We start from the raw sequence: 72,089 nt of genomic DNA on the forward strand, positions 1-72,089 counted from the left end.
AATAGCTAAGGAACAAGGACTTCCTGGAACACAAGGAACAATATCCAATATTTTGTTGTAATCTATATTGGAAAATAATCTGAAATATATGTATGTAAATAAATACATAAAACTCAATCACTTTCTTGTACATGTGAAACTAACACAATACAGTTAATCAAGTATATTTTATTTAAAAGGAAACTAGTCAGTAAAATTAATTATATAACTATAATTATGTAATTTTAATGGTATGATAAGATTATGTATAAGATAATGAAGACTTACATTGTGGCTCACAAAATGGTTTAAGAGTATTGTAAGCTGTTGTCTGTTGTACTGGTTCACTTCTTTGAACCTTGTGTATAGTATTTAGAAGTATCATCCTCAAGCATATGTATAAAATAGAGAAAGAGACAGCCTACATGGAATGTGAATCAGAATGGTCTATTTTGTACAAGATTTGGTAAAAGAAAAAAGGAAGACTGCTAATTCAAGTAGGAGTGAAAATGATATTAAAAATCAAAGAGAAAGAGAGACTCTGAACACATGAGACCTAGCAGCAGGGTTTAGGGGTGTTATGAATGAGTTGTCCTTGAGCATGACATTCTCTGCTCATTTCATCCATGCACTATGGGCAACACAATAGTCCTGGACGTTTTTAAATCCCCTTAACAAACGGAAGTGATTTGGAAATCCTGCAAAAGATTGTGGATATAAAAGGAATACCTCACACCTGTCTATAGTGTCAATGAACATTAATTAACTAATACTGGAGCCTTAGTTTTCTCAACTATAAAATAAATAATATAAAAATACTATCTGTAAAGCAATATTTTACCTATTGAATACTAAAGTTCCTTTTATTTATAAATTCTATGGTTGTATAGAATCTATAAATTCTATGGCTGTATAAATGCTCTCAAACACTCCTTACTGTACTCTGAAGAAAATCCATGAACCTTTGAGAGGTAAAAGTTGAACTGAATTATGGATTCTCAACATAGAATAAGTCTTTAACAAGTCTTCACAAAAGCTAAAATTTGGAAAATATTATTGTAAAACTAATCTGGAGGATGTATGGCTTATTCACATAAATACGCACATTAGTAATTATAGATGTTATTTGAATTGACTATCAAAAATCAAAAATATGTTACAAATATGCACCAGTATTGTAGGAGAACATATCCTCAGTGTAGAAAATGCTAGATTAGGTATACCCAATTTTTAGAATTGATAAAATTTTACTTCCTCATTATTTTTCTAAGAAATTTATCTGCCACTTAAAGTACTCATGCGGAGGGAGGAGCTAAGATGGCAGAGGAATAGGACGGGGAGACCACTTTCTCCCCTACAAATTCATTGAAAGAACATTTGAACTCTGAGCAAACTGCACAAAACAACTTCTGGTCGCTAGCAGAGGACATCAGGCGCCCAGAAAAGCAACCCACTGTCTTTGAAAGGAGGTAGGACAAAATATAAAAGATAAAAAGAGAGACAAAAGAGCTAGGGACGGAGACCCATCCCAGGAAGGGTAATAGAGGAAGTTTCCAAACACCAGGAAACCCTCTCACTGGCAGGCCTGGGGGAAGTTTTTGAATCTCGGAGGGCAACCTAACTGGGAGGAAAAATAAATAAAACCCACAGATTACATGCCTAAAAGCAACTCCCAGCAGAAAAATACCCTAGACACTCTCATCCACCACCAGCAAGTGGGGGCTGAATGTAGAGGAGGCGGCATTGCTAAGGATAAGGACTAGCCTGAATGCCCTGAGGGCCATCAGAGGGAGCTAACGTAAAATAGCAACTTAAACTGTGGGATAGCAAGAGAGAGAGAGAGAAAATTAACCGGCAAAAAGCGTGCTAATGCTAACCGACCACACTGCTGGCCGTCGCAGAACAAAGGGACTGAGCGATCCCAGAGAAGAGCTAGCTGGCTGCAGACCAGCCCATCCCCCGCCGGAGGCAGGGGGGAGGGGAAAGGGGCAAACTTGGCCCCAGAGATGGCATCCCCTACCAAACTGCAAACAGGCTCCCAGTTTCTAACCAAAGACTTCCTGAGATTCTGGATGGTTGACATCCACTAGAGACCAGCTCCCCAGCAGAGACACAAGGCCCACCCGACCGGCGCGTGTGGAAACTGAGACTGGGACTGCGGAGGGGATAAGGTGCACCGCACCCGGGGAGAGTGCGCTCATCAAGCTCCTGGTGGCCTGAGCTGCTCGGGCGGGGAAGGCACAAAACGCAGGCCCAATAGAGTCTGCACTTCTGTGGAGAACCCAAAAACCGGAACCGCACGCCATGCAGGGCCCACTCCCTGGAGAGCAGCCTAGAGCCTGAGCAGTGTGGACGGGGAAAGCACGCACGCCTGAGCGGGGGCAAACCCAGTGTGGCCGGAACACCGCGAGTGCCCCCCACACGGGCCAGTGACATTTGTCTGCAGGGCCCCTCCCTCCCCACAGCGCAACTGAACAGGCGAACCTAAACGAGAGACCACCTCCGCCCGCCTGTGTCAGGGCGGAAAGCAGGCACTGAAGAGACCTGCAAACAGAAGCCAAATAAACAAAGGGAACCGCTTCAGAAGTGACCGGTTGAACAGATTAAAATCCCTGTAGTTAACACCAACTACACTGGAAGGGGCCTATAGATGTCGAGAGGTGTAAGATGGAACAAGGAGCTATCTGAAACTGAACCGAACCCACACTGCCCACAATAGCTCCAGAGAAATTCCTAGATATATTTTTACTATTTTTTTTAATTAAAAAAATTTTTTTTCTTTTTTTTCTTTATTTTAATTTTTTTCTTTTATTTTCTTTTAAAATTCCCTATTACTCCTTAATTTTCATTTTCATATATTTTTGCTATATTTTAATTAAAAACTTTTTTCGAAAGAAATCAAAGAGGACACAAACAGATGGAGAAACATACCATGTTCATGGATTGGAAGAATCAATATTGTCAAAATGGCTATTCTACCCAAAGCAATCTATAGATTCAATGCAATCCCTATCAAGCTACCAACGGTATTTTTCACAGAACTAGACCAAAGAATTTCACAATTTGTATGGAAATACAAAAAACCTCGAATAGCCAAAGTAATCTTGAAAAAGAAGAATGGAACTGGAGGAATCAACCTGCCTGACTTCAGACTCTACTACAAAGCCACAGTCATCAAGACAGTGTGGTACTGGCACAAAGACAGAAATATAGATCAATGGAACAGAATAGAAAGCCCAGAGATAAATCCACGAACCTATGGACACCTTATCTTTGACAAAGGAGGCAAGGATATACAATGGAAAAAAGACAACCTCTTTAACAAGTGGTGCTGGGAAAACTGGTCAACCACTTGCAAAAGAATGAAACTAGAACACTTTCTAACACCATACACAAAAATAAACTCAAAATGGATTAAAGATCTAAATGTAAGACCAGAAACTATAAAACTCCTAGAGGAGAACATAGGCAAAACACTCTCCGACATGAATCACAGCAGGATCCTCTATGACCCACCTCCCAGAATATTGGAAATAAAAGCAAAACTAAACAAATGGGACCTAATGAAACTTAAAAGCTTTTGCACTACAAAAGAAACTATAAGTAAGGTGAAAAGACAGCCGTCAGATTGGGAGAAAATAATAGCAAATGAAGAAACAGACAAAGGATTAATCTCAAAAATATACAAGCAACTCCTGCAGCTCAATTCCAGAAAAATAAATGACCCAATCAAAAAATGGGCCAGAGAACTAAACAGACATTTCTCCAAAGAAGACATACAGATGGCTAACAAACACATGAAAAGGTGCTCAACATCACTCATTATTAGAGAAATGCAAATCAAAACCACAATGAGGTACCATTACACACCAGTCAGGATGGCTGCTATCCAAAAGTCTACAAGCAATAAATGCTGGAGAGGCTGTGGAGAAAAGGGAACCCTCTTACACTGTTGGTGGGAATGCAAACTAGTACAGCTACTATGGAAAACAGTGTGGAGATTTCTTAAAAAACTGGAAATAGAACTGCCATATGACCCAGCAATCCCACTTCTGGGCATACACACTGAGGAAACCAGATCTGAAAGAGACACATGCACCCCAATGTTCATCGCAGCACTGTTTATAATAGCCAGGACATGGAAGCAACCTAGATGCCCATCAGCAGATGAATGGATAAGGAAGCTGTGGTACATATACACCATGGAATTTTACTCAGCCGTCAAAAAGAATTCATTTGAACCAGTCCTAATGAGATGGATGAAACTGGAGCCCCTTATACAGAGTGAAGTAAGCCAGAAAGATAAAGAACATTACAGCATACTAACACATATATATGGAATTTAGAAAGATGGTAACGATAACCCTATATGCAAAACAGAAAAAGAGACACAGAAATACAGAACAGACTTTTGAACTCTGTGGGAGAAGGTGAGGGTGGGATGTTTCAAAAGAACAGCATGTATACTATCTATGGTGAAACAGATCACCAGCCCAGGTGGGATGCATGAGACAAGTGCTCCGGCCTGGTGCACTGGGAAGACCCAGAGGAATCGGGTGGAGAGGGAGATGGGAGGGGGGATCGGGATGGGGAATAAGTGTAAATCTATGGCTGATTCATATCAATGTATGACAAAACCCACTGAAATGTTGTGAAGCAATTAGCCTCCAACTAATAAAAAAATTAAAAAAAAAATTTTTTTTCTTTTTTTTTCTTTAGTTTAATTTTTTTCTTTTATTTTCTTTTAAAATTCCCTATTACTCCTTAATTTTCATTTTCATATATTTTTGCTATATTTTAATTAAAAACTTTTTTCTGTTTTTTCTCTTTTATACTCTTTTAAAGTGCTCTATTACTCCTCTATTACTCCATAATTTTCATTTTCATTCTCATATATGTTTTACTATTTTTTAAATTAAAAAATTTTTTTCTTTTTTTTCTTTTAAAGTCCTCTATTCCTCCTCTATTACTCCTTAATTTTCATTTTCATTTCACTATAACCTTGCAAAAAAGAAAATAAAGACCCTATTTTTAAAGTGAACCTCATATATATTTCTTAAATTTTTTGTGTTTTTGTTTTTGATATTGTATTTTTAAGAGTCTAACCTCTTCTCTAGATTTTTAATCTTTGTTTTTCAGTATTTGATATCAATTTTGGACATTTAAGAATCCAACATTTAGTACCCATTTTTACTCAGGAGCGTGATGATTACTCTTTTCCCCTTTTGACTTGCCTTTTTCTTCCCCAGATCACGTCTACTTCCTCCCCCTCTTTCTCTTCTCAATCCAATTCTGTGAATCTCTGTGGGTTTTCTGGGCTATGGAGAACACTTAGGGAACAGAGTACTGCGTAGATCTGTCTCTCTCCTCTTGAGTCTCCCTTTTTCTCCTGCTGCTCATCTCTATCTCCTTCCTCCCTCTCCTCTTCTTCATGTAACTCTGTGAGCCTCTCTGGGTGTCCCTCACTGTGGAGAATCTTTTCACCATTAACCTAGAAGTTTTATTATCAGTGCTGTATAGTTGGAGAAGCCTTGAGGCTACTGGGAGAATAAGACTGAAAGCCAGGGGCAGGAGACTTAAACCTAAAACCTGAGAACACCAGAGAACTCCTGACTACAGGGAACATCAAGTAATAAGAGATCATCCAAAAGTCTCCATACCTACACTGAAACCAACCACCACCCAAGAGCCAATAAGTTCCAGAGCAAGACATACCACACAAATTCTCCAGCAACACAGGAACATAGCCTGGAGCATCAACATACAGGCTGCCCAAACTCATACCAAACATATAGACCCATCTCAAAACTCACTACTGGACACTCCATTGCACTCCAGAGAGAAGAAATCCAGTTCCATGCACCAGAACACCGACACAAGCTTCCCTAACCAAGAAACCTTGATGAGTCAATTGTCCAACCCCACCCACAGGGAGAAACCTCCACAATATAAAGGAACCACAGACCACCAGAATACAGAAAGGCCACTCCAAACACAGCAACCTAAACAAGATGAAAAGGCAGAGAAACACCCAACCGGTAAAGGAACATGAAAAATGCCCACCAAGTCAAACAAAGAGGAGGAGATAGGGAATCTACCTGAAAAAAGAATTTAGAATAATGATAATAAAAATGATCCAAAATCTTGAAAACAAAATGGAGTTACAGATAAATAGCCTGGAGACAAGGATTGAGAAGATGCAAGAAATGTTTAACAAGGACCTAGAAGAAATAAAAAAGAGTCAATTAAAAATGAATAATGCAATAAATGAGATCAAAAACATTCTGGAGGGAACCAACAGTAGAATAACAGAGGCAGAAGACAGGATAAGTGAGGTAGAAGATAAAATGGTGGAAATAAATGAAGCAGAGAGGAAGAAAGAAAAAAGAATGAAAAGAAATGAGGACAAACTCAGGGACCTCTGGGACAATGTGAAACACCCCAACATTCGAATCATAGGAGTTCCAGAAGAAGAAGACAAAAAGAAAGGCCATGAGAAAATACTAGAGGAGATAATAGCTAAAAACTTCCCTAAAATGGGGAAGGAAATAGTTACACAGGTCCAAGAAACCCAGAGAGTCCCAAACAGGATAAACCCAAGGTGAAACACCCCAAGACACATATTAATCAACTTAAAAAAGATCAAACACAAAGAACAAATATCAAAAGCAGCAAGGGAGAAACAACAAATAACACACAAAGGGATTCCCATAAGGACAATAGCTGATCTTTTAATAGAAACTCTTCAGGCCAGAAGGGAAAGGCAGAACATACTTAAAGTAATGAAAGAGAATAACCTACAACCCAGATTACTGTACCCACCAAGGATCTCATTCAGATATGAAGGAGAATTCAAAAGCTTTACAGACAAGCAAAAGCTGAGAGAATTCAGCACCACCAAACGAGCTCTTCAACAAATACTAAAGGATCTTCTCTAGACAGGAAATGCAGAAAGGTTGTATAAATGTGAACCCCAAACAACAAAGTAAATGGCAACAGGACCATACCTATCAATAATTACCTTAAATGTAAATGGGTTGAATGCCCCAACCAAAAGACAAAGATTGGTTGAATGGATACAAAAACAAGACCCCTATATATGCTGTCTACAAGAGACCCACCTCAAAACAAGGGACACATACAGACTGAAAGTGAAGGGCTGGAAAAAAATATTTCATGCAAATGGAGACCAAAAGAAAGCAGGAGTCGCAATACTCATATCAGATGAAATAGACTTTAAAATAAAAGCTGTAAAAAGAGACAAAGAAGGACACTACATAATGATCAAAGGATCAATCCAAGAAGAAGATAAAACAATTATAAATATATATGCACCCACCATAGGAACACCACAATATGTAAGGCAAATGCTAACGAGTATGAAAGGGGAAATTAACAAAAACACAATAATAGTGGGAGACTTTAATACCCCACTCACAACTATGGATAGATCAACTAAACAGAAAATTAACAAGGAAATACAAACTTTAAATGACACAATGGACCAGCTAGACCTAATTGACATCTATAGGACATTTCACCACAAAACAATCAATTTCACCTTTTTCTCAAGTGCACATGGAACCTTCTCCAGAATAGATCACATCCTGGGCCATAAATCTAGCCTTGGTAAATTAAAAAAAATGGAAATCATTCCAGTCATCTTTTCTGACCACAATGCAGTAAGACTAGATCTCAATTGCAGGAAAAAAAAAAAAAAAAAACTATTAAAAATTCAAACATATAGAGACTAAATAACACGCTTCTGAATAACCAACAAATCATAGAAGAAATCAAAAAAGAAAGCAAAATATGCATTTGAACAAATGAAAATGAAAACACAACACCCCAAAACCTATGGGACACTGTAAAAGCAGTGATAAGGGGAAGGTTCATAGCATTACAGTCTTACCTCAAGAAACAAGAAAAAAGTCAAATAAATAACCTAGCTCTACACCTAAAGCAACTAGAAAAGGAAGAAATGAAGAAATCCAGGGTTAGCAGAAGGAAAGATATCTTAAAAATTAGGGCAGAAATAAATGCAAAAGAAACAAGAGACCATAGCAAAAATCAACAAAGCTAAACTGGTTTTTTGAAAAGATAAACAAAATTGACAAACCGTTAGCCAGACTCATTAAGACACAAAGGGAGAAGAGCCAAATCAGCAAAATTAGAAATGAAATTGGAGAGATCACGACAGACAACATTGAAATACAAAGGATCATAAAAGACTACTACCAGCAGCTCTATGCCAATAAAATGGACAACTTGGAAGAAATGGACACATTCCTAGAAAAGTATAACTTTCCAAAACTGAACCAGGAAGAAATAGATCTTAACAGACCAATCATAAGCACGGGAATCAAAACTGTAATCAGAAATCTTCCAGCAAACAAAAGCCCAGGATCAGATGGCTTCACAGCTGAATTCTACCAAAAATTTAGAGAAGAGCTAATAGCTATCTTGCTCAAACTCTTCTGGAAAATTACAGAAGAAAGTAAACTCCCAAATTCATTCTATGAGGCCACCAACACCCTAGTTACAAAACCAGACAAAGAAGCCACAAAAAAAGAAAACTACAGGCCAGTATCACTGATGTACATAGATGCCAAAATCCTTAACAAAATTCTAGCAGACAGAATCCAACAACATATTAAAAAGATCATACACAATGACCAAGTGGGCTTTATCCCAGGAATGCAAGGACTCTTTAATATCTGCAAATCAATCAATGAAATACACCACAGTAACAAATGGAAAGATTAAAAACCATATGATTATCTCAATAGATGCAGAGAAAGCCTTTGACAAAATTCAACATGCATTTATGATTAAAAACTCTCCAGAAAGCAGGAATAGAAGGAACATACCTCAACATAATAAAAGCTATATATGACAAACCCACAGCAAGCATTACCCTCAATGGTGAAAAATTGAAAGCATTTCCCCTAAAATCAGGAACAAGACAAGGGTGCCCACTCTCACCACTACTATTCAACATAGTTTTGGAAGATTTTGCCACAGCAATCAGAGCAGAAAAAGAAATAAAAGGAATCCAGATAAGAAAAGAAGAAGTGAAACTCTCGCTGTTTGCAGATGACATGATCCTCTACATAGAAAACCCTAAAGACTCTACCAGAAAATTACTAGAGCTCATCAATGAATATAATAAAGTTACAGACTATAAAATTAACACACAGAAATCCCTTGCATTCCTATACACTAACAATGAGAAAACAGAAAGAGAAATTAAGGAAACAATACCATTCACCATTGCAACAAAAAGAATAAAATACTTAGGAGTATATCCACCTAAAGAAACAAAAGACTTATACATAGAAAACTATAAAACACTGATGAAAGAAATCAAAGAGGACACAAGTAGATGGAGAAATATACCGTGTTCATGGATTAGAAGAATCCATTTTGTGAAAATGACTATACTACCCAAAGCAGTCTATAGATTCAATGCAATCCCTATCAAGCTACCAACGGTAGTCTTCACAGAACTAGAACAAAAAATTTCACAATTTGTATGGAAATATAAAAAACCTCAAATAGCCAAAGCAATCTTGAGAAGGAAGAATGGAGCTGGAGGAATCAACCTGCCTGACTTCAGGCTCTACTACAAAGCCACAGTCATCAAGACAGTATGGTACTGGCACAAAGGCAGAAATATAGATCAATGGAACAGAATAGAAAGCCCAGAGATAAATCCACGAACCTATGGACACCTTATCTTTGACAAAGGAGGCAAGGATATACAATGGAAAAAAGACAACCTCTTTAACAAGTGGTACTGGGAAAACTGGTCAACCACTTGTAAAAGAATGAAATTAGAACACTTTCTAACACCATACACAAAAATAAACTCAAAATGGATTAAAGATCTAAATGTAAGAACAGAAACTATAAAGCTCCTAGAGGAGAACATAGGCAAAACACTCTCCGACATAAATCACAGCAAGATCCTCTATGACCCACCTCCCAGAATATTGGAAATAAAAGCAAAAATAAACAAATGGGGCCTAATGAAACTTAAAAGCTTTTGCACAACAAAGGAAACTATAAGCAAGGTGAAAAGACAGCCTTCAGAATGGGAGAAAATAATAGCAACAGACAAAGGATTAATCTCAAAAATAGACAAGCAACTCCTGCAGCTCAATTCCAGAAAAATAAATGACCCAATCAAAAAATGTGGCCAAAGAACTAAACAGACATTTCTCCAAAGAAGACATACAGATGGCTAACAAACACATGAAAAGGTGCTCAACATCACTCATTATCAGAGAAATGCAAATCAAAACCACAACGAGGTACCATTACACGCCAGTCAGGATGGCTGCTATCCAAAAGTCTACAAGCAATAAATGCTGGAGAGGGTGTGGAGAAAAGGGAACCCTCTTACACTGTTGGGGGGAATGCAAACTAGTACAGCCACTATGGAGAGCAGTGTGGAGATTTCTTAAAAAACTGGAAATAGAACTGTCATATGACCCAGCAATCCCACTCCTGGGCATACACACCAAGGAAACCAGATCTGAAAGAGACACGTGCACCCCAATGTTCATCGCAGCACTGTTTATAATAGCCAGGACATGGAAGCAACCTAGATGCCCATCAGCAGATGAATGGATAAGGAAGCTGTGGTACATATACACAATGCACTATTCCTCAGCCATTAAAAAGAATTCGTTTGAATCAGTTCTAATGAGATGGATGAAACTGGAGCCCATTATACAGAGTGAAGTAAGCCAGAAAAATAAAGACCAATATAGTGTACTAACGCATATATACCGAATTTTAAAAGATGGTAACAATAACCCTATATGCAAAACAGAAAAAGAGACACAGATGTACCGAACAGACTTTTAGACCCTGTGGGAGAAGGCGAGGGTGGGATGTTCTGAGAGAACAGCTTTGAAACAAGTATACTATCAAGGGTGAAACAGATCACCAGTCCAGGTTGGATGCATAAGACAAGTGCTCAGGGCTGGTGCACTGGGAAGACCCAGAGGGATGGGATGGAGAGGGAGGTGGGAGGGGGGATCGAGATGGGGAACACATGTAAATCTATGGCTGATTCATGTCAATGTATGCCAAAAATGACTACAAAATTGTAAAGTAATTAGCCTCCAACTAATTAAAACAAATGGGAAAAAATAAATAAAGTACTTATGCATCATCTGAAAGTCATAAAAATGTTTTGAGTTGAGAATCAAGGGTGTAGTAATAATATAAATAAAGTAATAACAGTAAAATATGTTTATAGCAATCCTAAAAAGAGGGAATTATTACCCTTACTAATCAAAGCTTACAGAAACTTCATTAAAGATTTTGTCTATAAAGGATAGAGCTAGGAAATCAAACCCTGGTCATATTTGGATTTCTGAAGCAAAAATGACATACTGTTACATATTTTTTTATATCTGATAATTTGAGTGAATTTCATTATCTAGCATTTACTCATAATTTCCTATGGATGGATGATACTGAAAAGCTATTAGAAGAGCAGTTTGAGTAATAATCCCCAAAACATCAACTCCTATGTAACTCTGAGACATGGATATGAACTTCTGATTATCTCAATGGTAAAAACTAGATCAGTTCCAGACGTGAAGGCCTGTGACCTGTACAATAAAATAGGAAGTGTCAAAAACCAACAAAGAAGCAAAAAAAAAAAAAAAAAAAAAAAAAAACCCCATTTGTTAAACTGGCCATTTCCTATTCCTGGGGATCTTCCTGACCCAGGGCTTGAACCTGTGTCTCCTGCATTGCAGGCAGATTCTTTACCCACTGAGCCATTAGGGAGACTCTACTCTAAACCTACTGAATGAGGAACTGAACCCATCTACTGAACCCATTTCGGGCCCAGAAATCTACTTTAACAAACCCTCCAGTGATTTTGATGTTACAATTAAGTTTAAGAATCTCTAAGAAATCCTTAGCTTAAGGTTAGTTGCAGGCGATACATTTGTTCTATTTCTGTTGATCAAAATCAAACTAGAAACAATATTTAAAGTATTTTTTAAAAGATATAACAATTAAATACTTTTTTAAAAAAATGAACTATGGCAGGTGTCATTGAAATCTCAGATTTCAAGTTAACAACAGAGCTTCCCTTTAAAAAGGAAAAGTTAGTAACAAAATAATAGCTACCACCTTTGTAGTGTTTACTGTGGCTGTGAAGTAGGCATTGTCCTAAGCACTTTATATATAAGAACCCATTTAATCCTCAAATTGGGCTTCCCAGTTGGCTCAGTGGGTGAAGAATCTACCTGCATGCAGGAGACACAGGAGACTTGGGTTTGATCCCTGGGTTGGAAAGATCCTCTGGAGGAGGGCATGGCAACCCACCCCAGTATTCTTGCCTTGAGAATCCCATGAACAGAGGAGCTTGGTGGACTATAGTCCGACAAAGTGTCGGACACAACTGAAGCTGCTAAGCATGCAATCCTCAAATCAACTCATGTAGGTAAGTAGTATAATTTTCCCCAGTTTACAAATGGGAAAACTAGGGCATAGAGAGGTTAATATTATTTGCCTGAAGCATGGATCTAAGAGGAAATTGAGGCACAGAGGAACAAATGGTAGAAATGGGACTCTAACTGGATATTTATTTCCATAGTCCTTATTTTAATCATAAGGAAATACTTCTGCTTATGATAAATTGTTTTAAGTACCTAATTTTTATTAACAACCCATTTATTATTTAAAAGTAGTGCATAGGTATGCAAATACTATTTGACGATGGGTGCCAATGGAGTCTTTTTATCTTAATCAGGCCAGTCCACATGTTAGGATCATGTCAGCACTGTTTGCTTATTTGTATTTTAATTTGAGGGACATTAAAGTGGCCTGCATCATCAGTTCCCCCACATTCCTTCACTCTCTGATGTCTTACACTTACAGCAGAAAAGTTCTAGACTAAGAGAACAAAAGTCAAAACTCAATCATAAAAACAGAAGGTCACACACACTGGGTCAATTCCCAGACTCGAGTCAGTTTATAGATTGAAAAGTCCCTGAATAAAGAGGATGTCAGGTTCCCTGGAGGAAGGACTCAGAGATATTACTAAAAATTTACACTACTAATATTTACCCAAGCCATCCCTATGGGACCTGTGGCCTTTTACTAAGGTAACTGTGCACTGAGGATAAGAAATAATGAGCCCCTGAGCCCATCCTGTTGCTATTTCCACAGTTTAGAGTGCATAACTGGAAGAAATACTCAGTAGTTGACAGAATGCCCTCACTGGCTCCTCGACATGTGGAGTGAAGTTGATTATGGTGGAAAAGACCAAGGAGAAGTCAACTAGGGCCACTTTTACCCAGCAAAATAGTAAACCAAAATCAATACTGTAATACCCAGAGATAGAGTAGAGATTAGCGCCATCATCAAGGACTTGAAAGATGCAAACGTGGTGATTCCCACCACATCCTCATGCAACTTGTCTATCCGGCCTATGCAGAAGACAGAAGTATCTTGGAGAATGACAGTGGATTATTGCATCTACAATACGATCAGGTGGCGATTCCAACTGCAGTTGCTGTAGCAGACATGGTTTCATTGCTTTGAGCAAATTAACACGTCCCTTTGTACCTGGTATTGATATGGCAAATGTCTTTTTCTCCATCCCTGTCTCCAAGGTCCACCAGAAGTTGTTTGCTTTCAGCTGGCAACACCAATAATAAACCTTCACTGTCCTACCTCACAGGGATGTAAACTCTGTAGTCTTATGTCATAGTTTATTTCACAGAGATCTTGATCACCTTTCTCTTCCACAAGATATCACGCTGGTCTGTTGTGTTGGTGACATTATGCTGACTGGACCTAGTGAGCAAGAAGTAGCAATCACTCTAGGCTTATTGGTAAGATATTTGCATATCAGAGAGTAGAAAACAAATCCAGCAAATATTCAGGGGCCTTCCACCTCAGTGAAATTTCTAGCAGTTTGGTGGTGTAGGGCATGTTGAGATATCTCTTCTAACATGAAGGATAATTTGGTGCATCTGGCCCCTTCTACAACTGAAAAAAATAAAACAAAACAAAACGAAACATGGGCACAGTGCCTCCTTGTAGCCTTTGGAGTTTGGAGGCAACATTTTCTCATTTGAGTGTTACTGTAGCTCATTTACCAAGTGTCCTGAATGGTTGATTGTTTTGAGCCAGAATCAGAGAAACCTCTGCAACAGATCTGGAACTCTGTGCAAGCTGCTTGGTCATGTTACCCAGAAGATCCAATAGTGTTTGAAGGGTCTATGACATACAGAGATGCAGCCTGGAGTCTTTAGCAGATCCTTAGGGTTTTGGACTGAGGCTGAAGCTGAAACCTGGCCACCTGATGCAAACAGCCGACTCATTGGCAAAGACCCTGATGCTGGGAAAAATTGAAGGTAGGAGGAGAAGTGAATGACAGAGGATGAAACGGTTGGATGGCATCACTGATTCAATGGACATGAACTTGGGCAAACTCCAGGAGATAGTGAGGGACAAGGAGGCCTGTCGAGCTGCAGTCCATGGGGTTGCAGAGTCGGACATGACTTGGTGACTGAATGATAACAACAAATGGGTTTTGGAGCAAAATCCTGACATCCCCTGCAGAGAACTACTTTCCTTTTGAGAAATCAGTCTTGGCCAGCTATGGGCCTTAGCAGAGAAAAACTTCTTAAGCCTTGGCTACCAAGTACCATGGGACCTAAGCTACTGGTCGTGAACTGCCTGTTACCTGATCCATCAAGCCGTAAGACTGGGTGTGCACTGAAGCATTCTATCACCAAATGGAAGTGGTATATACGTGACTGGGCCTGAGTAGGCCCAGAAGGCACAGCTTACATGAAGAAGCAGCCCCAGTGTCCGTGGCCCCCACTCCTGCCACACTGGCTTCTCTGTCACTCTCAGGATACAGCTGACATCAATTCACAGAGGAGAAAAACACTCAGGCTTGACTTACAGATGGTTCTGCGGGATACACAGGCACCAGCTGTGGACAGCTACAACACTACAGCCCCTCTCTGGGACAGCCCTGAAGGACAGTGGTCAAGAAAATCCTCCCAGTTAGCAGACCCTTGGGCAAGACACCTGGTTGTTCACTTTGATTGGAAGGATAAAAGGCCAGATGTGTGATAATGATGCATGGGGTATATGATTCATCAATATTCATCTATGATTCATCAATGGCTACATGACCATTTGGTCAGATGATCAGAGCTTTGGAATGAGCATGGTTGGAAAACCAATGACAAGGAAATTTGAGGGAGAGGTATATGGGCAGACTGCTTTGACTGGGCAAAAACATGAAGTTATCTGTGTCCTGTGTGAATGCTCCTCAAAGGGTGACCTCACAGAGGTAATCGAGCAAATAGGATGAACCATTCTGTTCTACCAGCCAATCCCTTTCCCCTACCACACATCATTGTCCCCCGGATTCATGGTGGCAGGGAGAGAGGTCAACACAGGTTCAGCACCATGAACTTCTCACCAAGAATGGTGAGACCCTGCAATATAAGAGACTCAGGTTCAATCCTTGGGTTGGGAAAGATCCCCTAGAGAAGGAAATGGCAACCCACTCCAGCATTTCTTGCATGGAGAATTCCATGGACTGAGGAGCCTGGTTGGCTAGGGTCCATGGGGCCAAAGAGTTGGACACAACTGACCGACTAACACAAACACATGGCCGAGGCTGAGTGCCTACTCTGCCAGCAGAAGAGCCCAACCCTGAGTCCTCAGTATGGTATCACTCTATGAAGTAATCAGCCAGCTACCAGGTGGCAGGTTGACTGCTTTGGGCTCTTAGCTCATGGAGGGGCAGCATTTTGTTCTTACTGGAATAGATGCTAACTGATACGGATTTGCTTGCCTTGCATGTAAGATTTCTGCCAAAACTACCACCTGTGTTCTTTTTTTTTCACCACATCATGGTATTTCACAGAACGTTGCTTCTGATTAAGGAATACACATTACAGCAAAAGAAGTGTGGTGATGGGTTTATATTCATGGAATTCACTGGTATTACCATGTTCCTCACCATCCGGAAGCAGCTGGGTTGAAATAATGGTGAAACAGCTTTTTGAAGTTTTGGCTACAACACTAAGTGGCAATACCTTGCAAAGCTGGGGTGAGGTTCTCCCCAGGAGGCTGTATTTGCTCTGACTCAGAATCAAAAATACAGTGTTGTTCTTCCGTAGCCAATATTCATGAACACAGGAATCAAGGGGCGGAAATGGGAGCAGAGCCACTATTACCCATAGTGAATCCATTAGCACAGTTCATGTTTCCTCTTCCCGTGACCTCATGCTCTGCTGGCCTAGAAGCCTTGGTACCAGAATGAGGAAGGCTTACACTAGGAGGAAAAGCAATGAACTGCATTAAACTGAAAGTTAAGAACCACCACCCTGGCACTTTGAACTCTTCAAGCCTTTGAATCAACAGGTAAAGAAGGGTGTGACTATACTGAATGAAGTGACTGATCTTGATTACCAAGGGGAAACTGGATTGTACTCAACAATGAAGGTAAGGAAGAGTATTCTGGAATACAGGAAGTATCTTAGGGTATATCTTGGTATTACCATGCCCTGCATCTATGTCAATGGAAAACTCCAACAACCCAATCCAGACAGGACTACTAGTGTGCTATGCTCTTTAGGAATAAAGGTTTGGGTAAGTCCACCAAGTAAAAACTCAAACCATTCGAAGTGTTGCCTGCAGGCAAAGGTAATCGGTAGAGGAAGAAGGCAATTATAAATGCCAGCTATGACCATGTGATCTGTTATAGAATTGGGAATTAGAGTGTTCCTTATTTTGTATATATTGTGTGTATACCAGATGCCTTTGAGTTCCTCTCCCATTCCTTTATCATGTCACATAAGATGTAATGACTTATTATCATGGTACTTATATATTAATTTTATATCACAATATTTAAGTTACCAGGTATAAGAAGGGTATATGTCACTCAAGGACTTTATCTTCTGGGGAAAGAGTGATTGTGTTTTCAGTTGTAGAAGTATAGTCCTATCAGGTTAGGTGGAATTATTAACTTTTACTGTCTATGTTCAAAGATGAAGTATGGCTTATGGAGGTATGTGTGGGTGTCAAGTTGACACGGAGTAGACGCGTGATAGTCAGTTTTATGTGTCAATGTTACTGGGCCATGGGGTGCCCAAATACGTAGTTAGGCATCCTGGCTGTGCCTATGAAGGTGTTTCTGGATGGCATTAATATTTGAATCAGTAGAATGAACAAAGCAGATTGCCCTGAAAAACAGTGAAGCTGATTCTCATATGATCAGCTGGATGCCCAGAAAAAGTGGCATTAGGGAGAATTTACTCTCTCTCTGTCTGAGCTGGGATATCAGTTTTCTCCTACCTTGGACTTGGACTAGAATACCGTTAGCTCACCTGTGTCTCCAGCTTGCCAATGGCAGATTGTGAGACTTCTTAGTCTCCAAAACCAAATGAGCCAATTTCATATATCAATATATATTCTCTTGGTTCTCTGGAGAAACTTGACTAATGCAGATAGCTTCTGAGATTTTCCATCAGCCATGCTGTGTTGTACATTGCAGTTTCTCCCTTTTATTACTGTGTGGTATTCCATTGTGAGAATACTTGGATGGATATTTTGGGATATTTGCATTTGGTGCTATGAAAATAGCTGTTAGAAACATTATTGTGCATGACCTTTGCTAAACATTTGCACTTACTTGAGTATATATCTTTAAAAATTAAAATCATAAAGTATATGTCTAGTTTTATTAGATACATCCAAATGACTTTCTAAAATGGTAAATCAATTTATGAGAGTTCCAGTTGTTCTCCACTCTCACTTTGGTTTTGTCAGTCTTTTTAATTTTAAACATCCAGGGAAGGCAAACTTTGAACCGAGTAAATGTATATCTTTGATACCTCTGCCTGTGTCCAATTGAGAAACTTCCCTCTGTTTTTCATTTTCCTTATTCCTAGGGCCTTTCACTCAACTGCCTAATTTATCCTAGCTTCTACTAAGATGTTAGTTGATAAAAATGAAATACAAAACTAGAAGCTAGCAAGCATCATCAACCTACAGATGTGTTTTAAAAATGTAGTCAGTTGCCCACATTTATATATGACGTGATTTCATATAACATTTTGAATTGCAGGCTTTTTTGAAGAAAAGGGGAAAAAAAACCAAACCAGAACATCTGTGAGGTAGCATTAGTGTTACTTACAAACTATTTTCTTTCCTTCCAGGTATATAATAAGATTGTATTTTTTTACTCACTTAAAGTTGGTTGTATCTATGTTGGGTTGACCAATGCATTGTGACTGTAGGTGAGGTACTTCGCTTCCAGGCAGAAACTTGAAGATCCAATCTGTGAGTTGCATTGTGTACCTCCGCACACCTTGGCAATTATGAAGGACTGGATCCATATGGAGTCTTAACCAGCACGCACCCTAGAGAAACTGATGAGCAGAGGTATTCTGATAACTTGCACTGGACACATGGGGTAAGTAGGGAACAAACCTTTTCCCTTATAAGCCACTAAAACTTTGGAGTTATCACCACAGATAACCTAGACCACCCTGAGTGGTAATATGTCCATGTGACTGTCACATGCTCTGATGACTCAATCTGTGGATGCTGATCATCAGCTTCCCTTTTAGATGTTATCTCTGGTCTCCAGTTTGCAAAAATCCCTGGTGGTTATTCCTCGCTCCTGAATGTCACTTAGAAGGCCTCTATAAGAATTTCGGTTGCTTTTAATAGACAACTTTTTAGAGCAGCTTTAGGTTCATGGCAATACTGACCAGAATGCAGACACTGAATATTTACCGACTATCCTCACACATTCATAGCCTCTCCATTATCAACATTCCCTATCAGAGTAGTACACTTATAAAAAGTGATGAAACTACACTGACATATCATCATTGCACAAAGACCACGGCTTACATTAGGGTTCAGTATTGGTGTTTTATATTTTATGGGTGTGGACAAATTTACAATGTCATGGATTCACCATCATAATTTCACTGCTCTAAAAATCCTATGCTCTGACTGTTCATTCCTCTGTCTATTCCAACCCCTGCCTAGTAACCATTGATCTTTTTCTCTTTCCATAGTTTTTTTTTTCAGAACTATATATCATATATGTCAACTATGATATATAGTTGACATCATACAGTAAGTAACCTTTTAAGACTAACTTCCTTCACTTAGTTAATAGCATATAAGTTTCCTCCATGTCTGTATGAACTAGTTTATTGCAGGTTTTTAGGTGGACATTTTTTCAACTTCTTTGGGTAAATACCAAGGAGCATGATTGCTGTGATCACACAGTAAAAATGTTTCATTTTGTAATAAATCGCCAAAGTTCCTTTAAAAGTGGCTGCACCATTTTGTATTTCCAGTAGCAATTAATGAAAGTTCCCGTCATTCCGTATCCTCACTTGCACTTGGTGTTGTCAGTATTCTGAATTTTGACCATTCTAATCTGTAGGTAGTGGTATCTCACTGTGGTTTTAATTTGCATTTCCCTGATGACATACAATGTGGAGCACCTTTCATATGCTATTTTTACCATCTGTATATCTTCTTTTAGTGAGGCATTTGCTAAGGTCTTAGGTTGTTTATTTCAGTTGTTTTCTTACTGTTGAATTTTAAGAGTTCTCTCTTATTTTTTATAACAGTCCTTTATTCAATATGTCTTTTGTCAATATAACTGTTTATATATATTTGTCAATATAACTGTTATTTTTTATAACAGTCCTTTATTCAATATGTCTTTTGTATATATTTTCTCTCACTCCATGGCAGCCTGTCTGGAGGGAGCACACATTCCTAGCTCCTCCATGGAGTAAAGTTTATAGTGTCAAGCCTCCATTAGAAAAGACTGTGGTTTTTTGACTCTGCCTGAGACAGGGGGAGTAAATGTCAATCTGCATCCTTCTACAAACCTATTGCACTAAGTCCCCTACATACAAATGAATTCAGTTCCAAGAGCATATTCATAAGTTCAATTTGTTTATTAAGTCCAAGTTAGCCAAGGTACCAAACAACAAAATCAGCTATATAGTATTATACTGTAATAGGTTTATAATACTTTTCACACAAACAACACATAAAAAAAAAAACACAAAAATAAAGAAAACATTTAAATCTTACGGCATAGTACCTCAAAAAGTACAGTAGTCAGTACAACAATTGGAGTACACTCATCGAGTGAAGAGGCAAGAAGAGTTACTAACTGGAGGAGGGAGAAGAGGTGGGAGATGGTCGAGTTTAAGGGTCGTTAGCAATAGAAGACGGAGGGCAAGCTGTAATTTCACTCATCCTTGATGTTGAGGGCACAGTTTCCGGCTCCCTCCAAGAACCAGATGCACGTTTGCATCTTTGAAAGTTCACAACATGAAGGTTTGCATGTAGGGTGCTTATTGTCCTCCCAAAGAACACGCCCGTGTACTCTCAACAGCTTTGTCAGGATAAAGATACCATGCTTCTCACTCCTGTTTTCTCAATTGATTATAAAGTGACCTCTTGAAAATGCAAAAAATGTGAACACATTCTAATCTCTTAGAATGCTATAAATCTATCAGTGAAGAAAATGGCACAATCTCTCCCTGATATCCATTTCCAGGCAGGTGCTATAGCCATATCACAAACAAACGGCACGGATTACATGCAGACAGAAATACACAAAGACAAATATTAACAGAAAGAAATATACAAACAGACAAACATAACAAAAAGTGCAGATGTTAAAACATGAAAAAATAAAAATAAACTCATGGAAACATTGTAGCAGTTCCCAGAATAATTTCCATAGCTGTCTGAGTCTGCTAGACCTCTGAATAAAATATTCTCACACACCCAGGCATGTCTTCTGTCAGGCTAGCAGGAAGGTTGGATGATATCTGGGCAAACTGTATCTCTCTGCCCATTAAATATACTTCCCTTCTAATCAAGCTAGTAGTTTGATTCTGCCTGTGCTCATCTGATATTGTGCCACCAATAATTAAATTACCTCAGTGCAAGTGAATCTGTCAAATGCTAAGTATCCTTTTACAAAAAAATCTAAAAGCAGTTATATTAATAAAAATAAAATTAAACTCAGATGTGAATGGTAGCCATGAAAATAAAGATACAAGTGTATCAACATTTAAAATAAAATAAACCTCTATGTAATCCATGACATAGACACTTTTAAAGTGTTTATTTCTGCAACAGAGTAATTTGGTTCTTCCACCATAGTTAGAGGACTGCTGTGAGATGAGTCTGGATGATTGAAATGGGCCCTGCTAGTATGAGTTTAAAATAGTTTAGAATTAATTTAGAATCATTAATAATTAAAATGGCATTGTTATGAAAGTACCTTGAAATGCTTTAAATCAAATTTCTGGTGTGATTGCCAGAATACTGGACAAAAAAGGGGGATGTATAATCACAGTTCTGGTTCTAGTACTAATTTCTGGCACTAATTTGGATACATGAACTAGGCCTTTCTATCTTTCTCACTTGTACATTAGAATGTGGAGCAGATAGTTCTTCCTGTTCCTTCTAACTCTAAAACCCTTTGCTTCTATTTATTAAAATGTACTGATTAGACCTGGCATAATTCTGGCTAAGAAAATGAGTATATTTTAGTAAAGAAAACTAAGAGCTAGTGCTGCCCCCTTTTGTAGGCTTGTTTTATTCAGTTTTATGGTGGAGAGGGCAGAAACAGTCATTAAAATTAAATTAAAATTAATTTTAAAAACTAGATAAATATTTTGTCATTTTAATTATTCTCACTGTCATCCCTCATCTGCTTATACTTGCATAAGCAAAAGTCTAAAATTTGTTTATCTTCTAAATCTGTTTTACTTGGTTTTAGCAAAAAAAAAAGGAGTAAATAATGTTCAATGACTGTTAGTGAAAATAACTGAGCAAACATGCGCTTGAAATTTTCAGAAGACACATGGCTTCATCAATATTTCTAAGATAAATTTTTCTGTATCCTGGATCATAAGACAGTTGCTCCTATATTAACTGAATGATGTTTTACATAATAAATAGTGGAAACAAACATTTTCAGACAATTGGAAATTCTGTATGAATGCCATCTGACAGAAACATTGCATATGTTATCTTAAACATACAACAGAGGACTATCTTTCTTAGTCATTGCAAACAATAATTCACAAGGAGAAAATTATTTTAATTGTTATGTTGATGTCTGAACACTCTGCCTGTGTTCTTGTCACTAACAAACCATGTCATTTCCATTGCTGGAATGTTCAAAGTAGATAATGTGAAAATCTAAAAGTGCTAACTAAAGTACAGTTGACTCCTGAACAATGTGGGTGGTGGGAATCAGAAATCCACATATAACTTTACAGTTCTGCATCTGTGGATTCAACCAAGTGTGGATCATGTGGTATTGTGCTACATATTTACTGAAAAAAAATTGCATGTAAGTGGACCTGCAGTCCAAACCCTTGTTCTAGGGAAAACTGCATAATTAAAACCTATTTCCATACAAAGCCAAACTCCTAGGAAATTTAGAGAAACCCATACAGCAGCAAGTAAGGAAAAATCTGGAAATTCTATGTATTACACAGGCATTTTCTTTCGCTTCTAAGAGCTGCCAATTTCTGATTTGATTTCACTGATTGTGGCAAGGCAGTGGGCCTGAGCAATAAACTCATTGTATTAAAGACCCTCCCAATAACATGGGAACCCTCTAAGGGACACAATCCCGTATAAAAGAGAAACCAGGAAAAAAATTTGGCAAATGAGGATTAATAAAAAGCTTGACTTCACTAGTCTGTGCCAGAGGTAGGGAGAAAACTGTCCATTCAGAATTCATAATCAAGATTTGTACTTGTTTAGGGTTTCACATTTAAAACATATACAGGACCTGGGAAGCACCAAATTGACAGAATAACATAAAAAGTGGTCTTCAGTTGGTTGCACCATTGGGACACCAGATGAAGGAAAAACATACCCTCAGACAAGACCTCCTTAGAGACTTCAGGGTTCCCAGTTATCAGCCTAAAATTTTAAAAATACATGAGGCAACATGCCACCATTTATCCTGTTTCTCTTCTGTGTTAACACAGAAATAAACCAGAGATCACACAGAGATGAAAGAGGCATACGGTACGGTGGTTTAAGGTACAGTCTCTGCAGTCGCCTTCAATAGTGGATTTTGGATACTTATGTCACTGGATGGCTTTGCACAAGATAACTAACCCTAGTTTTCCCATCTCTAAAATGGGACTCATCATAGTAACTTATCTAACATATAAGAATTCAATGAGTTACTACACAGAAAGTAATTAGAACCAGAAGCATGCTACCCCTATCATCGTTAGCATCACAGTTAACATCTTTGTTATTACAAGCAATTGGTTACATTACCCACATATTTCATGATTAGGATTTTTTTCCTCAAAATTTACCCAGATGCATATAAGTCTGGCCTGCATTTAATTTTAAGGTAAACCTCGAAATTATATATAACAAAGTTATTTGGTTTCACATGACTGGTCTTTTGTTGATATCAGCAGTAGAACTAAGAACCATGTGAAAATGTAATGGGCAACCATTCAGCTATTTAATTATATGTATCTAAAATTTATTTTTAGAATTTATTTTTTAACTGATTAGATTGAAGGTCTATAGCATGTATTTGAGGTGATATTACAGAGGTCTTATTTTAAAAAATGTTTGATATTTCCTTTCTTCAAAAATCTCGGTTTGGAGGTGACTTGGTGAGGAACCATGATTTTCCTGAATTGAATTCTGAATATTCAGTACAGATCTCCATTCACCAAACCTACTGTAAGGTTTATTGTACCTACTGTACAATAAAGATTATTTGATGTGTCTATAATATATTATGCATATAGAGCAAAAAGGTTACCATAGTAATGTTAGCTATCACATTCACCGCCTCACATAATTAATGTTTGTGTGTATGAGTTGAGAACATTTAAGATCTACTGAACTTCCAGATGTTCAAACTGGTTTTAGAAAAGACAGAGGAACCAGAGATCAAATTGCCAACATCTGATGGATCATTGAAAAAGCAAGAGAGTTCCAGAAAAACATCTATTTCTGCTTTATTGATTACACCAAAGCCTTTGACTGTGTGGATCACAATAAACTGTGGAAAATTCTGAAAGAGATGGGAATACCAGACCATCTGACCTGTCTCTTGAGAAACCTGTATGCAGGTCAGGAAGCAACAGTTAGAACTGGACATGGAACAACACACTGGTTCCAAATAGGAAAAGGAGTACGTCAAGGCTATATCTTGTCACCCTGCTTATTTAACTTATGTGAAGAGTACATCATGAGAAACACTGGGCTGCAAGAAGCACAAGCTGGAATCAAGATTGCCGGGAGAAATATCAATAACCTCAGATATGCAGATGACCCCACCCTTCTGGCAGAAAGTGAAGAGGAACTAAAAAGCCTCTTGATGAAAGTGAAAGAGGAGAGTGAAAAAGTTGGCTTAAAGCTCCACATTCAGAAAACTAAGATCATGGCATCTGGTCCCATCACTTCATGGTAAATAGATGGGGTAACAGTGGAAATAGTGTCAGACTTTATTTTTGGGGGCTCCAAAATCACTGCAAATGGTGATTGCAGCCATGGCATTAAAAGACGCTTACTCCTTGGAAGGAAAGTTATGACCAACCTAGATAGCATATTAGAAAGCAGAGACATTACTTTGCCAATGAAGGTCTGTCTAGTCAAGGCTATAGCTTTTCCAGTGGTCATATACAGATGTGAGAGTTGGACTGTGAAAAAAGCTGAGTGCCGAAGAATTGATGATTTTGAACTATGGTGTTGGAGAAGACTCTTGAGAATCCCTTGGACTGCAAGGAGATCCAACCAGTCCATCCTAAAGGAGATTAGTCCTGGGTGTCATTGGAAGGACTGATGCTGAAGCTGAAACTCCAATACTTTGGCCACCTCATGCGAAGAGCTGACTCACTGGAAAAGACCCTGATGCTGGGAGCGATTGGGGGCAGGAAGAGAAGGGAATGACAGAGGATGAGATGACTGGATGGCATCACCGACTCGATGGACATGAGTTTGGGTGGGCTCTGAGAGTTGGTGATAGACAGCAAGGCCTGGAGTGCTGTGATTCATGGGGTCGCATAGAGTCGGACATGGCTCAGCGACTGAACTGAACTGAACTGAACTGAAGATCTACTGTTAGCAACTTTCAGCATATAAACAATACTGTTAATTGTTGTCACTATGCTGCTCATTGGGCTTTCCTCATAGCTCAGTTGGTAAAGAATCTGCCGGCAATTCAGGAGACTCTGGTGATTCCTGGGTTGAGAAGATCTGCTGGAGAAGGGATAGGCTACCCAATCCAGTATTCTTGGGTTGCTCTTGTGGCTCAGCTGATAAAGAATCCACATGCAATGCTGGAGACCTGGGTTCAATCCCTGGGTTGGGAATATCCCCTGGAGAAGGGAAAGGCTACCCACATCAGTATTCTGGTCTGGAGAATTCCATGGACTGTATGGTCCATGTTTTGCAAAGAGTCGGACATGGCTGAGTGGCTTTCACATACACACTATAACCCCAAACATCAGAATGCTACATTCACGACTTAGTTATTTCCCAAAGGTCCCCCTTCACATACTACCACATTAGAAAGGATTTAAATTATGATTCTGGAGAGGGACTTAGACTTTCATTTTTATAGCAACATCCAAAAGTGGAGGAACAAATTACTTAAGATTTGATAAAACAAATGTTTGCTATTATTTGGTGAATAATACTGTGTTTAAGAAGACTTTGACAAGTACAAGAAATATAATAAATTTGAATATAAGAACTATGTAAAAGGTATAAAAATCTTGATATGAGGTTTCTCATTTAGTGTCATTTGTTAGTGAAAAGCATCCATTGCCCCATATCCTTAGCCCCACGTGAATCCAGAACAATAAATTTCTTCAATCATATGCTTCTAACCATATTAGAGGCAGTTAATATTTTATTTCAAGACTGTTTTCTGAGAGAGAGGGAGGATTTCACGAACAATGTCTCTGTCAACTAAAGCAATATAGTCTGGTAAAAAAAAAACCTGGCAATCAGTGTTAGTGATGTCCTGATGGCTTAGAGGGTAAAGAATTATCTTGCAATGCAGGAGGCACAGGAACCACAGGTTTGATCCCTGGATCAGTAAGATCCCCTGGAGAAGGAAATTGCGACCACTCCAGTATTCTTGCCTGCAAAATTCCATGGGCAGAAGAGCCTGCCGAGCTACAGTCTATGAGGTCACAAAGAGTCGGACACGACTGAGAAGCTAAGCACGTGCATGTTGGTCTCATAAATGATTTGGCTGTGTGTGTTAGCCGCTCGGTCATGTCTGACTCTTTGTGACCCGTGGACTGTAGCCTGCCATGCCCCAGATGTCTCTGTCCATGTGATTCTCCAGGCAAGAATACTGGAGGGGGTTGCCAAATCTGTGTTCCATTAATAAGAGCAATAAGAATGGCATATATTGTCAGAATCTTTCTTAACAATGATATCACTTGAAATGTCTGCTATCAAGTTCCATAGTGCATGTTTGAAGCTAATGTATGATGAATCATGCTAAATTTATACATAAAAACCAGAGCCTGCATCTCTATAGAGGTTATGAAACATTATAAACAAAGAGATGGGGATATTGAAAAATAGTGGAGGTTTTACCAGATATTCTAGAGTATCAGGGAAGGTGAAACAATCATCTTTATGAAAATTTAACTCATAACAAAGCTAGTAAACTTAAGGAGATAATATGATTGCCAAATTGGAAAATAAGTAAGATTTGGTTATTTTTCTGCATTTACACCATGTTTATTCAGATTATTTTTAGAGCTTCTTTATGATAAGTATTACAACTTGGAAACATTCTTTGACCTTAATATTTTAAGCAACATAAACAAAATAGTATATGAAGAGTATCTTATAGATGCAAGAGTAACTCATGTGCCTAAATATTAATATGTGCTGTCTTTGTTTGTAGAGCCGTGAACCAAGATTTTATGTCATATTTCTTATATTATTTTTTGAAATCTGCAATGAGCTCTATTAATCTTAAAAGGTCACTTTTTAAAGAAAGAAACATGATAAAATCTTCCACTAATTAAATAAATTTAAAATATTAACTATAGCTTAATTTATCATATAGAAAATAAATCTGTAGTCTCAATAGAGACATTTTACAACCATAAACTATTCATATTTTCTGAAGAAATTGTGGGAATCTTTAAAAAATGTGTTTTGAACATAATATATCCTTTAACTAAAAATAATGAAAATATTACAAGTATATTTTGATCATTGAAACTCTTCCCAAATAAATCTGCTCATTATGCTCAACTTATTAAAGATGAGAAGATATTTATTCCAGTTAAATAATCACACATGGCTTTCCTTGGAGGGAAAATCCTCCATAAAAAATAAATGATTAGTTTTTAAGAAAGGAATAAATTTAAGCAAGGAGGTGAAAGTATGATGCATTGAAAAATATATGACTTGATGAAAGAAATTAAAGATACAGTAAAGATACTTCATTTTCATGAACTGGAAGAATAAACATTGGTAAAAGTGGACACTTTTACCAAACAGTGTGGAAGAGATCAGCAATCCAAGAAAACATGTAAAATTCACTCATAAGCAGTTCACAGAAAAGGAATACAAATCATTTGAAATCTGCAAAAACTGCCTAAATTGATGACATTCTGGCAATAACAGTGAACATCAACATTTTAAATGCATAAAACGGTTGACTCAGCAATTCCATTTCTAGGAGCTCATATGCAGGAAACTTCAAAATTTCATTGCGGAATTATTTAAAGTTGAAAAAGACTGGGGAAAACATGATGAAGGCCAGATGAATTAATTGCAGTGTATTTTTTTTTAAAGAAGTTAAGTAGTAGGAGGAAACTAGAATGAGTTAGACCTATAGAAACTGGTATCTAACAATATTCAGGAGGTTGAATAGTAAAAGGCACAATTTATACACTGAAAGAGAAATGCAAATATATGAAAATACCATGTGTTGTATTTGGAAGTGAAAGTCACTCAGTTGTGTTGAACTCTTTGTAACCCTGTGAACTGTAGTCTCCCAGGCTCCTCTGTCCATGGAATAATCCAGGCAAGAATGGTGGAGTGAGTTATCATTGTCTTCTCCAGAGGCTCTTCCCAATCCAGGGATCAAATTTGAGTCTCCTGCATTGCAGGCAGATTCTTCACCTCTGAGCCACTAGAAAAGCCCAAAATTTATACACTGAAACATAAGCATAAATAAATACATAAAAATGTCCTGTATTTGCACATTTTTACTTGAAGAATCCTAGCAACAGAGTGCAATGACTGCACAGGAAGGACTGGGAGAATCTGGTATGGGATGGGGAAAAGTTTCGCTCTACATTACTTCACTGTGTGTGTGTGTGTGTGTGTGTGTGTGTGTGTTTCCCAGCACTTATATTTTTATTAAAAAAAAAATTGAAATATATTAACTTTCCTATGCAAGATAAACAAAATTGAATAAAAAGGATAGTTTCACAGAACTAAATATTTTAACCAGTACAATAAATAAAATTAAGGCAAAAGTAAGAATACAGTTAAAAATAAAAGAATGAGAAAGCAGTAAAAGTATAAGCAGACATTAATTTAAAATCAGTAACTTTATGACATTTCATTGACAAATACATTACTTGTCATTTATTGACTCCTTACTGTAAATGCATCCTACTTTTCCAGACACAGTGATAAACCATACAACAGACTGGTTCCAAATAGGGAAAGGAGTATGTCAAGGCTGTATATTGTCACCCTGCTTATTTAACTTAATATGCAGAGTACATCATGAGAAACGCTAGGCTGGAGGAAGCATAAGCTGCAATCAAAATTGCTAGGAAAAATAATCAATAACCTCAGATATGCAGATGACACCACCCTTATGGCAGTAAGTGAAGAGCTAAAGAGCCTCTTAATGAAAGTGAAAGAGGAGAGTGAAAAAGTTGGCTTAAAACTCAACATTCAGAAAACTAAGATCATGGCATCTGGTCCCATCACTTCATAGCAAATAGATAGGGAAACATTGGAAACATTAACAGACTTTCCTTTGTTGGGCTCCAAAATCACTGCAGATGACTCCAAAATGACTGCAGTCATGAAATTAAAAGATGCTTGCTCCTTGGAAAAAAGCTATGACCAACTAGACAGCATATTAAAAAGCAGAGATATTACTTTGTCAACAAAGGGCCATCTAGTCAAAGCTATGGTTTTTCCAGTAGTCATGTTGTTGGACTATAAAGTCCATGAGAGTTGGACTATAAAGAAAGCTGAGTGCCAAAGAATGATGTTTCTGAACTGTGGACTGGAGAAGACTCTTGAGAGTTCCTTGGATTGCAAGGAGATCCATCCAGTCCATCCTAAAGGAAACCAGTCCTGAATGTTCATTGGAAGGACTGATGCTGAAGCTGAAACTGCAATACTTTTGCCACCTGATGTGCAGAACTGACTCATTGGAAAAGACCCTGATGCTGGGAAAGATTGAAGGTGGGAGGAGAAGGGGATGACAGAGAATGAGATGGTTGGATGGCATCACTGACTCAATAGACATGAATTTGAGTAATCTCCGGGAGTTGGTGATGGACAGGCAAGTTTGGTGTGCTGCAGTCCATGGGGTCGCAAAGAGTCAGACGCAACTGGGTGACTGAACTGAACTGAATGTATGATGACCAGGTATTCTTTACATGGATAGAGGAGCATTGCAGGTATCTCCCACTTTCTGAAATTTCACCTTAGCCACTTCATTTTTATGAAGATGTGTATCAGTCCTTAATTTAACTAATAGAAATATACCTGAAGAGGATTTTTTTTTCTACCCCCCAAAAATCCATTATCATAATAATATTGGTGGATTTTTTTTAACTTTTTCAGTTTTCCTTTTTTTAAGTACAGTTAATTTACAATGTTGTGTTAGTTTCAAGTGAATAATAATGTGATTCAGTTATATACATATATATATATATAGACAGAGAGAGAGAGACATGTATGTACATGTGTGCTTGTGTGTGTGTGTGTGTGTGTGTATATATATATATATATATATATATATTTCTTCAGATTCTTTTCTGTTATAGATTACCATTGTTGCAGAAATTTGGCTTCTGGACACTGTTGCCAGATTAAATCTCTGGGACAAAATTTTTGGTAAAGTAGAAAGAAAAAGCTTTATTGCTTTGACTGGTAAATGGGACCACAGTGTACTAGTGCCCTCAAGAATGTGTTCCCCCCTTGGAGATGGTAGTGAAGAGCCTTACAGTGTTTGAGAAGCAGGGCTTGTGTAGCTCATAGACTTTCTTCTGATTGGTTGGTGATGAGGTAATTGGGAGTCACATCATCAACCATCTGGTTCTAAAGTCTGCATCTTCTGGGCAGCGTACAGTTAGCTTCTTCCACGTGGTAGGGGTTTCAGTGTCTGCAAAGAACATAGCTCAGAATCTTATGTATAGACCTAGAACAAGCACTAAAAGTTCTTGACTTTGTTTAATGGCGAAACTATCATCATTTTGTTTTTCTTGACTATTTTCCTTTCCTTCTGCATTTTCTTACTTCTCTGATTAAATTTATTCTTTGGCAGAGATTTTCTACAGACAAAAGGACAGTGGTTGACATGGCCAGGAGTCTATTCTCGAAGGCCTCATAGGGTGCTTCTTTGTTATATCACTACCATTTTGAAAGAAAGACCATAATAGTTGGTCTTCTGTGAAAGAGAAGTGGTATAAGTTGAACTTTCAAAATGAGGAAAAAAATTGCAATGCTAAAGTACATGCCTACAGGTGATATAAAGCTAGAACATATTGACATCATAGTCTTGGAAAGACAAACTAAACCTTTAAGACTGCAGAAAATTTTCTTATCTATAGACTTACACAAACCATAGTCACAATGTCTCATTTGAAAGAAAATAAGACTGATTTTTAAAGACGTAAATTGGAAGTTTATAGCTGAAACTTTTGAAAGGAAGCTGTGTTTCGATACAATAGCTCCCCACACATTTTACGGTGCAAGAAGAGTATTGTGAGTCAAGTAGATTAGTAAACCTCTCTTGGCTTCAATTTCCTTCTCTGTAAAGTGGGGATATTGATAATGGAACCACTAGTTTATTACATGTATATATAAACTGAGGTGAATTCACCTGGTAGTTAAAATGTTCATTTAATGTAAATATTAATATATGTAGGAGGCCTACAGAGCAACAGCTTTGAAACCTAACTATGCTTTTATGTTGAGATTTGTGAAAAATGCTTAACCTTTTTCAAATGGTTCTTCAAGTTTTAGTATAGAAAGACAAAATGTTCCCTTTATATTCAAGAAACACTGTGATCCATGAAGTTAAGAAAATTAGAGCACATTAAGAGTAATTTCAAAATTTCTGGTTTATTTTGTATTCCAAAGAAGAACTAGAGATAGATTATGAATTATCTGTTTTTCCTTTTGTGGGTGTCTCTCTTTTTGCTTTTGGTAAATTCAAGGTATATTAAGACAAAAAGTAAGCTGGGATTTCCACACTCAAATGTCCCTTCCACATGTATCTATTGAAGAATTTCTGTCCCCTATTTGCTTTAACACAGACTAAGCAAAAAAGGGAAAAAAAAATTTTGAGATCAAGATTCTATGGAAAAAAAAAAAAACAATTTCATCCAAATAAATGAAGAATTTACTAAAGCAGCAGTAAGACTCTAGGAAAAAAACAAAAACTTATTCTACAGTCAACAAAGTAGGGGGTCTATGCTTGTTCTTCCCATTGTCCAGTCTGAATCTATGAACACGAACACTGAAGCCTTGGTAAAGTGCAGCAAAATTTATGAATGTGCCTAAAATACACCTAGTCATTAAATCATCAATAAGTATTAGATTCTAGATATTTATTTTCTGCCAGTGATCTGCAAATTCTTAGTATTCTTTCACAACTTACAACAGGTACAGTCCTCCCTAGGTACACAAATGATACTAAATTGGCTCATGACTACTCTAAGTTATTCTCTTCTTCAACAAACTCCTCATGGCATTTTTAACCTCTGCATTTCTCACTGTATAAATAATAGGATTTAGCATGGTAGTGAAGATTGCAAAGAACACAGTCACCCACTTGTCTGTACGGTAAGTGGCTACGGGGCGCAAGTGAGTTAATATACAAGGGACAAAAAAGCATACCACTACTGTAAAGTGGAAGCCACACGTAGAGAGGGCTTTGCGCCTTCCTTCAGAGCCATGGGATTTCTGAGAGCTCAATACGATTATGTAAGAGACCCAACAACATGGAGAAAATAAGCACTCACATGCCCCCACTGTTAGTTGCCACCACCATTCCGGGTCGGTAGGTGTCGCTGCAGGCAAGTTCCATCAGGGAGAAGAAATCACACATGAAGTGGTCAATGACATTGGGACCACAGAAGGTCAAGTCGGCCATAAAGAGAATCTGCACAGTGGCATGTAGGATCCCCCCGATCCAGGACACCACCACCAGGAGCTGGCAGAGCCCTTTTCGCATGATGGTTGTGTAGTGCCGAGGTTTGCAGATAGCCGCATAGCGGTCATAGACCATGGCGATGAGGATGATCTCTGATGCTCCCAGAAAGTGCTCCACAAAGAGCTGAGTCAGGCAGCCACCCCGGAGATGATTCTCCTCTGGTGCAGCAGGTCAGTGATCAATTTGGGCGTGCTCACACAGGTGAAGAAGGCATCTAAGAAGGACAAGTGAGTGAGAAAGAAGTACATGGGAGCAGAAAGAGTGGGACTGAGGGAGATGGTGACGACAAGGAGCAAGTTGGCCAGCACAGTGAATAGGAAAATGAACAGAAAGACGGTGAAGAATATTTTCTGTAAGTGTGGATTCTGCTTGTGTCCCAGGGGAACAAATTCAGTCACATTATTGGGCAGTGTAAGGATGTCCATTTAGGAAATAACCATCTTTCCTGGGCCCCTAATTACCTACAATGGAAGAAAGAGGGATACCTTTTAATCCTGAAAGGATTGTGGTCTGAATTTCTGAGAACAAAAATAGTGCAGTCATTTTAACAGTGGAGCATGTCCTTGGCAATTTTGTCCCAGTACTTCTTTCAAGTCTTCCTGCTTCTTACAGGATGGCATTTTAGCTTCAGACACCTGTCCCCTGTCAACTGTAAAATATCTATAGGGGCAAGATCTGATGTGCAGTTTACTGAGAAAACACTGGGCTATCTGCATGAGACATGGATTTTCATTCTGGTTCCAACTCCGTGTGCTGTCCTAAGTCATCGCAGTACTCCATGACTCCAGCCCTCCTCTATCATCTTACAAATTTAATTCTCAGATGTATCTTGTAAGTGCGGCCCACAAGTAAGAGTTATTTTCTCTTTCATGGGTATTTACATTTGAACCCTTTGCTCAAACTGTGGAAAGGAAGACAACATCAATAAATATCTGTCATAAACTAGATGTTTTGGGAAATGATTATAAGTCTTTGGTGACACATTCTGTCTGGTCCCTTTCAGAACTCACATACTATTCAAGTGTGTTTCCTCACTTACCGTAGTGCCTGGCATAGTGTCTGAAGTGCCTGAAACATACTAGATGATACTAGATGATGCATAAATACTTTGTGAATTGCCATTTTCCATGGGTAAGAGTATGACTCTTCCCCAGAATGTTCTTGCTGCTGCTGCTAAGTCATATCAGTCGTGTCCGACTCTGTGGGACCCCATAGACGGCAGCCCACCAGGCTCCCCCGTCCCTGGGACTCTCCAGGCAGGAACACTGGAGTGGGTTGCCATTTCCTTCTCCAATGCATGAAAGTGAAAAGTGAAAATGAAGTCACTCATTCGTGTCCGACTCTTAGCGACCCCATGGACTGCAGCCTACCAGGCTCCTCTGTCCATGGGATTTTCCAGGCAAGAGTACTGGAGTGGGGTGCCATTGCCTTCTCCCAGAATGTTCTTACATTACAGTAAAAATCCACCTGCAATTCAGGAGACCCGGGTTCAATCCCAGGGTCAGGAAGATTGCCTGGAGAAAGAAATGGCAACCCCCTTCAGTAATGTTGCCTGGAAAATTCCATGGACAGAGGAGTCTAGCCGGCTACAGTTCATGGGGTCCCAAAAGAGTTGGACACAACTTGGCAACTAAACAACAACAACCAGACTGTGAACCTAAGAGGAATTAGTGCTCTTTTTCTCTTGCTCTGTTTGTTATTTTTCTCTACTTGATGAGAAACATAAATAAACATTTGAAAGGCAGTGCTTTCTAGTTTAATAGTTTTTGACACCCTTTATGGGGTAAGTATGAAAATAATTCATTGTCTCTGGGAAAGAATATATTATTGGATCATTTTACTTTCAAGATAATTATGGCATTTTTATTGATATTTTTATTCTCTAAAACTATGTTCCACATAAAATTTAGCATAATCATATCAGTCATATTCAGGCTAGCTTCTCTAGACTTGGATTGAAAAAAAAATTGCATGAAGTTTTTCAGTACACAAGAATTTTTTTAAGCAAAGGAAATCCTTATTTTCAGAGTTCTAAAAATAAAATGTAATGTAGAGAACAGAACAAAATAGTCTTCTAGGTAAAACAGATAATGTACTACACATATAAACATGTACACACAGACTTGGCTTCCTAGGTGGCTCAGTGGTGAAGAATCTGCCTGCCAAAGCAGGAGATGTGGGTTCAATCCCTGGATCAGGAAGATCCCCTAGAGAGGGGAAAGGCAACCCACTCCAGTATTCTTGCCTGGGAAATTCCATGGACAGAACACCCTACAGTCCATGGGATCACAAAGGGTCAGACACACCTTAGTGACTAAACAAAGGTAATACACAGACTAACAGAAACATATATAAAACCTTTTACTTGTGATAAGCACTTATTACAAGTTCACTTATTCAATAAGCATTCAATAAGCAGATTAGTGTGCATGTTAATACATATTGTTCACACAGTCATAAAGAGTGTCCCTGTTAAATACACTTAATGGCTGAAATTTCATTACCAAAGAGCAACAAGGCATCCTTCCATTATAAGCATGAGTTGCCCACTCTTTATGTTTCTGCTACATGCATTCTCATGCCTTCTTCTCCTATCTTCCCAGAGTACCCAACATCATCATTCCTGGTTACAGGATACTTCATTACTAAAAGAATAAGAAATCTGGGGGCATAACTTCTGAACAAAAAGAGATGAGAAAATATAAATGTAATGAACTCTATTCTACAAAAAAAATAAGTCTTTCTTTTCCAAGATAAATGGGTACAGAGGCTTACTGTGTAATCACCTAAATTAAGTCTTATACATATGCGGACACAAAGTGCAGCAGTCCAACCAAATTTCCTTATTCTGAGGTGGGATCCCCAACAGATCAGAAATGAAATGAAATGACATAAAGCAAGGTTAGATGCAATTACCAAAAGCTTTTTGAAAATAACTAGGAAGAAGCAGAAATAACTTTTTCATATTTCTTTGTTTCCACAATACTCTTTCTACTAACAAATCCTATGGAAAATATTTTAGAGAAGAAATATTAATATTTACAAGTATGCTCGACACAGTTATTATGATCTGTGGGAAATTTAGAAATGATGTGGATTGTTCAACACTGGAGAAACAGATGATTACAGTATAGTGCATCTCTTTAACCAATGTGTAGTTTTTAACAGGTGCTTTTAAAAATTGTGAAATATCATACTAACATTCTGTAAAGTCAAGAAAATTGTAGATGCTCTTTTAAATTATATAATTATTCCAACTAATTTAATTCTAACTAATTGCAGTATGATTCTAACTAGTTTAAAATCATATCAATACAAAGAGATATTTTTACTTCTAAGTTGGTGGCATCATACTTGAATCTGTCATTCTTGATGTTTTGTATGATGAAAAAGGAATCTCAGTGTCAGGTGAGGATGAGGGGTAATTATATGATTTGTCGATTATATTTAATTCTCAGAGTCCATGATTATACAATTTCCTGGGGGAAAAAAAAAAGACTAACCTGTGAACGTGTCTGACATAGGTTCCAGCAACAGTTACTTCACCAAGAAAGAAGCAAAATTGTAAACTAGCAAAATACCAACTAGCTCAGCTACAATAAGCATATTTTCTGATTTATAAATGGAATCTTTGGATAAGCTTTCAAAGCACTTCTATATATCATGTTTGGGGGCAAATTCTGTAAAGTTTCTTAGCTGTCGCTAACAGGACCTCAGAGGTATTACATCATCATTAGCAGCTCTGCCAATGATTCAAGTATTTCAGGTAAGTTAACCTAACAGTGGAGGAGAAGTTCTATAGTACTCATCTTTAATTTTGAGCTTTTCCTTGAGTCTACATGAAGGTCAAATACTATAAGAGAAAAAAACTTTGAATACTTACAAAATTAGCTTTTTTATAACAAATGAGCTTAGTATGGAGATTGAATATTTAGTATTGTATACGTAAAATATTTAGGCAGTGAACTATCTGAGTTTTTAATTTTTACTATAATATTTTAAATTGATCTACCATCCATGCCAGTCATAATTTTTAAATACTGCCTTCAGATTTACTTTGAGTGATCAGTTCTAAGTCCTATTATAATATTGGCACTTCACCTCAGGTAAATTTTACAGTACTTTTTCAAAGTAGTTGTTTCTTGTGCCAATTCTGGATTTAGATTGACATGATAATGATGAAAATAATTTACTCTTCAATTGTATTCAGAGATGGTAAAATGTATTTTTTCATTTAAATTTAATTGTACAACATCCATATGGAATTGAAAAAATAGGCAATAATATTGGCAATTTATAACAAGGAAATAGAAGATGGGGGATAAGAAAGCCATTTGCCAAGGGGAAATAAGATGCCAGTTCACTAGATCCTGGACCAGGCTCCTTACTTTTAAATTAATATTTTACAAGTAGAGTGACATTACACGTTTATGCTGCCACCAACTGTAAAGCTCAGTATAATTATCTACTGAAAGAAATCAGTACTAACATTTAAAATAATTTTGTAAATGAATGTAATACAATTTGACTCAGGAATATTCCTGCATAGAAACAGCCTCACTCAACATGTTCAAATACACTTTCATTAATAAGAAAAATAAATTGGACATAACTGTCAACTAGTTTCAGAGAATCTGGTCATTATGAGCAACATGTGTCACACAGGAAAAGAGTTTAGGAAAACTGAAAACTTGTAACTAAACCTAGTTTGACTAGACACATCCATATTATTGTGCTGTGATATTTGTGATGGCATATGCCAAAGGCAATCTGAATGAAGATTTGAAAAAAATAAAGAACTATAAGGGATATGGATGTTTTCTGAAGTGTTGTCATGAAAGTGTCTTGAACTTGTCTTTCAACTCTGGAATTAAAGCCAGAGTCATATCAGAATTAACATGTACTGACAAAGTCATTGTTCCCAACCTCATAAAGATTGATGTCTATTCAAAATGGCCCATTGAGTGATCATCCAGCTTCTGCTTAAATATCTACAGTGTGGTTAAAGAGACAACTTTAGAACCTCTATACCTGTCTAGTCCAGCACCCCAGGGCCTAGTCAAGCATGAAAAGGAAAAAAGAGTAGAGTTAGCTCTAAATCTGTGAAGACTGTCCATAAAAATAATTATTCAAAGAAGACTTCCTGAAGCTATACCAGGAAAGTCATGTCTAGAATACAAATTCAAGAACAGAGTGATTAAAACCCCTGGAGAGATAGAAATACAGATTCTCAAACTTGAAGGATAAACCAGAAACAAAGCAGAAGAAATAACACGTAGATTTTACCATCATTGATAAGAAACTAGGTGAGGTATGTTATGATGTTTGATATTTTCAGAGACTAATTTTACAAAACCACATACCTAACAAATTATTCTTATGGGCAGCTTCATTCATTTAAATACATAGAGAAACATGTTCTAAAAATAATAAAACCTTCAAGAGCACAAGTCACATTAGTCTACTCCAAAAGACTCTCAACCCAGAAGGGCATTTCCTAAGTTGTTTACCAGGAATGGAAAAGTTTCTGTAGTTCAACTGTGGTCTCAAAACTCTTCCAGATACACTTCTAATTGAAGTAGAAACAAATATAACAATTTTTGTGCCAATTATCATATTGTCATGGGCAGAATCACAGAATGCAGAAACAATGTACCTCGGTAAACTATTTGCAGAAAAAGGAAAAACTGTTTAAAGAAGATGATGGTGTGTGTGTGTTTGTGTGTGTGTGTGTGTGTGTGTGTGTGTGTGTGTGTGTGTGTGTGTGAATCACTCAGTCATGTCTGACTGTGAGACTGCATGGAGTGTAGCTTGCCAGGCTCCTCTGTCCATGGAAATCTCAAGGCAAGAATACTGTAGTTGGTAGCCATTAGCTTCTCCAGGAGATCTTCCCATCACAGGGACTGAACCCAGGTCTCCTGCATTGCAGGTGGATTCTTTCCCATCTAAACCCCCAGGGAAAAGCCCTGGTGAAATAAAGTTCCTGTATCCTAAAAATCATTGCAGATGGTGATTGCAGCCATGAAATTAAAAGACGCTTACTCCTTGGAAGGAAAGTTATGACCAACCTAGACAGCATATTAAAGAGCAGAGACATTACTTTGCCAACAAAGGTCCATCTAGTCAAAGCTATGGTTTTTCCATAGCTTTGTGATTCATGGGTTGCAAAGAGTCGGACACAACTGAGTGACTGAAATGAACTGAACTGAATCTTGAAGTAGTGTGCCTCATTACATCTTCATAACCATGATATGTGTGCTAAATAATTTTGCATTATGAAGTCTACAGATTTCTTCAACAAAGCGTATACTACTCATGTCGGTTCAGTTCAGTTGAGTTGCTCAGTCATGTCTGACTCTTTGAGACCCCATGGACTTCAGCACACCAGGCCTCCCTGTCCATCACCAACTCCAAGAGCTTATTCAAACTCATGTCCATTAAATTGGTGATGCAATCCAAGCATCTCAACCTTTGTCATCCCCTTCTCCTCCAGCCTTCAACCTTTCCCAGCATCACAGTCTTTTCAAATGAGTCAGTTCTTCTAATCAAGTGGCCAAAGGATTGGAGTTTCAGTTTCAACATCAGTCCTTCCAATGAATATTCAGGATTGATTTCCTTTAGGATGGAGTGGTTGAATCTCCTTGCTGTCCAAGGAACTCTCAAGAGTCTTCTACAACACCACCAGGTCAAAAGCATCAATTCTTCAGCACTCAGCTTTCTTTATAGTCCAACTCTCACATCCATACATGACTACTGGAAAAACCATAGCTTTGACTAGATGGACCTTTGTTGGAAAAGTAATGCCTCTGCTTTTTAATATGCTATCTAGTTTCGTCATAACTTTTCTTCCAAGGAGAAAGTGTCTTCTAATTTCATGGCTGCAGTCACCACCTGCAGTGATTTTGAAGCCCCCCAAAATAGTCTGTCAATGTTTCCAATGTTTCCCCATCCATTTGCCATGAAGTGATGAGTCCAGATGCCATGATTTTAGTTTTCTGAATGTTGAGCTTTAAGCCAACTTTTTCACTCTCCTCTTTCACTTTCATCAAGAGGCTCTTTAGTTTTTCTTCACTTTCTGCCATAAAGGTGGTGTCATCTGCATATCCGAGGTTACTGATATTTCTCTTGGCAATCTTGATTCCAGTTTGTGCTTCATCCAGCCCAGCATTTCTCATGATGTACTCTGCATATAAGTTAAATAAGCAGGGTGACAATATACAGCCTTGACACACTCCTTTGCCTATTTGGAACCTGTCTGATTTTCCATATTTAATTCTAAGTATTGCTTCCTGACCTGCATACAGATCTCTCAGGAGGCAGGTCAGGTAGTCTGGTATTCCCATCTCTTTCAGAATTTTCCACAGTTTTTTGTGGTCCAACGACTATGCCAATATAGTCAATAAAGCAGAAGTATATGTTTTTCTGGAACTCTCTTGCTTTTTTTGATGATCCAGCTGATGTTGGCAATTTGATCTCTGGTTCCTCTGCCTTTTCTAAATCCAGCTTGAATATCTGGAAGTTCACATTTCATGTATTGCTTAAGTCTGGCTTGGAGAATTTTGAGCATTACTTTACTAACGTGTGAGGTAAGTGTAATTTTGCAGCAGTTTGAGCATTCTTTGGCATTGCCTTTCTTTGGGATTGGAATGAAAACTGACCTTTTCCAGTCCTGTGGCCACTGCTGAGTTTCCCAATTTGGTGGCATATTGAGTACAGCACTTTCACAGCATCATCTTTTAGGATTTGAAATAACTCAACTGAATTCCATCACCTCCACTAGCTTTGTTCATAGTGATGTCTCCTAAGGCCCACTTGACTTCACATTCCAGGATGTCTGGCTCTAGGCTGGTCATGACACCATCGTGATTATCTGTGTCATGGAGATCTTTTTTTGTATAGTTCTTCTGTGTATTCTTGCCATCTCTTCTTAATATCTTCTGCTTCTCTTAGGTCCATACCATTTCTGTCCTTTATTGTGATCATCTTTGCTACTCATGTAGTGGGGAGGCTGAATCTTTCTATCAAAAGAAGAAACTATAAACACATCGATGACATATACACAGACTTGTATTTTAGTAGCCAACCTCATTTTGGAAAAGAGCTAAAATTCATTCAGAACAAAATTTTGTTTACCTGAGTAATTCTTCGGGCAATTTAAAAGTAAAGATCCCTGTGTTCTTTTTATATATCTCTTATAAATAGTCTCGTAAAGCAGTTTTCAAGACTTCCAACTCAAGGAAATAAGTATTATAGAAACTTCCTAATAAGTAAAGTGTTTTTTGTGTATGTTTGACTATGTGTTTTTGAAAAACACTTTCATTTGTTGGCTACAAATAATTGTTAACAAAACAGTGTAACTTCCTATGGCATATAAACAAAGAGTTTTTCACCAACCAAACCATAATCAAACACCAGCCCTGAAGGGATTCTGTATAATGAAAACATTAGAGGATATGGAATAAAAGTATTCAGGCTCAAAGTTGACATGTGTTTTATGATCTAGTTATTTAATCTTTCTGATCCTCCACTGTTTTCTATAAAGTATGTTCACTAAATTTTAATTTTATAATTTTTTTTCATTTGGAAACACTTTAAAATTTAGTCAACAGTTTAAATATAATGCAATTAATTATCATTCATTATCATTAATTATTTTAAATATAAATATAATATATAAATATATTATATATATTTATATAATGTAAATATAATATATAAATGAATATAAATATTTATGTTTCTATAAATTTATATAAATATTTATAAATATATAAATATATATTTATATAATATAATTATAATTACATTAATTATTATCACTGACAATTTTACCCAACAGGGCAAGAAATAAAATACAATTTAAATATTAGGAGTATCAAGTGTGTGTCAAGAGAGTATTGGCAAGTGTCTTCCTTCTATTTTATATTTCACATCATCATAAATGCCAGTAAGCCATACAGCTTTCTGAGTACTGATTACTTAAATCACAGGCACCTTATACAACTCTATAATGAAAAAGGAAAAATAAAACTTCTATTACTAAAAAGGAAGAAAGAGTCTGATGAAATGCTGTTTTTGGTGATGTCTTTTGAAGTGTGTGAAAGACTATCACATTTAAATTTAGGAGAATGCAGATCTAAATACTACCTCTGCCTATGTTGTAGAAGTCCTGTTAGTGTCATTGAGGGGTTTGGGAAAGTCTTTATAGTAATAAAAGATGAAAATATAAAGATCATGAAAATATCAAGATTACCTTTGCCTTCTCCAGTGGATCTTCCCAAACCCAGGAATTGAACACAGGTCTCCCTCATTGCAGCAGGATTCTTTATCAACTGAGCTACCAGGGAATCCATATAAAATATGAACATATAATGATCATGATAGAAATAAAATCTTCATATTGGCTCACCTCTTATTTGAAATTGTATTCCTATTTAATAACATTTTAATGACATTTTCCCCTCTATATTCCTTACTGTGTAGATAACAGTATTACTGGTATGATTTTACCCTTGGGAAAAGTAATTACTGGTTGCAGGTACATAAATATATAGGTTACAGAGAACAAGACAACAACTCTGATGTGGAAGCCACAGGTAGGCAGGGCTTCGTCCTCCCTGTGAGTCCTCGACATGCACAGGAACAACACACAGAATATCAGTGACATTACAAAAGCATTGACAAGGAGTGCCAACACCAGCAGCAGCCAAGAAACCATCAAAGAAAGTGTCAGTGCAGACATGGTGTATTGGGGGAAAATGTCACACATGAAATGGCCCAAGATGTTGGGGCCACAGAATGGGACCCAGAAAATGACTAGGTTCTGCACAGCCAATTGGAGAAAACTCATTGCCCAACACACCTCCACCAGCAGGAAGCATCTGTGATGGTTCATGATGGTGACATAATGCAGATATAGCACATACACACTGCAGATGGCCACTTATTGGTCATAGGCTATGACCACAAAAGGACAATCTCTGAAGCTCCCAAGAAATGTTCAATGAAGAGCTGTGCCATGCAGCCCCCGAAGGAGACAGTTTTTGAATCAGAAAGCAAATCAACTATCATTTTCAGTGTTATGAAAGGGGGATAGCAGACATTTATCAAGGACAGGAAGGTCAGGAAGAAATTTAACAGGGAGTTCAAAGTCTAGCTGCAAATTATAGTCACCACAGCAAGCAGGTTGCCCATGACAGTGACAATGTAGGTGATATATAACATAAAAATAGAATTCTTTGTATCTGAGGATTCTGGGTAAGTTGCATTAGAATGACTTTAGTCACACTCGTCTTGTTTTATTCCATTTGAGTGCTGTTGATGAATTCAGAAGTGGAGAACTGATTTGTAAAGACAAAACTTTTAATAGCAAAGAGATGAGAAATTTATATTTTGGGATTCTGGCTAAGTCCAACACATTTTAATAATAAATGATATTTTTTCCTTGGTGTGTAGGTGGAGAAGAAGCACACTACCTTTTCTATTTTATAGGAAGAGTAAACTTTCAAGGCCATTTAATTCAGCTTACTACAAGGATTCTCAGGTCCTTCTCCCACACCTTCTGACAGTGCTCCCTGATTCTTTGCAGGAGGACACCCAGGCCCAGGTGCTCACCATGTAGTAAACCTGAGAGTTTGTCAAGCAAGAAAAAATGTTAAAAACACTTCCTTAAAAGTTAAAATACATTGTACAACAACCAGATGTGATCTGCATACCATTTATACACAGTCTAATTTTCTCCTTTCTTCCATGTAAAAGCACTTAAATAAGTCTGAGATATAGGCCTGTATCTGCCATCACCTCTTATCAATTATCACTTAAATCAGAGTCTGACTCACACTGTTGTTCAATAAAATTAGGTGAATAAACTAAGTTGGAAGACTCTCCCTGTGTCTTCTTTTTTCAAGTCAACTCCAAAAATGGTGCTTACTCTCTTTCTTAAAAAGACAAAACAAACAAACAAACAAAAAACAATTAAATAAACTGTTGAGAAAATGGATAAAAATATTCCTTTCTCCCACTAGGATCTCTCACTTTCTCCACCCTAAGCACTTTTTCCCTGGTCTGCTTCAACCATCTCCCTTGCCTCCTAGCCAAGATGTAGCACTAGTTGAATATTAGTAGGCAGGTAAGAAGAAAATAAGAAATGTCATGAGGTTTACTGTCCTGGTTCCTGTTATGGTTTGTCAATGGCTGGGTGACTTTAGCTGAGGCTGCACCTTTTGGATGGACCTTCTGGGTTCCTGAGATCTCTTTCTCTCCCCTCGATCTCACAGGCTTTATTGTGGTAATGGCTTCCTACTGGAGCTGGGTCCTTGGTGGTACTATATTATCCCTTATTAGTTTCCCACAATTCTATCCATAACTTAATAGGTTATCATGTTAAACTATTTCAATTTCCCATTTTAAATATCTTTTTCTTTTTCTTGTCAGTTTTCCAACGGGTGTAGAAAGTTTGTTTGCAGATGGTGACTGTAGTCATGAAATTAAAAGATGCTTGCTCCTTGGAAGAAAATCTTTGACAAACCTAGATAGCATATTAAAAAGCTGTGACATTACTTTGCCAACAAAGGTCCATATAGTTAAAGCTATGGTTTTTCCATTAGTCATGTATGGATGTGAGAGTTGGACCATAAAGAAGGCTGAGCACCAAAGAACTGATGCTTTTGAACTGTGGTGTTGGAGAAGACTCTTGAGAATCCCTTGGGCTGCAAACAGATCAAACCAGTCAGTCCTAAAGGAAATCAATCCTGAATATTCATTGGAAGGACTGATGCTGAAGCTGAAGCTCCAATACTTTGGCCACCTGATATGAAGAACTGACTCATTTGAAAAAACCTTGATGCTGGGAAAGATTGAAGGCAGGAGGAGAAGGGGATGATAGAGGGTGATGGTTGGATGGCATCACCAACTTGATGGACATGAGTTTGAGCAGGCTCTGGGAGATGGTGAAGAACAGGGAAGGTTGGAGTTCTGCAGTTCATGGGGTCTCAAAGAGTTGGACACAGCTGAGTGACTGATGGAATTTCATCATCTCTACTAGATTTGTTGGCAAGAATTGAGATCCTTAAATTAGTTCCTGAATTTATCTAATTATTGAAAGATCTGTTCCACCAGTTCCCCTGGAGCACTGAGTGCCTCACTGAATTCCCCTGAATCCCCCTCAGGGTGTGTTGAAGGTCAGCAGCTATAGCAGCACATGATTCAATGTCTACAGAGGCAGATGGCAAATACTCTTTTTGTTGTTCAGTCATTGGCAAATACACTTGGTGTATTCAGTTGCAGTGCTAATTTTAATTTGACAGTGCTGTATCATCCCTTATTGGCTTCCCTCAACATCATCCATATCTTGATAAACTATCATTTTAAACTCTCTAATATCCCATTTAAAATATGCCTGTCTTTTGTGTTTTCCAATGGAAGAGGGAAGTTTGTGATTTCTTTCTTTGTAAAAATAAATAAAATATGTGAGAAAATATATTCCCTTTAACAAATTTATTTTATTTTTAAAACATCCGTACTTCTTTTGATAAATAACTGTTAAATAAACTTAACTTTGGTCAGGAAAAATTATCCTGAAAGACTGATACATAACATAAAGATTATTGGGTGTCTTCATGGAAATCTATGTGTTATCTTTAGCACTGTCATGGAGTTAGATGATTCTATGGAATTCATACATTATACTGCCTTTAGCTAGTTTACAAATCAGTAAGTTATAGAAGAGTGGTAAAAATTCAAACAATTCTATTCATAAAAATGCAAGTTTGGGGTTGATATTTATTTGATTTTCCTTACCACTCCAGTTAAAAAGTTTTGCATTTATTTTAAATTCATGACACTTCCCTAAATGAACAATGTAAAGGTGGATTTTCCTTTTGACTGATTGTATGACTCTAGGCAAACCTGATAAACTTAAAAAGGTAATATGACATCCATTTGGGGGAAAAGTAAGTCTTGGTTATTTTTCTGCACATGCATCATATTCAGTCAATTTTTTAAAATTAACATCCTAAAGATGATTAATATTACACACTGTAATGTTCTTCATCAATCTTATCATACTAAGAAATAGAAACAAAATAATATGTGTAAAGTATCTTGCAGATTAAAAAGTCATATAAATCAAATATCAATATGGGCTGTCTTTGTGTGAAGAGGTCTAAACTGAGATTTATATAATACTTCTTAATCTTTCTTTTTTTTCTGAAATCTGTACTACACCTCATTAATTCTGAAAAAGATCACATTATTTAAGAGAAAAGCATGAGAAAAAAACTTACACTAAATAACTAAATAAACTCATTGTGTCAGGGGAGTCTGTAATTTCATTAGTTCTGCCTCACCGCATCAAAGATTGGAAACTGCGGACCCAGTGTTACAGCTTGATTACAGCTCAGAGTTTCATTCAGCAACTAAAGGAAAGTATACCCTGGATGTGTGAGGGTAGGCGATCTCAAAGCAAAAGTCTCAATCTGTCTTGGCTTCCTCTTTTGATACGTTTTGTCTCCTCCCCCCTAAGCCTGCCCTATGCAAATTGCGCTAGCCAAGAAGCGGGTGTGTTTGCTTCACCTGATGTTCTCACTCCGGTCCTGTGGATTTTCTTTTGTTCCATTTTTGCGGGCTTTTCTTTGTCTTTTAGCCGCTGCCATTTTGGACTCCTTTTTCCTATTTTAACTACCTAATAATCATATAGAACATAAATATATAGGTTTAATAAAGTCATTTTATGCCCAAAGCTATACATATTTTCTAAGCAAATTGTGTAAATCTTAAAAACCTATTTCAAGCAAAATATAAACTTTGAAATAAGAAGTCATTAAAATGTTAAAATTATATTTTGATCATGGGAAATATTCAGATAATAAATCTTTTCATCATGACTAAGTTAATAATCCTGAGGAGATATTTACTGCAGTTAAATAATGACGCAAGGTGTTCTTGGGAAGAGCAATTCTTCACTGAAAATTGGTCATTCATTTTCCTGTTGCCTCATGTTCTTTTTCTGATCCAGAGCTTTCCCATGGCATTTTGCATCTCACTGTTTCTCAGAGTATAGATTAGAGGGCATATCATAGGGGTGATAATGGTTTAAAACACAGCTAAGGATTTATCAATGGATAAGATGGAAGCAAAGGAGAAAAGGAAAGATATTCCCATTTGAATGCACAGTTCCAAAGAATAGCAAGGAGAGGTAAGAAAGCCTTCTTCAGCAATCAATGCAAAGAAATAGAGGAAAACCACAGATTGGGAAAGACTAGAGATCTCTTCAAGAAAATTAGAGATACCAAGGGAACATTTCATGCAAAGATGGGTTTGATAAAGGACAGAAAGTGTATGGACCTAACAGAAGCAGAAGATATTAAGAAGAGGTGGCAAGAATACACAGAAGAACTGTACAAAAAAGATCTTCACAACCCAGATAATCATGATGGTGTGATCACTCACCTAGAGCCAGACATCCTGGAATGTGAAGTCAAGTGGGCCTTAGAAATCATCACTATGAACAAAGCTAGTGGAGGTGATGGAATTCCAGTTGAGCTATTTCAAATCTTGAAAGATGATTCTGTGAAGGTGCTGCACTCAATATGCCAGCAAATTTGGAAAACTCAGCAGTGGCCACAGGACTGAAAAAGGTACATTTTCATTCCAATCCCAAAGAAAGGCAATCTGAAAGAATGCTCAAACTACCACACAATTGCACTCATCTCACACGCTAGTAAAGTAATGCTCAAAATTCTCCAAGCCAGGCTTCAGCAATATGTGAACCATGAACTTCCAGATGTTCAAGCTGGTTTTAGAAAAGGCAGAGGAACCAGAGATCAAATTGCCAACAACCACTGGATCATTGAAAAAGCAAGAGAGTTCCAGAAGAACATCTATTTCTGCTATATTGACTATGCCAAAGCCTTTGACTGTGTGGATCACAACAAACTGTGGAAAATCCTGAAAGAGCTGGGAATACCAGACCACCTGACCTGCCTCTTGAGAAACCTGTATGCAGGTCAGGAAGCAACAGTTAGAACTGGACATGGAACAATAGAGTGGTTCCAAACAGAAATAGGAGTATGTCAAGGCTGTATATTGTCACCCTGCTTATTTAACTTATATGCAGAGTACATCATGAGAAACGCTGGGCTGCAAGAAGCACAAGCTGGAATCAAGACGGCCAGGAGAAATATTAATAACCTCAGCTATGCAGATGACACCACTCTGATGGCAGAAAGTGAAGAGGGACTAAAATGCCTGTTGATGAAAGTGAAAGAGGAGAGTGAGAAAGTTGGCTCAAAGCTCAACATTCAGAAAACTAAGGTCATGGCATCTAGTCCCATCACTTCAGGGGAAATAGATGGGGAAACAGTGGAAACAGTGTTAGACTTTATTTTTTGGGGGGTTCCAAAATCACTGCAGATGGTGATTGCAGCCGTGGCATTAAAAGACTCTTACTCTTTGGAAGGAAAGTTATGACCAACCTAGATAGCATATTAAAAAGCAGAGACATTGCTTTGCCAACAAAGGTCCGTCTAGTCAAGGCTATGGTTTTTCCAGTGGTCATGTATGGATGTGAGAGTTGGACTGTGAAGAAAGTTGAGCGCTGAAAAATTGATGCTTTTGAACTGTGGTGTTGGAGAAGACTCTTGAGAGTCCCTTGGGCTGCAAGGAAATCCAACCAGTCCATCCTAGAGGAGATCAGTCCTGGGTGTTCATTGAAAGGACAGATGCTTAAAGCTGAAACTCCAATACTTTGGCCACCTCATGTGAAGAATTGACTCATTGGAAAAGACCCTGATGCTGGGAGGGATTGAGGGCAGGAGAAGGGGATGACAGAGGATGAGATGGCTGGATGGCATCACCAACTCGATGGACATGAGTTTGAGTAAACTCCGGGAGTTGTGGTGGACAGGGAGGCCTGGCATGCTGTGATTCATGGTGTCACAAAATGTCAGACACGACTGAGTGACTGAACTGAACTGAAGATGGAAGGAAGTCTCACATATAGAAATATACAGGGCACAAAGAAGAGGCACACCACAATGATGTGGGAGCCACAAGTTGACAAGGCTTTTGCCTCCCTTCCTTACTAATATTCTTCAGGGAGTGCAGAATGATCTCATAGGTTATGAGTAAGAGCATGAAGAGGACCAAACAGATTATGCAATCATTGGCAACCACTATGATGACAATAATGTGGGCTTCAGTGTAGGCCAGTTTTAACAAAGGGTACATGTCACACATGGAGTGGTCAATAACATTGGGGCCACAGAAGGGAATATTTTAAACAAAGAGAATATTAACTATAGCGTGTAACAGTCCACCAACCCAAGCCAACAGCAATAGCAGGATACACAATTGCTGATTCATGATTGTCACATAATGCAAGGGTTTGCAAATGGCCACATTGCGTTCATAGGCCATGACGGCCAGGAGTAAAATCTCAGCACCACCAAAAAATGCTCTGTAAAGAGATGAATCATGCAAGTTTGGAGTGAAATGGTTTTCTTCTCATAGAGTAAGTCTATAAATGTGTTTGGGTTAACTGTAGTAGCATAAACAGCATCCTTAAATGATAAGTAGCCAAGAAAGATATACATAGGGGCATTCAGGGTTGGGCTGAATACCACAGTCAGGACAATGAGTAGGTTGCCCACCATGGTCACAATGTAAATGAGCAAGAACAAGACAAATAATATTTTCTGATCCTGGTTGCTCTGAGAGAGCCCCAAGAGGACAAACTCAGTCACATTGTTCCTTGTTTCCATAGTGTTCTGTGTGTTTTATTTCAGAGCTTAGGACACAATTATCTATAAAAATAATTGTTACTTATGACTTTCTGAAGTCTTGTGATAATTTATTTATTCATTGAAAAATAAGTCTTGTGATTTATTATATTCTGGTACTTTCAGATATTATAATACAATGCTGTGAGAGTTCTCTGGTAGTCCAGTGGTTAGGACTCAGTGCTTTCACTGCAGTGGCCTGGGGTTCAACCCCTGGTTGGAGAACTAAGATCCTACAAGTCACATGGGGCAGCCAAAAAAGAAAAGAAAAGGCTGATTAAAACATATTGCCTGATCACAACAATCTTATAGACCAAGGCAAGTGATAAAAGACCATATGTGAGAAAACTACATGGCATTAAATAAATGAGGTAGCACAACTAGCTTACCAACTAGAAGCAATTTAAATTGTACATATAGCTAGTACCTTACACAAAAATAAACATTTATTAAAGGCCTAAAAATAGTAAAGCAAGATTTACTTCATATTTACTTTCCAGTTAATGAAGGAGGTGAGTTTCTACATTCTAGGATTGGATAATTCTTCTTAACCAATCATTTAAACCCAAAATAGATATATTTGATGATTTCAAAAAAGTTTATAGAGATTTAGGATACAATACCACAATGCCAATTGACAAAATTAATTTGAAAAAAAAAAAACACAAAACTTGACTTCAGAGGATATACAACAAGCAAATATCTAAGATAAACAAAGATCTCTAAGAAATTAAATAGTAAATGATTAGAATATAAAATTAATAAAAATATAAACAATCTATTAAAGGAAGTATATCCCTAAATGGTCAATAAACATGATAGGATGCTGAAGCTCACCTATGAACAGAAAAGTAGGACTCAAGTAATACTTGCTTACTACAGCATTCCTTGGGTTCTTGAAAGCCACTCAATAATGGTCTACAAATGTTACCTTACCTTTTAATATTTGAGCACATTAACAGGCTATGTTAAGAGAGCATATAAATTGAAACTATCATCAAATTTACAAATATCTGCCCATGAAAATTCCCCAAATCCTTGTACTTGAAATTAATTTCTAAGAATATCTTTGAGAAGGTAAATTTCTTGGACCATTAAATAAAAAAATACCCAAAAATTGTGGAATAGAGTAGAAGGAATTTTCAATATTTTAGTAATCACAAAGAATTCCTAACACAGCTGTTTATGAAAATCACAAAGAAGAGCTCTTCAAAGGTGAATTCTTACCCCACCAACATACTCTTGCAAGATAGAAAGCCTAAAACAGAATTCTCTGTCTAAATATACTTCCTGATTATCTGCATAAAGAGAGCCTTTAAATGCATGTTCTGGTCTTTGATGCCATCTCCCTTGGCCCTCATACACTGATGCCATCTCTGGGAACATGAAGAGCAAGATACATGCAGCATCACTGTATCTTGAACTGGTTCCATGTGACCAACTCTTTCCATAATTATAGGAAATTAAATCATCTCAGTCTTTCAGAAACTTTGCATTTCATGTTGTTGGGATTTTCAAAATTAGCTAATATTAATACCCTGTTACCTAAAAGACTTTGAATATTGGTATTGAACAGAAACACAAATTTTTCATTGTTGCAGGATTTTTTCTGATGACAAATGTTAAATCAACATTTTGATTTAGCATTTGATTCTCTCTCAGGGAGAGAAAAAAAATTACAAACTTTGTACAAACTATTTACAATAAAAATTTTGCCATTGGTGTTTATACCAAGGAAAATTAAATAGTGAAATGATCTTTGCAACGTTTTGATTCTTAGTCTCTTACTGACCTGTCTTCATACAGCATTATTAAATTTGAATTTATTGAAGGATAGATAATAATTTCATATACATACTTTTATTATGATTTGAGGCCATCATTTCAATTCAAGAAGAATCCTGTCATGTGATTTCTGCTACAGACAAATACAGTCTGAAGTAAAGGTAAAAGTCTACCAACACTTTGTCTACATTTAACGGCAGCACATATTATTGAGTCATTCAGTTGGTGCATCTGCAAGGGAGATTCTCATCTAATTAAATTCTCTGGAACCCTAATCATTGTTTTGAAGTAGACTATCTCCAGAGATGCCACCAGGATTATCATCATGCGGAAGAGAATTTACAGAACCTTAATCTGGGGAAAGTCATAGAAAACAACTTGAGGTCATATCACCAAAAGGGAAAAGTCCATTTTATACACAAATAAAGTATGTAAATCCTTGTTTAAATCATGACCTTCAAAATAGACATATCTGTTTAGGCTTTGTTTTTGAAGATGATATCTGAACTGATTTCTGGAAATAATAAATGCTAATTTCAGAAAAGGCCTTTTAAAGTCCAGATCAAGTGCAGATAAAGTCCAATTTGGTGGTGTTTTTCACTCACTAAGTTATGTCTGACTCTTTGTGATCCCATGAACCACAGCACACCAGCCTTTCCTATCCTTCACTATCTCCCAGAATTTGCTTAAACTCATGTCCTTTGAAGTGGTGATGCCATCCAACCATCTCATTCTCAGTTGCCCCCTTTTCCTTTCATCCTCAATTTTCCCCAGCATCAGGGGCTTTCCCAGTGAATCGACTCTTTGCCTCTGGTGGCCAAAGAACTGGAGCTTCCACTTTCAGTATCAGTCCTTCCAGTTAATATTCAGGGTTGATTTCCATTAGGATTGACTGGCTTGATTTCCTTGTTGTCAAGGGACTCTCAATGGTCTTCTCCAGCACCACAGTTCAAAAGCATCAATTCTTCAGTACTCAACCTTCTTTATGCTTCAACTCTCATATCTATACATGACCACTGGAAGAACTATAGTCCTGACTACATAGAATTTTGTCAGCAAAGTGGTGTCTCCGTTTTTTAATGCTCTGTCTAGATTTGTCATAACTTTTTCCCCAAGGAATGGCTACAGTCACCATTCACAGTGATTTTGGAGCCCAAGCAAATAAAATCTGTCACTATTTCCAATGTTTCCCCATCTATTTGCCATGAAGTGATGGGACTGGATACCATGATCTTCATGATATCATCAAGATACCATGATCTTTTTTGAAAGTTGAGTTTTTTTCCCAATTATTTTTATTAGTTGGAGGCTAATTACTTTACAATATTGTAGTGGTTTTTGCCATACAGTGGCATGAATCAGCCATGGATTTACATTTGTTCCCCATCCTGAACCCCCATCCCACTTCCCTCCCCATCCCATCCCTCTGGGTCATCCCAGTGCACCAGCCCCGAGCACTTGTCTCATGCATCCCACCTGGACTGGCGATCTGTTTCACACTTGATAATATACATGTTTCGATGCTATTCTCTCAGATCATCCCACACTCGCCTTCTCCCATAGAGTCCAAAAGTCTGTTCTATACATCTGTGTTTCTTTTTCTGTCTTGCATATAGGGTTATCAATACCATCATTCTAAATTACATATATATGCGTTAGTATACTGTATTGGTGTTTTCCTTTCTGGCTTACTTCACTCTGTATAATAGGCTCCAGTTTCATCCACCTCATTAGAACTGATTCAAATGAATTCTTTTTAATGGCTGAGTAATAGTGCATTGTGTATATGTACCACAGCTTTCTTATCCATTCGTCTGCTGATGGGCGTCCAGGTTGCTTCCATGTCCTGGCTGCTATAAACAGTGCTGCAATGAACATTGGGGTGCACCTGTCTCTTTTAGATCTGGTTTCCTCAGTGTGTATGCCCAGGAGTGGGATTGCTGGGTCATATGGCAGTTCTATTTCCAGTTTTTTAAGGAATCTCCACATTGTTCTCCATAGTGGCTGTACTAGTTTGCATTCCCACCAACAGTGTAAGAGGGTTCCCTTTTCTCCACAGCCTCTCCAACATTTATTGCTTGTAGACTTTTGAACAGCAGCCATTCTGACTGGCGTGTAATTGTACCTCATTGTGGTTTTGATTTGCATTTCTCTGATAATGACTGATGTGGAACATCTTTTCATGTGTTTGTTAGCCATCTGTATGTCTTCTTTGGAAAAATGTCTGTTTAGATCTTTGGCCCATTTTTTGATTGGGTCATTTATTTTTCTGGAGTTGAGCTGCAGGAGTTGCTTGTATATTTTTGAGATTAATCCTTTGTCTGTTGCTTCGTTTGCTATTATTTTCTCCCATTCTGAAGGCTGTCTTTTCACCTTGCTTATAGTTTCCTTTGTTGTGCAAAAGCTTTTAAGTTTCGTTAGGTCCCATTTGTTTAGTTTTGCTTTTATTTCCAATATTCTGTGAGGTGGGTCATAGAGGATCTTGCTGTGATTTATGTTGGAGTGTTTTTCCTATGTTCTCCTCTAGGAGTTTTATAGTTTCTGGTCTTACATTTAGATCATTAATCCATTTTGAGTTTATTTTTGTGTATGGTGTTAGAAAGTGTTCTAGTTTCATTCTTTTACAAGTGGTTGACCAGTTTTCTCAGTACCACTTGTTAAAGAGGTTGTCTTTTTTCCATTGTATATCCTTGCCTCCTTTGTCAAAGATAAGATGTCCATAGGTAGATTTATCTCTGGGCTTTCTATTTTGTTCCATTGATCTATATTTCTGTCTTTGTGCCAGTACCATACTGTCTTGATGACTGTGACTTTGTAGTAGAGTCTGAAGTCAGGCAGGTTGATTCCTCCAGTTCCATTATTCTTTCTCAAGATTGCTTTGGCTATTCGAGGTTTTTTGTATTTCCATACAAATTGTGAAATTATTTGTTCTAGTTCTGCGAAGAATACCGTTGGTAGCTTGATAGGGATTGCATTGAATCTATATATTGCTTTGGGTAGTATACTCATTTTCACAATATTGATTCTTCCAATCCACGCACAAGGTATATTTCTCCATCTACTTGTGTCCTCTTTGATTTCTTTCATCAGTGTTTCATAGTTTTCTATGTATAGGTCTTTTGTTTCTTTAGGTAGATGTACTCCTAAGTATTTTATTCTTTTTGTTGCAAGATGGGAAAATCCTAGAACTCAGTTGGTTTCTCATCTCTTATTGATCTGCTTCTTATTTCTCCCAACTAGGCTTCACTGGTGGCTCAGAGGTTAAAGTGTCTGCCTGAAATGCGGGAGACCCAGGTTCAATCCCTGGGTTGGGAAGATCCCCTGGAGAAGGAAATGGCAACCCACTCCAGTACTCTTGCCTGGAAAATCCATGGATGGAGGAGCCTGGTAGCCTACAGTCCACAGGGTCGCAAAGAGTTGGACACGACTGAGCGACATCACTTTCAGTGTCTTAAAAATAATCAGTGCGTATTGTTTCTGGTTTGTTTTCTTTTTCTTACAAAACTCTATGTGGATATTTAGAGCAGTTTTAATCATAATTGCAAATAGCTGGAAACAGTCAAAATGTATCTTAGTTTAGAGTAAAGATAAAGAATGGTGATAGATCCATAAATTGGAATATTATTCAGCAATAAAATGAATAAACTCCTGGTTAACACAATAATATGCATAAATTATGTGATGTGTATGATACTAAGAACAAGAATCTGTATTTAAAAGACTACAGAGTAGACCTAATCTTACATATATAAAAAGCAAATAATCACACCAAAACTCAGAACTACAAAACAAATCCAACAACTTTTCAGGGTATAAAATCAACATATTGAAACGTCATATCTACATATATTTACAGTGAACTACCCAAAACAGAAATTATTAATTATTAAATTAAATAATCCCATTTACAATAGCATCAACAAGAATTGAATACATGGGAATAAATGTACACTGAAAACTAGATGACACTAATGAAAGAAATGAAAGACACAAGGATGTCCCATGCTTATGAATTGAAAGAATTCAATTGTCAAATATTGTCAAAGTGAACACACTATCAAAATCAGTATGGAAAAGATTAACAATCCAAGAAAACTTATAAAGCTCATTCATAAGCAGTTCATAGAAAAGAAATGCAAATCAGTGAAAACCTAGGAACAGATGCCCAAATGGATGGCATGCTGGCAATAACTATGAACATCAAAATTTTAGATACATCAAAAGTTGACTCAGTGCTAATTCTATGTACAAAATTTCAATAACTTCAATGCAAAATAATTTAACATTGAAAAACACTGGTGAAAACATGAACATATGCATCAATTGTAGAGCAGACTCATAACAAAGTTAAGCAGTATAAGAGAACTAGAATGAGTTAGATCTCTGTAAATTGGTATGTAAAGATCATCAGGAGGGTGGGGCAATAAAATGCAAAATTTATATACTGAAACATAAACCAAACACAGGTGAAAACATGCTTAAGTTTATGATTATTACTTGAAGAATCTTAAGAAAAGAAAAGATATAGTGAGTATAATATTTTAATTACTACTAACCATCATACCTATAATGCTTATTTAACAAATTAAAATATTATACTAAAATTTCATATGTAAGACAAATGAAATTGAATAATATGAATACAGCACTAAACAGTTTAACTACTATATAGAATGAAGGTAAAGATAAGAATCTGGTTAAAAATTTAAAAAAAGAATGAGAAGGTAATAAAATAAAGTGGATAGTAATTTGAAACTGCTGCTGCTGCTAGATCACTTCAGTCATGTCCGACTCTGTGTGACCCCATAGACAGCAGCCCACCAGGCTCCACCATCACTGGGATTCTCCAGGCAAGAACACTGGAGTGGGTTGCTATTTCCTCCTCCAATGTATGAAAGTGAAAAGTGAAAGTGAAGTGCTCAGTCGTGTCCAACTCCTAGCGACCCCATAGACTGCAGCCTACCAGGCTCCTCCATCCATAGAATTTTCCAGGCAAGAGTACTGGAGTGGGGTGCCATTGCCTTCTGCGAATTTGAAACTAGCAACTCTATAAAAATTTCATTTGTTATTGTTGTTGTTCAATCACTAAGTCATGTCTGACTCTCTGTGGCTTCATGAATGACAGCATGCCAGGCTCCTCTGTCCACCACTATTTCCTGGAGTTTGTTCAGATTCTGTCCACTGACTCTGTGATGCTATCTGACCATCTCATCCTCTGCCAGCCCCTTCTCCTTTTGCCATCAATCTCCCAGCATCAGGGTCTTTTCAAATGAACCAGCTCTTCACAACAAGTGGCCAAAATATTGGAGCTTCACCTTTAGCATCAGTTTTTCCAATGAATATTCATACTTAATTTCCTTTAGGATTGACTGGTTTGATCTCCTTTCTGTCCAAGGGGCTCTCAAGAATGTTCTCCAGCCCCACAATTCAAAAGCATTAGTTCTTCTGTGCTCAGCTTTCTTTGTGGTCTGACTCTCACATCAATATATGATGCCTGGAAAAAACATAGCTTTGACTATACAGACCATTGTTGGCAAAGTGATGTCTCTGCTTTTTAATACACTATCGAAGTTGTCATACTTTTCCTTCCAAGGAGCAAGCTTCTTTTAATTTCATAACTACAGTCACAATCTGCAGCGAATTTGGAGTCCAAGAAAATAAAGTCTGTCACTGCTTCTACTTTTTCACCTTCTATTTGCCATGAAATGATGGGACTGGATGCCATGATTCTAGATTGTTGAATGTTTAATTTCAAGCCAGCTTTTTCACTCTCCTCTTTCACCCTTATCATGAAGATCTTTAAATTCCTCTTCAATTTCTGCCATTAGAGTGTTATCATCTGCATATCTGAGGTTGTTGATATTTTTGTCAATAATATTGATCCCAGTTTGTGAGCCATCCAGCCTGGCATTTTGCATGATATATTCTGAATATAAAAGTTAAATAAGCAGGGTGACAATATACAGCCTTGTCGTACCCCTTTCCCAATTTTGAAACAATCAGTTGTTTCATGCCCAGGCTAACTGTTGCTTCTTGACCCACAGGTAGGTTTCTCAGGAGACCCACAGGTAGGTTTCTCACGTAAGGTCGTCTGGTATTTCTGTCTCTTTAAGACTCTTCCACAATTTGTTGTGATCCACACAGTGAAAGGCTTTAGCATAGTCAATGAAGTAGAAGATGTTTTCCTGAACTCCCTTGCTTTCTCCATAATCCAGCGAATGTTGGCAATTTAATCGCTGGTTCCTCTGCCTCTTCAAAACTCACCATGTGGATCTGGAAGTTCTTGGTTCATGTACCACTATAGCCTAGCTTGAAGGATTTTGAGCATCCTGCCCTCAAAATTTTGAGTGCAATGGATGAGCGCAATGGTATGGTAAGTTGAACATTCTTTGGCTTGCCCTTGTTTGGGATTGAAATAAAAACTGACCTTTTCCGGACCTGTGGCTACTAGTGAGTTTTCCAAATTTGCTGGCATATTGAGTGCAGCACTTTAACAGCATCATCTTTTAAGATCTTAGATAGTTCAGCTAGAATTCAATCACCTCCACTAGCTTTGTTCATAGCAAAGCTTCCTAAGGAAGAAAAGGAATACATTAGATCTAAAAATGATTAGCCAACAAAAATGTACTTTGGTGAGTTCAGGGTCCTGTTGACGGTTAGAATCATGACAATGAGTAGGTTGCCCACCAGGGTCAAAATATAGAAGAGTAAGACATCGCTAAACGGATTTTCTACTTCTTCAGATTCTGCATGAGGCCCAAGAAGATAAAATAACTTATTTTGTTCCTTGTATCTGGAGAGTCGGTACAGGAGCTAAGTTCACATATTAGAATCAGTTTACCTACAGAACAAGCAGGAAAACTTTTAAGTGCATGATAAGTTAAACTTTTTTATTTATCCTTTAAATTAAGACCATTAATAGATTATCAATTTGTGTCCAATGTGACACAGACAATGTGATGACCAAGTTAAGAATGGCATAGTTTCCTATCTCCAGTGATTTGATACACAATGACACATCAAACTATCCCAAACTAATGTAAAATGTCATATTATTAGAACATTGACAAAATGCTAAGTGTCACAGGGTAGAAATATATCAGTTAAACTGGAATCAGTGAAGTCTTCCAAACAAAAGCAATGTTTAGTTGAGTTTTAAAGAAAAAATGATAGAACAAGAAAAGATGCAAAGGAATTCATGAAAAGTTACACCATTTATAAAGTTGCTAGGCTGTAATACTTGAGACAGACAGACATACAGGGTGAAGTGGCCATGATGGAGTAGAAAGACCATGAATTCATGTAACTCTCAAAGAAAAAATAAAATTGCAGGTATTTACAGAATCGCTATTGATTAGAATGACCTGAAGACTAGCAGATCTTCTATTCCTAAAAATATATAGCAGGATTCACAGCAAGACTGATGGGAGTGGTAGATAAGGGTGCAGTCATGCCGCATACCTCAGGTAGGCAACACGCAAAACAAGAGACGAGCCAGTTGCAGAGAGTCTCCCAAAGGAGCCAACGGATCTGAGACCCAAAGAGAGCTCCTCAGTTCAGGTGTCCTGAACTGGAAAGGTAATCCGCCATACATACATGACTCTAAAATCAGTGAGAATTCCTTTCCAGAGAGCTAGGGGGCTGCAGAAAACACAGACTGCAGCCTTAAAGGTCACACGTGGAATCACACACAGACTAAGAAGAAATGGAAACCTGAGAGGAGCCTCAGTCAGACCGCGTTGCAGATACTGGACAGAGCCACCCAGGGTGGAAGGAGAAAAGTGGAACTCACGTTGGGATGTAGACACTTTTAGCAAACACTTTGGGCAGCTACTATTGTTCCCATTTCAAATACGTGTTTTTAAAATAACCTATTCTTTAAAAAGGTGGTGTGGGCTAATATGGCTATTTAAATTCAGACCAAACTGAAATTCTTTCCATGCTTCCAACAACTACACAAATCCATATCCAATGCTCACCTCTATCATGTCCTTATAAAATGTTTCTCATCTTACCTATTGAGAGGGTAACAGGCAGGAAGGCCAGGGGTCTCCAAATGGAGGAAATAGGCTGCAAGTTTCAGACATTTTTATCTCTCTTACGCGGCAGGAGGAAACAAACCAGTGATATATATATATATTTTTTCTTCTCTATACAAATTTAAAAGGAGGTTTCTCTTAAAATGCTGTGTTGCTATGACACCTGGTTTCACCTGAGGCTAACTATTCTCAAACCTTGAGTTAACCAATACATTTCTTTTTCTTATGGAAATGTTTGTCTTAAGATATGTTAATTTACCCCAGACTCTGTAAGTCCAACCTACTTACTCAGATATTGTTCCCCTAATCTATGTAAATGAAACTATTTGTTGGTAATCTGCCTTCTACAAGATTCAAGTCAATCATTTTATGGCCAGGGATGAATTATCTGGTGCCATTCTAAATTTTAAGACATTCCTTTCTTTTCATTAACAGACTGTGAGTGACTATATAACATACAGCTAAAGACTAGGAGGGGAGTACTCTTTTGCCCCCTTTTGATGCCTATGTCAGAAGCGTTCTCTATCTCCTTTATACTTTAATAAAACTTTATTACACAACAGCTCTCAGCGATCCAGCCTCGTCTCTGGTCCCGGATTGAATTTATCTCCTCCGGAGGCCAAGAATCCCAGCGTCTTATCGTTCAGCAACAACCTTTCACTATTACCAACAAAATGACATTTTTTTTTTCTTCTTTCTTTATTCACTTACTATACATCAATTTCAGAGAAGGCAATGGCACCCCACTCCAGTACTCTTGCCTGGAAAATCCCATGGATGGAGGAGCCTGGTAGGCTGCAGTCCATGGGGTCGCTAAGAGTCAGACACAACTGAGTGACACAACTCACAACTTCACTTTTCACTTTCATGCATTGGAGAAGGAAATGGCAAACCACGCCAGGATTCTTGCCTGGAGAATCCCAGGGACAGGGGAACCTTGTGGGCTGCCATCTATGGGGTTGCACAGAGTCGGACACAACTGAAGTGACTTAGCAGCAGCAGCAGCATCCATCTATTTCCCACTGGAATCTTAATTCCACCTACAAACCATCCTGTTGTTGTTGTTTTTTAATTATTCAAATTTTTGTATTCAGCTCCCATAACTCTCTAACCCACTGTAAACACAGAAGAGTATTGTTTGGATAAATTTAACTGAAAATTTCCTAAAATGAATTGATTATGGAGTCACTTTTCCCAGTAATGAGTGAACACTACAGGCTTACAAATGCGAAAAGCCATATGGAAAATAGCACCTATGTAGCTCTTCAAGGTGCTACCTTCATGTTCTAACGAAGTATCAATTTCCTCAATGATGGAGTAGCTCTGTTTTCCTGTAGATGTCTTTCTCCCATTTGTGTCATTTTCTTTGAAATTCAATATTTGAATTTCATTTCTTGAGCCCCTTATGACCCATTTTTCATGGTCCTCATGAAGGGTAATATATCTGCCAAAAAGAGATCATCAGATGACTTCTTTTTGACACAACAGAAATCCACATAGTGTAAGTAACCTGGGAAAAAGAGATCAACAGGGAGATGAAGGGAAGAAAGTGCTTCCCCTCCACAAATGAAATAAGAGAAGGATGCCTCAGTGGCAGTCCTCACAACGTGGCCAATGAGCAGATCTGTGTTTTGATATTTTCACATCATGATAACAAAGAGTATTGTGAAGTGAAGGAGTACAGGTAGTCAAATTTAAAAACCGTCCTATTCTTGCTTAACTTTACTGAGTCACGTTGTCCTCTAGTATAAAATGGAGAAAAAAATGTTTCTACTGATACTTGTTCCTCCAGTAAGAGAGTTAAAGTCTGTAAAGAACCTGTGAAAATGTACCTCATCATTGGCCTGCAATGGTAATGAGCTCACTCCCTTCACTTAATGCCTAATATTTTCATCAAATGAAGATTCCAGATTAAACTGAAGGTTCCTTATACAACAGATCCAAACATCCTGCCCCACTGATTTTCAGAAGAAACACACATGGCTACACCAGTCCCCTGGTGTTACTTTTCACAAATGTCACTTTCTCAAATTCAATGACCAAGTGGATCTATTTCATTCATAATTTGAATTCAGTAATGTATAAGCCTGGAGGTATTGTTCACCTGCAGAGAGGAGCATTGCAGCTATCCCCCACTTTCTGAAGGTTCACCTTAGCTAACATTTGACTTTTATGAAGACCTACATTAGGACTTCTTTTCATGAATGAAAATAAATACAAAGGGCTTTTTTTGGTTTTAATAGTCAATAACAGTCTACATTCACACTAATGTTGGGGAGTTTTTAAAGATATTTTTCCATTTTTCTTCTAATGAAGTACAGGTAATTTACAATGTTGCTTTAGTTTCAAATTCACAGCAAAGTGATATATATATATATATATATATATATATATATATATATATATATATTTCATGCATATGTATTCTTTTTCATATTCTTTTCCTTTATAGGTTACATTACTATACTAATGCTGGTCTTTTGTAAAGTGAAGTGGCATAATTTGAACTTTCAAAAAGGGAATATATTTATTCTGCTGAAACATGTGAAACAAGGCTAAAACACGTTTGACAACATTGACACCAAGGAAAAATCGAATCATTAAAACTGCAGATAGATTTCTTATCTATAGACCTCAGCATACTACAGACAACTATATTTCATCTGAAAGGAAGTAAAACTGAGTTTCAATGACCTGAATTGCAAGATTTTTAGGTGAAAGTTTTGAAAGGAAGCTGAATTCCAGTGTAATAGTTCCTGACACATTTTGTATGGGAAACATGTGAAGTGAGTCAAGCAAATTAGTAAAACTCTCTTGATTTCAATATGCTTCTCTGGAAAATTGGGATAATAATAATAGAACTACCAGTTTAATATTTGTAAAAGTGAACTGATGTGAAAATGCCTGATAGACAATAAAGTGTGAATTTGATGTACATGTATGTGGCAGACCTACAGATCAAAAGCTTTGGAACCTAACCATATGCTTCTTGTTGAGATTTGCAAAAGATGCCTAACCTTGTTTCAAATGGTTCCTTGAGTCTTCAAATGGAAAATGTTTATATCTATACTTATTTTTATTATATTATTTATATTAAAAATGTGATCCATGGAGGCAGTGAAGAAAATCAAGCAAATTAAGACTAATTTCAAAATATTTTTTTTCCATTTATTTTTATTAGTTGGAGGCTAATTAATTTACAATATTGTAGTGGTTTTTGCCATTATTGACATGAATCAGCCATGGATTTACATGTATTCCCCATCCCAATCCCCCCTCCCGCCTCCCTCTCCACCCGATTCCTCTGGGTCTTCCCAGTGTACCAGCCCTGAGCACTTGACTCATGCATCCAACCTGGGCTGGTGATCTATTTCACCCTGGATAATATACATGTTTTGATGCTGTTCTCTCAAAACATCCCACCCTTGCCTTCTCCCACAGAGTCCAAAAGTCTGTTCTGTACATCTGTGTCTCTTTTTCTGTTTTGCATATAGGGTTATTGTTACCATCTTTTTAAATTCCATATATATGCATTAGTATACTCTATTGGTCTTTATCTTTCTGGCTTACTTCACTCTGTATAATGTGCTCCAGTTTCATCCATCTCATTAGAACTGATTCAAACGAATTCTTTTTAATGGCTGGGTAATATTCCATTGTGTATATGTACCACAGCTTCCTTATCCATTCATCTGCTGATGGACATCTTAAGGAGAGAATTAGAGGCAGATTGTGAATTATTCTGTTCTCCTTTTGTGGGTGTCTCTTGTTTTGCTTTTGGTACTTTCACAGTACCAAAAAAAAAAAAAAAAAAAAAAATTCAGCTATTACTCCTTCACTCAACTGTCCCTTCCCCATATATCTATCTAAGAATTTCTATTTCTGTGCTTGCTTTGACACTGGCTAATCAAATATAGAAATTCTAAGGTCAAAGTCCTATGGAAAATCCAATTTCATCCAAGTAACATATATGAAGAATTTGGTAACAAAGCAGTAAGACTCTAGACAAAAAATTACTCTACAACCATCAAACTGGGGCATTATAGATGTTACTTCCATTGCCTACTCTGCCGTATAAACATGAACATTGACGCTTTGGTAAAGTACATTAAAGTCATTGAAATGGCTAAAAAATGTCTACAGTTTGCCACACCCTCGAGTCATGGGACAAGTTCTGGTCTCTGTTCCCCCAGGCTATAACAAAATGTTGGCTTCTGTCCCTTTTTTCCTGCTCAATGATCTGAAACATTTCTTAATTTTCGTTAACATTTTATAACAGATATAATCCTCCGTTTGTATATAAATCATCACTTTCATGGCATTGTGAATAGCTTAAGTTACTCTCCTCTTCAACAAACTCCTCACAGCATTTTTCACTTCTGCCTTTCTCACTGTGCAAATGATAGGATTTCACATGGGAGTGAGCATTGCAAAGAACACAGCCACCCACTTGTCGGCAGGATAAGTGACCACAGGACCTGTGTAGGTGAATATACACGGACCAAAAAAAAGTACCACTTCTGCAAAGTGTAGCAACAAGTAGAGAGGGCCCTGCGTTCTCCTTCAGAGCTATGAGATTTCAAAGAGCTCAGGATGACTATGTAGGAGACAAGTGGCATGGAAAAAATGAGCAAGGACATGCCCTCTGTGTTAGCTGCCACCACCATTCCAAGTCTGTAGGTGTCGCTGCAGGCAAGCTCCATCAGTGAGAAGAAATCACACATGAAGTGGTCAATGACATTGTGACCACAAAGGTCAGATTGAACAGGAACATGAAGAGAATCTGCACAGTGGCATACAGGATCCCCCTGATCCAGGCCACCACCACCAGGAGCTGGCAGAGCCCCTGTCGCATGACGGTCGTGTAGCGCGGAGGTTTGCTGATGGCCAAGTAGCAGCCAAAGGCCACGACAGTGAGGACAATGACCTCTGATCCTTCGAGGAAGTGTTCTAAAAAAAGCTGAGTCAGGCAGGCACCCCAGGAGATGGTTGTCCTCTGGTACAGAAGGTCAATGGTAATCTTGGGGGTGGCGACAGAGGTCAAGGTGGCATCTATGAAGGACAAGTGAGTGAGAAAGAAGTACGTGGCAGCTTTTGACAGTGTGGAGCTGAGTGAGATGGTGATGACAATGAGCAAATTGATCATCACAGTGAATGGGAAAATGAACAAAAGGACAATGAACTGTATTTTCTGCAAGTGAGGATTCTGTGTGAGTCCCAAGAGAACAAATTCAGTCACATTTTTAGGAGGCATTGAGACATCCATTTAGGAAGTGACACTCTCCTAGGGACTGAATTTCCTACAAAGGAATAAAGAATGATACATATTAATCATGAAAGCATTTAGCCTGAATTTCTTAGGGAAAAAATAGTTCAGCCACTGTAATTGTGGAGCATGTCCATGGCATTTGCCCCAGTACCTGTTTCAAGTCTTTTTTAAATTTTCTCCATGATGCTTTCCATCTCTTCAGATACCCATCGCCTGTCACTGTAAAACATATAGAGGGCAATAGTTGATGTGTAATTTACTGGGCTGTCTACATAAGATCTGGACTCTTATTCTGGTTCCAACTCCATGTGATTCTGCTAAGTCATCTTACTGTTCCTTGCTTTTCAGTCCTCCTTTTTACCTGTGAGTTCACAAATTGCAATTTCAGATATATCTGATAAGTTTATACTTGTATCAAAGAGGTAATAATTATTTCCTCTTCCATGACAGTTTACATGTGAACTTTCAGCTGTAATTATGGAAAGAAAGATACTATCAGTAACTATCTATAATAAGTAGGAAGTTTAGAGAAATGTATATATCATTGGCAATACACTCTACCTGGTACCCAGCAGACCACTTAAGTTATTCAGCTGTGTTTCCTCACTTACTATAATACCTGGCATGATATTGATAGTGTCTGAAACCTATTAGGTGATGAGTAAGTGCTTGAATTGCCATTTTCCATGGGTAAAGTATGCCTGCTTCCTGAGACCATAATCATAGGAGGAATTCCAATGTTTTCTTCTGATATGTTTATCATTACTCTCTACTTTATGAGTAACATAAATAAATGTTTGAAAGGAAGTTTCATCTTAGTTTGATAGTTTCTAACACTTTTTATGGGTTAAGTATGAGAATATTTAATTGCCTCTAGGAAATAGTATGCTACAGGGTAATTTTGCTTTCAAGATAAATCAGTTGGTAAAGAATCCGCCTGCAATGCAGGAGACCCCTGTTTGATTCCTGGGTCAGGAAGATCCCCTGGAGAAGGGACAGGTTACCCACTCCAGTATTCTTGTGCTTCCCTTGTGGCTCAGCTGGTAAAGATAATTATGGCATTTGTTAAATTCCACTTTTTATTACTCAAAATTCCATCCCACATGCAATATAATGCAGTCATTTTCAATAAGTTTACAGCTTCTGTAGACTTTTAATGTGCGATTTACTGAGAAAATATTGTGTTGTCTACATGCATTCTTTATTCTCCTCTTGATTCCAATTCTGTTTGACTCTGCTAAGTCATCTCAGTGTCCCATTCTCAGGAGCCGCCCTCTACACCCGTGAGTCTGAAAATCGCAATTCTCGGATGTATCTTGTAAGCTGAGAGCTGCCTGACAAAGGCAAGTGCTATTCCCTGATTCATGAGATTTTACAGTTGAACCCTCAACAGTAAATACAGAAAGGCGTTAAGTATCTATAATAAGCAGAGAGCTTAGGGAAATGCCTACGAGTCACTGGAAGTGAAGGCGAAAGTGTTAGTCTCTTACTTTGTCTGACTCTCTGTGACCCCTGGAATGTATTTCACCAGGCTTCTCTGTCCATGACAAGAATATTGGAGTAAGTAGCCATTCCCTTCTCCTGGGGGATCTCGCCAATTCAGGGATTGAACTTGAGTTTCCAGAATTGTAGGCAGATTCTTTACCATCTAAGACATCAGAGAAGCCCAAACTGGTGTTCATTATTTGATATTTTTTATCCTTCAAAATCCTATTCCACATTCAATTAAACATAGTCATATTCAATCAACTTATAGCTCTATTGGAGAAGGAAATGGCAACCAACTCCAGTATTCTTGCCTGGAGAATTCCATGGACAGAAGGGCCAGGTGGGCTGCCATGCTTGGGGTTGCAAAGAGTTGTACATGATTAAGGGACTAACACATAGTTTCTATAGGCTTGGATAAAAAAAGATTTTGCATAGAGGTTGAGGATCTTTCATCAAAGGAAGTATTTATTTTCAAAGTTCTAAAAATAAAAATTCAATGTGGATATCAGAAAGAAGTAGTCAGCCAGGTAAGATAGATAGATAATATACTATAGATACATACATTCACAGACTAATGCAAGCACATATAAAGTCTATTACTTATGATTGATACATACTACAAATTCATTCATTCAGCAAATATCTATTGGACACTTACTATGTATATGAATGTTTGTTTGTTCACACAAAGTCATGAAGAGTGTCCCTTTCAAATGCCCTTAATAACTGAAATCTCATTACCAAAGAGCAGCAATGCATTAATCTATGATAGGAATAAAATTTCTACTCCTTTGTGTTTATGCTACATGCATTCTTATGTTTTCTTTCCACATCTTCTCATAGCAAACATCATCCATCATTCCTGGCTACAGGATACTGACTTACTAATAGAATGAGAAATTTGAGGACATAAAGAGGAGACAAATATAGTAAAATATATTCTGCAAATATATATATATATTTTTTTTTTCAAAAATAAATGAACAGAGCTTTATTTTATTTTTTTTTTTTGCTAAGATGAAAATTGTATACCTTTGTAGAAACAAAGTGTAGCAATTTCACTGCATTTCCTTATTCTGAAGTGGGATCTCCTGACAGACCAGAAAAGAGATGTATGTGTGTACATATGTCAGAATTAGAAGTAATTAATAAATATGTTTTAAAATAACTAGGAAGAAATATAATTTTTTTCATTTTTCTTTGTCTCCAGACTATTTTTCCTAGGAATAAACCCTAATGGAAATTTTTCTCAAAGGAAAAAAAAATCAACATTTACAAATATGTTCAACACAATTATTAAAAACTATGGAAAAATTTAGAAATGACATGGAATGTTCAGCATTGGAGAAATGGATAAATTATAGTACATCCATTTGATTAATATGTAGATTTTATAGAGTTTTCTTTTTTAAAGTTGTGCAATATCAGAAAGACAATCTTAAATTGTAATATACACTGGAGAAAATTTTGAATGCAAATGTGAATGGTATAATTATTCTAATTTAATTCAAACTAATTTATATATGCATATATATGTATATATGTAAGAAAAAGACCCCAAACATTTTCACTTCTAAACTGATAGTATTGTATTTGAATCTAACTTTCTTAACACTTTGTATACTACAAAATGGATTTCAATGTCAGATAAGCGTGGGTGAGAAGTGATTGTATTATTTGTAAGATCCATTTAAGAGAATCTATTATATGCTTTGTAAGATCCATTTAAAAGAGTCCATGACAATATGATTTCCTGGAAAATAAGAAATTCTCACCTATGAACTTATCTGACTTAGCTCCATGGTCAGGGCCTCAGGCAGCTGTTAATTCACCAAGAAAGAAAAGTTGTAAGATTTAAAAATGACAGCTAGTTCTGTTACAAAAGTGACTTTGCCTATTTATCAATGGCACCTCTGAATAAGCCTTAAAAGTACTACCCCATTTCCTGTTGCAGCAAAATCTGTAAAGTTACTTAGCTGTGGTTAATAGGACCTCAAGGGTGTTTCACCGTCATTAGCAGATCCTGCCAAAATCCTATTATTTCATGTAAGTTAACTGAACAGCAGAGGAAAATTTTATAGCCTTTGTCTTTAATTTTGAACTCTTTTGAGTCGACATGAAGACAAAACACCGTGACAAGAGAAAAAGAGGACCACTTACACATTTATATATTTGATAACATGAGTTTATCATGAAGTCCTAATATTTATCATTGTGTAAATTAAACATTTAGGTAGGTAACTATCTGATTTGCAAACGTTCATTACAATAATTGGTTTTTTAAAAATTGATCTACCGTTTACAAAAGCATGATTTTTAAATACTGTTTTCAGATGTGTACTAATTTAAAATTATGTATCCCGTTATAGTACTGGTACTTCACATACCTGTGTCTCCCACACTGCAGGTTGATTCTTTAGCTCCTGAGCCATTGGGGAATCCCTGTAGTCTCCTATATATCTCATATGGTCATCCTAACAGGTGTGAGGTGTTATCTCACTTTGGTTTTGATTTGCATTTCCTCCTGATCAGTGATGTTGAACACATTCTCATGCTCCTCTTGGCATCTGTATAATTTCTTTGGAAAAATATCTATTCAGGTTCTTGGCCCATTTTTACATGGGGTTATTTATGTGATTTAGTTTGAAGTTATTTATATATTTAGATATTAATTCCACATGAATTCATGATTTGCAAAAATTTTCTCCCATCCTAGAGGTTACCTTTTCATTTTGCTTCCTTCCATGTATAGAAGCAGTCTGGATTTAAAACTTGAGATCCAGTACTTCAGGCTGATATAATGATGGGATGAAGCTTACCTGACTTGCTAGTTCTGGCTTCCTTCCTCTGAGAGTCCTAAACTGCTCTTTTACAAGTCTGACAACCTCATGATTCACATAGTCCTGTATCCATGAAGAAGGAAGAGACCCAGAAGAACCTGGTCTTCTAGCCATCCCTGCCAAGGCATCATTCATGTAATTGCAGTCATCTTTGCCCAGCTTTAGAGCCCAGCAATATGCCGATTACTAGACAATGACTTCTGCCCACCCCACTTGGAAGAGAAGAATTGTTTAGTCAAGTTTTGCCTAAATTCATTATGATCATATACAGAGCCATGAATGGAAACATACACCCCAAGTGTAAAACAGATACAGGCCTGTGTGTGATCACATCAAATACATATGCATATGCATATACGAACTCATCCCTATCCATAGTCAAATAATGGGCCATGTGTTGTCAGACACAGAATCTGGGTGTGTTCACATATAGGCACAAACCTGCAATTTGGTAGAAACCTATATAAGATTGAGCATTTAGGTGCAAATGGTTATAGAGATTAACATGAGGTTAGATACAAATCTGAGTGTGTGGTAGGATATATACATGTATGTTGTTGGATCAGGCCTATGGATGTTTGGGTACAGATTTACGCTCATGGCTTTGGAGACTGAAGTGTAATTCATGCCAGCAAAAGACACTGACTCTTTCTGAGCAGCTCGTTGAAAATGTGTTAAACCCAAATGCTTGCTATTATTTGGTGAACAGTAGTGTGTTTGAGAAGACTTTGTGATAATGTCAGGAATCTCCAGGTAAAGGGATAAAAATCAGGATATAAGGTTTCTCATACAGTGTGGTTTACTAGTGGAAAAAAAACAAAAAGGAAAAAACCTATTGCCCCATAGACTTAACCCTTCATAAATTGAGAGTGAGTAAGGTATGCATACAAATAAGCTTCTTTGACTACATGCTCTCAAATATATTAGAGGCAGATTATATTTTCCTTCAAGATTGATTCAGAGACAGAGGGAGAATATTAGGAATGATATCTCTGTCAAATAAGAAAAATATATTCTGGCCTCTTCACTATATAATAATCTTTAGTTCATTAATAAGAACAATAAGAATTATATATACTGTCAACATTCTTCTTAACAATAATATCACCCAAAATATCTGGTGACAGCTTCTGTAGTGTATATTTGAAGCTCATGGATTATAGATTATTCTAAATTTACACATAAACAGAAAAACCTGTATCTGTATAGAAATGTATAGAAATACTATAAGCAAATAAAGGAGACATTCAGCTTAAACTATAACATGCTAAGCTGTATAAACAAAAAAATTACATGTGAAGTTCATGGTATAAACAAAAAATATATGTAAAGTTCTAATAGACACAAAAGTGACACATATGTGAAATATAAATGTATGCTGTCTTTATGCGAAGAGCAGTGAACCAAGTTTTATATCATATTTCCAATTTTTTTCAATATCTGCGTTGTTGTTCAGTCACTCTGTCATGTTCGACTCTTTGTGACCCCATGGACTGCAGCATGCCAGGCTTCCCTGTCCTTCACCATCTCCCAGGGCTTGCTCAAACTCATGTCTGTTGAGTCAATGATACCATCCAACCATCGCATCCTCTAGCATCCCTTCTCCTCCTGTCTTCTGTCTTTCCCAGTATCAGTGTCTTTTCAATGACTTGGCTCTTTGCATCAGCTGACTATAAAGTCTGGAGTTTCAGCCTCAGCATCAGTCCTTCCAATGAACATCCAGGACTGATCTCCTTTAGGATGTACTGGTTTGATCTCCTGGCTGTCCAAGGGACTCTCAAGGGTCTTTTCCAACACCACAGTTCAAAAGCATCAATTCTTCGGTGCTCAGCCTTGTTTATGGTCCAACTCTCACATCCATATATGACTATTAGAAAAACCATAGCTTTGACTATACAAACATTTCTTGGCAAAGTAATGTCTCTGCTTTTTAATATGCTGTCTAGGTTGTTCATAGCTTTTCTTCCAAGGAGCACACATCTTTTAATTTCATGGCTGCAGTCACCATCAGCAGTGATTTTAGAGCCCAAGAAATAGAGTCTGTCACTATTTGTAATGAACTCTATTAATTTTGAAAAAGATTACATTACTTAAGAGAGAAACATGGGAAAATCTTCCCCTAATTAAATAAATGTATGGTATTAACTATAGCTTACCTCATCATTTAGAATATAAACCTGTAGTCTCAATAGAGACAGTTTAACCCAAACAATACATCCTTCCTGAAGAAATTGTGGATATCTTAAAAAATCTTTTCAATATAATATATGCATTGAACCAGAAAATTATGAAATATTTAAAAGCATATTTTGATCACTGGAAGTGTTCATATAATAAATCCATTCATCATGCCCAAGTTATTAAACATGAGAATACATTTACTAAATTAAATAATTACACATGTCTTTCCTGGGAAGAGGAAGTCTTGACTGAAAATATGTGATACATTTCCCAGGTGCCTCATTTTCTTTTTCTGGTCCAGCGCTTTTTCATGGTATTTTTCATTTCTCCATTTCTCATCAGAATATAGATTAGAGGACTCAGCATAGGGATGACAACAGTGTAAAACACAGTCAAGAATTTGTCAATAGGTAAAGTGGAAGGAGTTCTCACATACATAAAAATACAGGGCACAGAAAAGAGGAGCACCACAGTGATGTGGGAGCCACAGGTGGATAAGGCTTTGAGCCTCCCTTCCTGACTAAGATTCTTCATGGAGTGTGTAATGACCCCATATGAGATAAATAAGAGCATGAAGATAACCATGCAGATGGCCCCATCATTGGCCAACTGTGAGGGCAATGATGTGGGTGTCAGTGCAGGCTAGTTTTAAAAAGGGGTACATGTCACACACAAAGTGGTCCGTGACATTTGGGCCACAGAATGGAAGGTTGTAAACAAAGAAAGGATGAAGGACAGCTTGTAAAAACCCACCAACCCAGGCCAAGAGTAGTAGCAGAACACATACTCACTGATTCATGATGGTCAAATAATGAAAGGGTTTGCAGATGGTCACATAGCAGTCATAGGCCATGACCACCAGGAGTAAAATCTCAGCACTACCAAATAAGTGCTCCATAGAAAGCTGGGCCATGCAAGCTTGGAAGGAAATGGTTTTCTTCTCACAAAGGAAGTTTTTAATCAAACTTGGGATGAAGTTAGTAGAATAAACAGCATCCAGAAATGACAAATTTCCAAGGAAGAAGTACATAGGGGAAGCCAGGGTTGGACTGGCCACCATAGTGATGACTATGAGTTCATTGCCCATCATTGTGACAATGTAGATGAGCAAGAACACAGCAAATAATATCTTCTGACCCTGGAGGCTCTGAGTGAGCCCCAAGAGTACAAACTCATTTACATTGTTTCTTTGTTCCATAGGTATTT

The 72,089-nt window shown here is 37.5% G+C and overlaps 4 pseudogenes; all 4 read right to left on the bottom strand.

The window, feature by feature from the left end:
• Nucleotides 1-32,004: 32,004 nt before the first annotated feature.
• Nucleotides 32,005-32,928, bottom strand: LOC122675168 (annotated as a pseudogene).
• A 13,567-nt stretch (nt 32,929-46,495) lies between these two features.
• LOC122675294 lies at nt 46,496-49,263 on the bottom strand (annotated as a pseudogene).
• Nucleotides 49,264-63,437: 14,174 nt separating this feature from the next.
• Nucleotides 63,438-64,371, bottom strand: LOC122675456 (annotated as a pseudogene).
• A 6,791-nt stretch (nt 64,372-71,162) lies between these two features.
• On the bottom strand, nt 71,163-72,081 carry LOC122676162 (annotated as a pseudogene).
• Between the last annotated feature and the right edge of the window lie 8 nt (nt 72,082-72,089).

The sequence above is a fragment of the Cervus elaphus genome, chromosome 19, assembly GCF_910594005.1.
Source record: "Cervus elaphus chromosome 19, mCerEla1.1, whole genome shotgun sequence".
NCBI lineage: Eukaryota > Metazoa > Chordata > Mammalia > Artiodactyla > Cervidae > Cervus > Cervus elaphus.